Source organism: Papaver somniferum, chromosome 2 (genome assembly GCF_003573695.1).
Source record: "Papaver somniferum cultivar HN1 chromosome 2, ASM357369v1, whole genome shotgun sequence".
In the NCBI taxonomy this organism is placed as follows: Eukaryota; Viridiplantae; Streptophyta; class Magnoliopsida; order Ranunculales; family Papaveraceae; genus Papaver; species Papaver somniferum.
In genome coordinates this window covers 177,805,511-177,877,599 of record NC_039359.1, presented here as the reverse complement: position 1 = coordinate 177,877,599, position 72,089 = coordinate 177,805,511, and the positions used below count along the sequence as shown (strand labels likewise).

The 72,089-nt window shown below is 36.1% G+C and overlaps 4 protein-coding genes and 1 long non-coding RNA gene across 9 annotated transcripts; 4 read left to right on the top strand and 1 right to left on the bottom strand.

The window, feature by feature from the left end:
- Window positions 1-1,023: 1,023 nt before the first annotated feature.
- LOC113349877 lies at window positions 1,024-4,333 on the bottom strand. Its single transcript, XM_026593911.1, has 3 exons — window positions 4,046-4,333; window positions 2,873-3,354; window positions 1,024-1,515 (listed from the first exon to the last, which is right to left on the bottom strand). The coding sequence occupies exons 2-3, from the start codon at window positions 3,317-3,319 to the stop codon at window positions 1,360-1,362; spliced, it is 603 nt and encodes a 200-aa protein (XP_026449696.1). The 5' UTR covers window positions 3,320-3,354; window positions 4,046-4,333; the 3' UTR covers window positions 1,024-1,359.
- Window positions 4,334-14,818: 10,485 nt separating this feature from the next.
- Window positions 14,819-17,322, top strand: LOC113352456. Its single transcript, XM_026596272.1, has 4 exons — window positions 14,819-15,466; window positions 15,573-15,626; window positions 15,683-16,474; window positions 16,684-17,322. Exons 1-4 carry the CDS (start codon window positions 14,819-14,821, stop codon window positions 17,320-17,322), a joined length of 2,133 nt encoding a protein of 710 aa, XP_026452057.1.
- Window positions 17,323-36,500: 19,178 nt separating this feature from the next.
- On the top strand, window positions 36,501-41,521 carry LOC113349876 (kinesin-like protein KIN-10A). The gene is made up of 6 exons (XM_026593910.1): window positions 36,501-37,362; window positions 38,364-38,519; window positions 38,618-38,725; window positions 38,836-38,946; window positions 39,109-40,689; window positions 41,092-41,521. Exons 1-6 carry the CDS (start codon window positions 36,742-36,744, stop codon window positions 41,365-41,367), a joined length of 2,853 nt encoding a protein of 950 aa, XP_026449695.1. The 5' UTR covers window positions 36,501-36,741; the 3' UTR covers window positions 41,368-41,521.
- A 1,658-nt stretch (window positions 41,522-43,179) lies between these two features.
- LOC113352455 (nuclear polyadenylated RNA-binding protein 3-like) lies at window positions 43,180-45,425 on the top strand. The gene is made up of 4 exons (XM_026596271.1): window positions 43,180-43,227; window positions 44,407-44,619; window positions 44,715-44,913; window positions 45,223-45,425. The coding sequence occupies exons 1-4, from the start codon at window positions 43,180-43,182 to the stop codon at window positions 45,423-45,425; spliced, it is 663 nt and encodes a 220-aa protein (XP_026452056.1).
- Window positions 45,426-48,918: 3,493 nt separating this feature from the next.
- LOC113349875 lies at window positions 48,919-51,403 on the top strand. 5 transcript variants are annotated; one of them, XR_003360445.1, is made up of 6 exons: window positions 48,919-49,075; window positions 49,166-49,210; window positions 49,281-50,218; window positions 50,343-50,439; window positions 50,569-50,746; window positions 50,985-51,403. It is a non-coding gene; the product is annotated as an uncharacterized LOC113349875 (long non-coding RNA). The 5 variants fall into 5 exon arrangements; XR_003360444.1 differs by having other exon boundaries at window positions 48,921-49,075; window positions 49,281-49,380; window positions 49,893-50,439; window positions 50,985-51,402; XR_003360447.1 differs by having other exon boundaries at window positions 49,295-50,439.
- The last annotated feature ends 20,686 nt before the right edge of the window (window positions 51,404-72,089 follow it).

Below are 72,089 nucleotides of genomic sequence, written 5' to 3'. Positions count from 1 at the left end.
CGTGTACTTATTTGTTATTGATCCTTTTATTATATTATATTTTAGAATTTTGAATTGCATTTAAGAATTAGTAATATGAATGTAATAGTAATCCATAATTAATCACGATATCTTCTGTTGTAGTATGTATAACGAGAAAATATTAGAATTTTGAATTACATTCACTTACATTTTGAATTCCTGTTCCAATGGATTGTCTTCTGGAACCATGTTTAGACGTTCTAATTACAACATCCTATTTAGATATCAAGTCATCAGCGGTCTTTAAGTGAATTTCAATCCAACTTCTACCACCTTTCAGGCTATATGGTGTAAAAATTTTGTGACCTAATATGGAAGCCCATAGGTGAGTTGAGTTACTTTCATAAATGGCTTAAAGTTGGTCTCGATTAAGTATTATTGATTCAGGCGTCAGAATGCCGTTTTCCGGGCTTCGTTTCAAAATTCAGTAGGATTTAAATAGAAATCCATTATTCTCGATAGATAATCTAACGTAATTATCCAGAATTTTATACAACATCCATGTTGTTACGACACTGGTTAAACTCTAGTAAATTTCAAACTGCAGCAACTAAAAATTCGAGAAGAATAACAAAGTAAATACTCTACAGTTTCAAGCACGAAGCATGTTTCCACATCCTCAAAAAGTTGAACTGATAGACGCCGATTTGTTGAATGGATATCAAATATCAAAAGAATCACCTTCCTAGACTGCAAATGTTTCTGATCAACATGGGTCTCTTTATTCTTCACCAGAAACAAACCCAAACCCTCGTCCCAACACTAGGGGATGAATATTTACTAGAGTTTAAGCCTACTTTGTCTGAATACAATTGACAGGATGTATACACACACAGTGTTGTGTGAATACAACACCAGCGGATGAATATTTACTAGCGGATGTATACACACATACTTTGTGTGAATACAATTGAGAGGTTCATCCTATACGCCCATATTTATTCTCATGATATATTCTTTTAATACGTGTTAACTACACAAAACAAGAACCGAAAAAGCATATATACAAAAACTACCATCATAAAAAATAATACTCTCTCTGTTTTTGGAAAAGTGAAAGTATCTCTTTTCCAGAAATGGAGGCAGTAATAATCAAGAGATACCGTAATTGAATACAAAGAAAAAACCCATCCCAGTGCATTGCAGGATCACTATCTAGTATGATCTGTACTATCAAATTTCCAGGTCTAGTGTAACCTGACTGTAAGTAGCCGCCTTCATTGAAAGGTTTTGAAGGTTATTCTTTTCTTCATGGGAGATGAAAGAAAACTTTACAAGCAAAAATGGCTTAAAAGTTATGATGTATGCCATGTGAAAGCACCAGAAAAGATCCTAAGACTATATTTCATCTGCCACATTAATATTGTATCGACGCGCCAAGCGCCAAAAAGATCCATCAGAGAACAGGTTTTCCAGCATCTCTAACTTCTTATGATTTGCCTTGAGCATCTCTGACTGCTGCATTGCAAGCTTTTCTTCATCCTCCAATTCAACCTGCGCATAAGAACACTAGTGTTACTATGCTTAAGAAAATAAAAAACAAATCAGGTTTACATATAAATTTATGGTATGGTCAGTGGATACCCATTACTTTAGGACGTCTTTTCACAGAACATGAAGCCAATTATAGTCCTAATCAACTAGTGGCAGAACTCATCACTTCGCAAACAAAACAGTATTACAAAAGCTAACCCCTCATTAGTGCTCAAGATTCTGCATGCACACATACCATTACAGGGTCAAGATAAGCCTAGATGGAGCTTAACCTCAACTGGTTCTTTTACAGTCAACTCAACCTAAGAGCATTTTTAAGAGAGCAGCAACAAGGACATAATCATTGCATCACTCTAAGAAACACCATATCTATCTCAAGATCCGGCATATAAAGCTGCCACATAAAATAGTGCACTTCATTTGGAAACTCACTTGAGATATGCCTCCTATTCGAACTATTCTCATCAAGAGGATTTGTAACATAACTTCTCTTTTCCTATGTGCAATCAACATCTAGAAGATACTACTCACCTCTTTTTACATTGCCCAAGAGCAATCTGGTTTGCAGTTGCTCCTCATATCCAGGTACAATTTCAGCCAATCTAAAGTCTCATTCAATGGGTACACAGCTGGAACACTTACCACGCTTTCCCTTATTCAATGGGCACAATTTCAGGCAATCTCAAGTCTCATTCAATGGGTACACAGATGGAACACTTATCAAGTCTCAAGTCTCATTCAATGGGTACAATTCACCAAATTAACCACCACACTTGGCTTCTACTAAAGATTCTAATACTCGCATTATGGTCTAATGACTAATCTTGAGATCTTATTAAGGAATCTTGAAGGCAGCTCAGAGAAAGCTAATTAGAGAAAACAACAATGAGCGGGAAGAAGCCCTGGAATTGCTGCGAGCCATCAAAAGGTATCTGCAACTCAATGTCACTAGTTGAATCATTTTTGGAAGTGACTTAAAGGCAAGTCTGCAATCTATAATCTTGACAATATTCAATTCAGTTGGCATGTTCAACATATATCAAATGACTGTATAATTGTACTCAAGTCTTTTAAGAGTTGGTCCTGTGTGTATGTAAATAAGTACTGCAGTGCTGCAGTAGATCAGTTGACTAAGTATGTCAGAAGAACTAGTCATGAAGGTGCATGGATCCATCACAATGTATTATATCTACTTTCCATACTGACACTACATATTATAGCTTCTATATAAAATTCCTCTTTAGCAAGAAAATAAAAACACGAACCTTGAACATAAGAAGACTGTAATGCTTCGAAAAGAACATGAGATTCATATTCTGAAACCACAAAAAGTAAACAGTTTTGCTTTAAAGATTACCCGCAAAAGATATGAAGCCGCTTCAGCATGTTTCAGGGTAAGTTGCTTTAGCCTCCGTGCCACCTCATAGTCTGGATCGGTACGTTCCAACCACTGGCAAGTTATCCTCCCCCGGGAAGGATTTGTTGGACGATCTGCAAACATTTCCATTTCAGCAGCAAATGCTCTAACGGGCCTCGGCATACCAGACATCATAAACGGATAGTTGTTCATCTCATATATGATCGCCTTGGCTTGCTTTTCTGTCTGCATCTCCACCAAGGCACACTGTGGTATGATCTTCGGTTCAAAATAGTTTGGAATGAATTGAACAGTTTTGACAGTTCCAAACTGTCCTAAGGCAGTTTTCAAAACAGCGTTTGTCACCTGTGGTGAAATATTGTCGATGTATACAGTACGTTTCACCTTGTCCTCAAATGCAGCATATTCTTCAGGTGAACTTCCCATGTCTTTTACTATTAATTGAAAGTACTTCAATGACTCTGATTCAGAATAAAGTAAAAATAATACATAAAGACAACCCAAAACAAAAAAGATAACTATTTTTAGCATAAATTTCAAGAACCATTAAAGTCGTAAAAGATGTCCTTAACCATTAGTCTCAAAACTAGAGGTCAAACGATTCAATAGAGCAACCTGACTGACAAACTATCAACTACATGCAATTACTAAGATTCACATCATCATCAAACATGAAATGATATGTATCATGTATGTTGCAGAAAACACTGGCAATATGAGTCAAAGGTTAGATTCTTTGAAGTTTGTGAGTTATATCTCAAGACCCATAAGGTGTAACGATAAAGACCTCTCTGCAGATCAACCAGGGTGGTCAACAAAGTCGAATGATTTGCTTTAGTCTTTCTTGCATCCGAACCAAAGTCACTGTTTATGTTTCTATGAATCTTCAGTGTAGATCTATATGATTTTCAACTAATCAAAACACTCAGTTGATTACTCAGTTCAACAAATTACTCTAGAACTGCACTGAGTGGCAAACTCCTTTAGTTTTTATTTTATATTCCAATGTGACCCTAAAAATGAAAACCCTAATTTCAGATTATCAAATCCCTTCATACAATATTTCAACAGAACATCATCAACTAGCGAAAAAAACTAGTGAGATTACAAAAACTAACAACATTAAGAAAGAATTTGATACATCATACATACCTTCGAAAATGACATCTGAAACCCCTAATGTGGATTCGATCACGATAGAACAAAAATCCCGCTTCTTAAACCCTAGAGAGTGAGAGAGAGTCAGCAAAGCAAAGAAATTTTGTTTCCGGACAAGTGCCAGTAGTTCGCGAAAAAGTCGTGAATTATGAGAAGAGAAATCCCCGCTTTAAATTCTTTTACGTGGCAAAATCAAGACCGATAAGTTGCCGATGTATGCACCTGTAACTGTTAACATTTCGACATGCAATGTTGGGAAATGCATGCGGGAAATTGTTGCTGGATGAATGCCAACTCTCTTACGGTGGGATAAGCATATTCACCCGATTAGGGCAATTCCCAGGTATAGATTTGATGAACAAGCATGAAAAATGATGGTCCAATGGGTAAAATTACATAGGAAATACGGATAGGTCTTAAAAATAATATATTTTCTTCGTCCTAAATTAACAGTCCGCTTTGACTTTGTCAAGATATTAAGGAAATCTCTTAAAATGTCATGACTAGTCTATTTAATGTTATGTTATTACCAAAACTAAAATGATTAGTGTTAAAAATTCTAAATTGGATAGTATTATTATTTTAAGAAATGTTTTAAGAAATAAACGCAAATTATATTGATTTTATTATGAAATCCACAATGTAAGAATAAGTAGAAGTTTTATTAGGATTTTATAACTATCCATAAGTGTTTTTATTTAAAAAGGAATGACAATTAATACAAAGATATTGAGTAAGTTTTTTTCCTTATATATGATGATAATATTTAATATTTTGAATTAAGTTTATATTAAAAATGATTTTATGATTATCAAAAATAAAGGGTTTATTTGATATTTTAAGGGAAAAGTATGTCTATAAACAGAGCGAACAAATAAAAATGGACAAACCAAAGTAGAAATTAGGACAAAGGGAGTATTAGAGAAATTTTGGTCCAGTTGACTGAGTCAACTTTTTGTTTGATGTATTTTCAAAATATATTTTACAGTTTGGACATATAAATTATGGTTTGGTCCTAGGATGACGTCATGGATGATGTAATTGTCATTGTGTGGTGACATAAATATCATTTTGGGACCACATATAGAGAAAAAAACCCTAGAAAATATCTTATTTTCAGATTTACTTTCTCTCTCTTCCTACTTTCAGATCTAGTTTATTTTCTCTCCATTTTTTTTTCTTTTTTCTTTCTGTTTTTTTTTTTTCTTTTTTTTAGCAGACGATGAATCTTCGAGATCTGCTACTGTTGCTGTTGAAGACGATAAAAAATCCATGAAATCGATGAAGACGATGGTGTTGTTGTTGAAGAAGATGATGATGGAGATGATGTTGTTGTTGTTGAAGATGATGAAGATTTGATATGCTCGTGTTGTTGTTGTTGAAGATGATCCATGAAATCGATGAAGACGATGGTGTTGCTGTTGAAAGAAGATGATGGAGATTATGTTGTTGTTGTTGAAGATGATGTTTTTCTTTTTCTTTTTTCTCTGCTACTGTTTTTCTTTTTGATTTGTTCCTGCTGCTGTTGAAGATTTGTGTTCATGTAAAGATACGTTGTTGTTGAAGATGATGATGTTTGCTGATGCTGTTGAAGACGACGAAGATGATGGAGATGATGCTGCTGCAGTTTATTTTTACGAATGAACTCGGTTTTCATATAGGTTTTATCATGAGTTCATTTGAAAGAATGAACTCAGTTTTCATGTAGGTTTTATTTGGAGTTCATTTGAAAGAATGAACTCAGTTTTCATATAGGTTTTATTAGGAGTTCATTTGAAAGAATGAACTCTGTTTTTTGCCATAATAATGAAGTTTTGTGTTGTGTTCATTTTACAGAATGAACTATGTTTTCATATGTGATTTAGTTTGGTTTCATTTTATAGGATGAACTCCATCAGACAAAATGAACTGCTACAAAAAATAAGTAAACAGAATTTTTTAAATTTTATTAGGTGTTCATTTGAAAGAATGAACTCTGGAGTTAATCAGACAGAATGAACTGCTACAAAAAGTAAGTAAACATAATTTTTTAGGTTTTTATTAGGTGCTCATTTGAAGGAATGAACTCTGGAGTTCATCAGACAGAATAAACTGTTATGAAAAATAAGTAGGAATGACACGGAAGGTTACTTGGGTCCATTTAATATTTTTAAATAATTATGGACCAAATGGAAAAGGTGATTTCTGAAAGGACCAAACAGAATTGGGGCCACCTAAAAAATGACCAACCGATATTTTTCCCTAAAATTATTTGGTTTGTACGTTGCGGTTTATAAAGAGTCGCACGCTTCATTAAGTCGTGTGGTTCTTTCCGAACTGTTAGCGGCTATAAGTCAGCCGCGCGTCTTAATCTAAGCCGTTGACGCTATAATTTTACCCCTACATCTTTGGTTTGGTCGTTAGAGGGTACATCTGAACGGCTACACATGTAATTTTCTAGCAGTTGTAATTTTCCTCATAAATTTAACTCTTCTCAGCTCCAAATCCATGCTTTATACACCACCAAATCTCACTCAAAAATTATCAAAAATGCATGTCAGAATTCGTGGTGTTAAGTTTACTCTAGAAGAGGATTGAGCTATTTGTAGAGCTTATGTTTTTCAAATAAGAGAAAATGTCAGTAGTGCTCAAGCCATGTCAAGTGTTTGTTTTTGGGAAAGAATTCTTGCAACATTTGTCGCTGAAACGGGGAACGACTTGATGCTCCAAGATTCTCACATCGTTTTCATATAATTAGTCAGCAAATCAAGCAATTCCTAGGTCAATTAGTGAACAATAATCGCAATTAATTGGATAGTGAAGGTACACAAGAAGTGGAACAAAGAACACTAGCGACAATGGAAGTAACCAATGGTAAACCTTTCGCTTTCCAAGCATATTTGAACATTTTTAGAGAGCACCACGGATTCAACCCCTTCTGTCTCTTAGGTGCTCCACCACCCGACCATTGAATGAGGACGTTTATTAACGACTTTTATAATTTAATGGCTATATGCTATAACATAATGTAGTTGCTTTAATTGATGTAGTTGTTTTAATCCAATGCAGTTTGCTTTTAAAATAAGAAAGTTTCAAATTAATTATGCTAGCACACTGATATTGCAAATACAAAGATATTTTCATTGATAATTAATTAAACATAATGCAATATAACACCAAACTAAAGCTTAAAACGGCTGTGAATCAATTCATACACTTAATCAGTTCACTCTACAGTAAAACACCTAGGACATTTTCAGGAGCGCTTTCCATATATATCTTGTTTTGTAGAAATGTAGAAATGAATGCATATAAGTCCTGCTACCTGGCTTCAGCATCCACTAATTTTCTGTGGACAACATTTGTATTTGTGATCTCCATCTCCACACTGCTTGCAGTGTAATATCTTCTTCAATTTGGCTTTGAGTATAAAGTTTTTGCACAATAATGCTAGCTTTTCTTCTTCTTCTTTAACCTTCATAGCATCATCTAACATATGTGGTTCCTCAGGTCAGTTAGGATCTTGATATTGCAAATACCTGAGATTTTCCGGTTGTTTTTTGAATGACCATTCTGATGCGTGAACAACCTTCATGTGAACACTTAGAATACATCCAAGGACATTGCATCAGACTGTGGTTATCCATGGAACATAATGAACAAAACCTTCTTTGCTTCCACATATAATTTTTTTTTTCCGTTGGTTTAGAAAACATGGTGGATGTTGTTGGTTGAAAATGATTTCTTTAGATGGTGTTTAGATGCTCACTTGTGTACTTTTTTTTATAAGAAAAAACATAGCCATTAGAAATACTGACGCTATATACCCATTAATTTTCAAAATCTTGCTATTATCCAGCGACTACTTTGAATTCTCTATAAATACTCCATATTTCATTCATTTCAATCACATACCTAATACTCCATATTTTATTTCGATCACACCTCCTCTATACTGAAATGGATCTCCCGCACTCCACTCGAAAAGAAATGTTTCTCTTATTTGATGTTCGATAGATATCGCAAGTGACTGAGGTAGAAATATTACCAGTGAGTATCTTTGGGAAAGTGTGTTTCAAAGGTTCGTAACATTATGAAAACTTAAGAACCAAAAAAATCCTTAAATGTAGATTTCCCATTATCAATTAGGATGTAAGAAATTATATGAAAGTTTTGTGGATGGTTCCCGATGATAATCCTGGATTGTCCAATGAAGAACTTGTGAGTATCTTAATAACTTTGTCTTCATTTTGAATGATTCCATCATAGTTTTAGTTAAAATCATATTAACTAACTTGTTGTTTATACGTTTTCAGAAAACTTTCCTCATTCCCAATTTTTTAAAGGAAACGAAAGAGAGTTTAAGCATGATGAATGCTATGAACTCTGTAAGATTCATGTTTGTAAATTTAATCCATTTTAGTTGCTTTAATACAATGTAGTTTGATGTTATTTTCTGTCATATCCGTGGCTAGCCCTTAATGAGGAATGGGTGCTCTTATCCATTTTGTTTTAGTACACTTAATTATTTGTAACTTAATTAGCAAGTTATTTAGTATTAAGTAGTTTTAGTTAGTGAGTTGGATAGGATTAGAGATTAACGGCTGAGATGTACTCTGTGAGTAGTTATTCGATTAAGGTTTGTACGAATAACTATTTAAGAGAAAGTGGACTTCTCTGTGTGGTTATGAATGAAAAAGATAAGTTTGTAGGATGTCTTCTTGAGTGCAAGAAACAGATTATCTAGGGTTCCTTCCATCACTTGTTGTTATCACAACAATTGGTACCATGAGCAGGTTATGATCCAACCATGACAGGTCCTTCAGTCAAGGTAGTTTATGATCACGTGAAATATCTAGAAAAACTTGTGGCTCAGCTCGTCTCTCTCTCCACGGATGAAGCTCGTACTCTAGCATCAAAATTTTTAGAGGAATCAAACGCAACCTTATCATTAAAAGCTCAACCACACAAGAAAAGTTGCAGGAGATACTTTTTACAAATACAGAGATTCTCTCATCCTTAAATAAAAAACTTGTTATTCCACATCAAGAAGCTGAGCTCTGTCAACCCTTTTTTCTCAGAAGGAGAGATGAACTATCATACTGTTATCAACCCAAACTTTCAAACTCACAGACCCCTTAAACTTGATTTTCCTAGATTTGGTGGTGACAATCCTAGATCCTGGATCCATAAATGTGAGAGGTTTTTCAGTATGAAGGGTATAGAAGAAGCAGAAAAGGTGAACAAAGCATCTCTCTATCTTACTGGTAAAGCTAACTCTTGGTTCCTAGATTACCAAACCGGTAAAGGTTTGATTTCTTGGTATCATTTTTCTCTTGCCATCTGTACTCGATTTGAAGATTTAGAAAATGATAATTGTGTTGGCAAGTTCAATAAGCTAATACAGATCTCTACTGTAGAACATTATTATGAAAGATTTGAGACTCTCAAAGCCATTATGTTGAGCAAAAATCTACATCTTACTGATAGTTATTTTGTCCTAAGTTTCATAAATGGGTTGAAAGATGAACTCAGAAATATTGTCCAGATGTTCAAACCTACCACTCTCATTGAGGCATTTCACCTAGAAAAATTACAAGAACTTACAGTAAAGGGCCAACATAAAAAGTTCATATCTACTCTCAGACCACAGCCTACTACTCATTATCCATCTTCATCCTCATCCTCGAACACCCCAAGAAAACCCACCACTTATCTACCATCAAGAAACACTTTTAATAAACCCACCATTCCCACCAAACCTTCTAATCCAAGACCAAACTACTCCCAACCTCCCATAAGAAGGTTAACTTATGAAAAATGAAGGAGAAGAGGGACAAGGGATTGTGCTACAATTGTGATGAGCCATTTAAAAATGTGCATAAGTGCAAACAATAACAACTTTTCATGTGCATAAAGCTTGAATGAATTGAGAAGCCAAAAGAGCAGAGGAATGATGACTAGAGACTACGAAAGAGAGATAACACAAAGCTCCCGCTAGAAGGCAAGTGAAGCGCGAAGGAATATCACGTAAAGAGCATCCGCAATCCGCTTGCATCTCATCCGCGATCCGTTTGCACTCGCTCCGCAAGCCACTTGCAAAGCCTAATCCGAGCAGTGGGCTTGGTAGAGGACTCAAACCCAAACCCAATATCCAAACCCGTTTCCATACCTAAGCTGTCATATTTGATTCAGCTGCTTATCATCCAACAACATCCCCTCCGAGTACATCAAGTTTTGATACAACTGCCTAACACCCCAGTCTCCTATCTCTTTTTTCCTTTCGAGCATAATATTCATTTCTCATTACTCCACCTACGGAACCGGCATCACCTTCATCTCCTTCATTAAACTCCATTTCCCCGACCATCTCTGCACACAACCACTTCCATCATAAACACCAATTAAGCCTCTAATCGCTACCTCTCTCATTCTTATCTCTTTTCTTATCAAGAACAGTAAACCTAGAAGATAAGATTGGGAAAGATAGGGTTAGGGTATATCTTCTACAATGGAGGAAACATCAAATTAATGAAGTTGCAAAGATGAATTGAAGAAGGGAAACGCGTTTTGGTGAGTGGGTTTACATTAATTATCGAATTGGAGTTGATTTGAGTGATTATTTTGTATAAATAGAGAAGGCAGTGAGATGAGAAACTCATGCCCAGATTAGCCGGTGCACCAAGTAGTAGTTTATGTTTGTTTTCAGTATTATCATCATGTTTTAATTTCATAACTAGGGTTTAGATGAAACCCCGACTCTCTGTTATGTTATTCATACTGTTTATGTTACTCTTGAATGTTTAAATTGTTTTAAGATAGAATTGAATCTTAGTACATCAACATTTTGCTTCACAATGTATGCCATGTATTCATTGTAGTTAGAATCCCACTGTGTTGATTATGCTGCAACTCAAGCTTAACCAGACTGTTATTGATCCTTAGAATAATTGTGCCCTGAGAAGACAGTTAGTGCTTTGGAAAGATACCTTAGTTGTGATTGAACTATCCATTGGTGAAACACCTTAGGTAAGTGGTAGACTTGACACTTCTCCCTTATCTGTTACAAGGAAAAGAGTAATATAATTAGTTGAATACATAATTGAGTTAGTGGTGGATTTGAAAATTCTAGTATCCTCTTTATCATTGCTTTGCATTCTGTTTTACTATTGTCACTACCAACATCTAGATGTATCGACAAACAAAACCCCCATTGTTGGTTACTCTTTGTTCTAATCAGTATAGAAAGGCCATAGCTTCAACTTACACCCTCCAAGTCTCTGTGGGATCGACCTGTATTTGCACCTTACACAATTGGCATTGTGCACTTGCAGTCATTATAGGTATCTTTATTAGCCTACCAAGTTTCAAACACCAGGGGAAGAAAATTACTCTCAATGGAACAAGAGAAAAGACACCATTAAAGATGATTAGTTCCAAGGTAGTTAAGAAGTTATTGAAGAAGAATACTTCTGGAGTGATGGGTCATTTCTTTGCAGTCACAGCAACACCCATACCTCAATCAATACCCTCACCCATTCAAGATCTCTTACAAAAATTCACAGATGTTTTTAAAGACCCAATTCACTGCCACCCAACAGGAGCCTTGACCACTCCATTCCATTAAAACAGAACTCCACACCCTCAAATCAAAGACCATATAGATGTTCATATGTTCAGAAATCAGTAATACAATCATTGGTTCAAGAAATGCTTAAGGCAAGGATCATACAAAACAGTCACAACCCTTTTGCTTCACCAATTTTACTTGTCAAGAAGAAAGACAACACATGGAGATTTTATGTTGATTATAGAAAATTAAATGAAATCACTATCAAATATAAGTTTCCCATCCCTGTGATAGATGAGCTATTAGATGAACTGAAAGGGTCAATGGTATTCACCAAACTAGATCTAAGGTCTGGTTATTATCAAATAAGAATGCATGTACCAGATATCCACAAGACATCTTTTAGGATTCATGAGGGCCATTATGAGTTCAAGGTGATGTCATTTGGTTTTACAAATGCCCCTACAACCTTCCAAGCTCTCATTAATGAAGTGTTCAAACCATTCCTCATGAAGTTTGTCTTGGTGTTCTTTGATGCCATTCTTATTTACAACAAGTCACATACATAACATTTTCAACACTTAAGACAGGTTTTGGAGGTCTTGAGACAACATGAGCTCTATGCTAAGAAATCCAAGTGGTGCTTTGCTCAAGAAAAGTTAGAGTATTTGGGGCACATAATTACTCAGAGTGGTGTAGCAGCTGACCCTTCTAAAGTTTCCAGCATGGTTTCTTGGCCTACACCCACAACTGTCAAAGAGCTGAGAGCGTTTCTAGGCTTAACTGTTTACTACAGAAAATTTGTCAAGGGATATGGGGTTATATGCAAACCACTCACTGATCTACTGAAGAATAATTCCTTTGCATGGTCAGTTGAATCTAATCAAGCCTTTATGGATCTTAAACAAGTCATGAGTAGCACTTCAGTGTTAGCATTGCCAGACTTCACCAAAAAATTTATAGTGGAGACTGATGCTTGCTCTAAAGGGTTGGGAGTTGTACTTATGCGAGAAGGAAGGCCAATAAAATATTACAACAAGCCTTTGGGTCCCATATCACTAAGTCTTTCCACATATGAGAAAGAACTTATTGAAATTGTGATAGCAGTAACCAAGTGGAAGAGTTATTTAATGAGCACCACTTCATTATACATACAGATCAGCAGAGTATTAAATACTTCCTAGAGCAAAGGATGACAACTACATTGCAACAAAGGTGGTTGATGAAGCTACTTGGTTTTGATTATGAGATCAAATACAAGAAGGGTTGGAAAACAAAGCAGTTGATCCCCTATCCAGGAGAGCTTCTCCAATGGATTGTGTGTGAAGAAAAAAGTCTACATTCGAGCAGTTGGGTAGAGCTCTGCAAATCGTGCGATTGCTGAGTTGACTCAACAAATTTCAAATTCCCTTTTTCCTCTCTCAAATGATCAAACAGTGAATCTTAACTTTTAAAATCCAGTCTTCTAGTGAATCATTTTGATGTTGTCTTGAAAACCATTTGCTTTTGTGTTTTAAAATAAAAAATTTGGATTCGAATTTTGAAAAGTTTTTTGGTTTAATGGCATACTAACTCCTGATTTTCTTCCCTTGTGTTTACAGATTACTTGTTTCAAAAATAGCGTTGGCCGAGTATCATGTGGTGTTTATATTGTTTGTTGTTGTTGATATCCTGCTTGTTGAAGCTAATGTTTTTTCCGAAATCCCCATTGTTAGTTGTTGCTTCTTGAAGATAGCCTAGTTAATTCCCGATCCAAGAACAGATAGATCTAACCGTGTAAACTGAACGTGTACAAGGAATAAATCCCGGTAAAAACTTCGCATGATTTTTCCCCTTCTCATGCTTTGTCAAACACAGCTCATTCTGTTTCCTTTCCTGTTTCAAACAAACCCAAAAATATCTCTATCTGTAATACTCAGGAATCAAATATCTCAGCTATTTGCAGTAACCTTAATATGTATTATGTATATATGAATCATATATCACAAAACACAAACATAGAAATCTACCTATTCCATAAAGATAAAATGGCTGAAACTAGGGTTTCTGGTGAAAAGAATTCCAACTCAACTGTTGAAGTTTCTGATTTAGCGGCAAAATTCAGGAAAGCAACATTGGAGTTAAAAACTGCAGAAGACAATATTGTCTTCCATCAATCTGATTCTGATGTTGAAGATCAAGAAGAAGGAGAATGGGAATTCTGTCTCATATGAAAAATTATTATTGAAGGAAAAATGGGTTATGGTGGTGTTGAGAAGAACATCCAATTCACTTGGAATTTTATCCCTCCAGGAGAAGTGAAGGTTATTGAAGTTTACAATAACCTCTTAGATGTTAATGGACTCCACATCATAAATTTTATAGGTAATCCCTATACTTGGACAAATAGAAGAAAAGGCCATGCTTTGATCTTATAAAGGTTGGATAGATTTCTAGCTAATGACAGTTGGCTTAATTTTTACCCCTCCTGTGATGTTTATCATCTTATTCCCTTTGCTTCTGATCACTTCCCCATCATGCTTACTACCTGCGAAACCCAGAATGATACTTACAAACCTTTTAGGTAAACAAAGCCTGGTTTAAAGATAACTCTTGTAAAACTGTTATTGAAAATAGTTGAAAAGTCGACAACAATGGTTCTCGTGCCTTTATATTGACCAAATATTTGTTTAATACTAAGCAGGAACTTACAAAATGGAATTACATAAGTTTTGGAAATATAACAACTCAGATTAACAAGATCAAGTACCAACTAGAGGTCTTATATAAGACTAATAATAATGACAACATCCATTTGATAGAAGAACACTATTGTAAGTTAAATCAGTGGTATGACATTGAAGAGGATTTTTGAAGCAAAGAAATAAAGATGAAGATCTTAGAAATGGGGATAGAAACACAACTTATTATCATCAAAAATTTAATTTTAGGAGGAAAAAAACAAATGTATACACCTTGCAAAACTCTATGGGTAACTGGATCGCTGATTGAAATGACATAGCCAATAATCTTAAGGATCACTTCTTTGATATGAGTAGGTCTACTATTCCTCCTAATGTTGTTGATTACTTTGCTAATGTTTCCCCTTGTATCACTGATCATGATAATGCCAATCTGCTTGCTATCCCAACTCATAATGAATAAAAAACGTTGTTTTTAGCATGTATTCTTGGACTACACCTGGCCCTGATGGATTTCCACTAGGATTTTACCGAAACATGTGGCATACTGTTGGTGAAGACATAATTAATATGGTGCAGGCTTTTTTACAGTCTAAACATATGCTTAAACAACTCAATCATAATTTTACAGCCCTCATTCTTAAGAAAAACTGTCATGTGTCTGCTATTGATTTTAGACCCATAAGTCTGTGTAATGTTAGCTACAAAATAATATCTAAATTTCTTTTTACTAGACTAAAGCCTATTTTAAACAAATTTATCTCTCATTTCCAGTCTGCTTTTGTCCCTGGTAGAGTGATACATGATAATATTATTATGGCTCATGAGTTGATAGATACCATGAAAAAAACTAAACGTAAAAAAGGATGGATGGATATAAAATTAGATATGAGTAAGGCTTTTGATAGGATTGAGTGCAGTTTTGTTCTTGCTAGCCTTAGAAGTTTAGGTTTCTCAGCTGACTGGTGCAAACTTATTGATCAGTGTATTACTACAGTCTCCACTTCCATTCTTCTAAATGGATCTCCTAGAGAATTGTACAAACCTCAAAAAGGCCTGAGGCAAGGTGACCCATTATCACCTTACCTGTTTATCCTTTGTATGGAATCCATATCAAGAGCTCTCTTTTATGCTGAAACTAATACCTATATTCATGGATGCACTGTTAAAAATATTGCTCCTCCTGTGAGTCACTTATTTTTTGCAAACGACTGCCTCCTTTTTGCTTGAGCTAATAGTAATGAGGCTGCTCATATAGCTAAGATTATTGAAGATTTTAGAAAATTCTCAGGTCAGTCAGTCAACTTTGACAAATTTGGGATTGCTTTTAGCCCAAAAGTTCCAGGTAACATCAAAAATGAAATCTCTAACACTTTGAACATTAAAAAGTTAGTTTTGCAGGATAAATATCCTGGAGTTCTTTTATTGCTTCAAAAGAACAAAGTAGAGTCCTTTACTCTTCTGTTAGATAGATTCAATGACAGGTTAGTTCCTTTGCAATCTAAGTTTGTTGCTCAACCTCATAAAACCACGCTCACTCAATCTGTCTTAGGAACCATAGCCAGTCACCATATGGCTGTGTTCCCCATTCCAAAGACCATATTGATAGGATGGATGCAGCCCAAAGAAACTTTTGGTGGAATAAAAAAACAAGGTGAAAGAGGTGTTTTCACTAAAAAATGGAACCATGTATCCGTTCCTAAAGACTTGGGAGGACTATATATCAGACAGTCTGCTATCCTCAACCAAGCTCTTCTAGCTAAATTAGCTTGGAGAATGATTGAAGAACCAGATACTCCTTGGGTTGTTCTTCTCAGCCATAAATATTTCAATGGACAAAATCCTATTACTTATGCTCTCTCTAGAAATGGTTCTTGGGCGTGGAAGGGAATTTGTGATGGAATTGATATAATAAAGCAGTTTTATTGTTGGCAGGTAGGTGGTGGCAGCAATATTTCTATCTGGAAGGACAACTGGATCCATAGCATGGAGGGTCCTCCTAGGTCCAATTTTGTTTCTAATGCTATTAGTAAGGTGTCAGATCTAATTGATAGCAGTACTAAAACTTGGAAGCTAGATATTTTAGAAGTTATGTTTGATGATGCTACTATTAGATCCATTCAAGAGATTAGAATTCCAATGTCAGGAAAGGACATTATTAGATGGAAACCAGCTAGTGATGGCATGTTCACTGTAAAAAAGTGCTTATAGGGCTATCTTGGATAAAACACAAGATAAACCTATTAATAGTAATATGATTGATTGTAAGGCACTTTGGAAACTTAACCTTCCCATTAAGGTTCAACACTTCATTTGGAAAGTGCTCCAAAAATGCCTGCCAACTAGGGATATAATAAATCAGTATACTCATTATTTATGATTGTCCCCTTTGTAAAGACCAGGATGAATCCCAACAACATCTTTTTGTTGACTGCAATATCTTTATATTTGTTCTTGGTGTCATTGATTCTAACTGTGTGCATGTGCTACAAGGGAAGAACATTCATGAATGGATTTCCTCTTGGTTTGATAATGATATTAGTAATAGGCCTAAAAGTATAGCTCAATTTAATTGCATATGCTTTACTATGTGGCACATTTGGAAAACTAGATGCAATGTGGTGTTTGAAGATTCCAAGGTGAAGATTGAGGAAATAGTCAACAGTGTGAAAACTCATATTGCTGACTGGACAAGAATTCAAAGTTCTTCAACAAATAGCAGGAGTGAAATAAGGGCCCCTCCTAGCCAAAAAATCTGGAGGAAACCTGATTTACAGTTTATCGAAGTTAATTTTGATGCAGCATGGTGTAAATTTAATAATCTGACAGGAATAAGTTTGATTTGTCGAAACTTTACAGGTGCAAGCAATGGATCTAAGGGACATTGCACAAAAGCCGTAGATTCGGAACAAGCAGAAGCATTGGCAGCTTTGGAAGCAATAACTTTGGGAAAGGAGAAAGGTATTTTGGATCTTCATCTAGAGGGTGACAGCCAAAGGGTGGTGAATGCAATCAATGGGGAAAAAGGAGCATTCAAGTAGACCAATGCGAGCATAATACATGATGCAATTCATTTACTTAGTAGTTTTACCACATGGAAATGTAGTTTTATCCATCGTGATGGCGATAATGTGGCGGATACTATAGCTAAGAAAGCTCTTTGTTTTACTAGTACACATGAATGGCAGCATGATAAGCCAACATGGCTAACTAATGCTATCAATTCTGATGAACTTAGCTTTTCAAACACTTCTTAAGAATTAAAAAAAAAATCATCTTTCATATTAAAAAAAAGATGCCCTATCTAGGATGCCTAGGTCTTCATGCAACACCATTACCATTTCTCAACCAGAATGGGCAGTGGAGATTTTTAGAAGCTATAAACAAGATACAACAGTTCAAGGCATCATTGGCAAATTTCTAGTTTTACCAACTTCAGTAGAGAATTATACCTACAACAAGGGAGTGTTAAGGTATAAATCCAGAATATATGTAGGTAACATTAATGGTGTCAAACAAACAGGTTTATCTTCTCTTCACTCCCCTGCCATTGGTGGGAACTCTGGGATTCAAGGGAGCTACCAGAGAGCAAAGGCATACTTCTACTGGCCAAAGATGAGAGATGATATATTGGAGTATGTAGTCTCATGTGATGTCTTCCAAAGAAATAAAGGAGAACACACTCACCCTGCAGATCTGTTACAACCCAACCCTATTCCAGATTATGCTTGGAACACATCTCGTTAGATTTCATTGAAGGATTGCCAAAATCTGAAAGGAAGGATCTGGTAGTAGCAGTGTAGTCAAAATCCCTCTCCAAGGCCGATTACTCGTCGAGTAATCGCTACAAGCTATATGACCGAGGCGATTTCTGATTCCAAGCCCTTTCCGATTTTTAGCAATTAAGGATGACGATTTTGCCGATTTGGGCTGATTTTTGAGCAAAACGAGTTAACGATTTTTCCGAGTTGTCCTTGCATGCATTAAAATTAGAAAAAAAAAATTTGGTAACCCCTCAGGTGGGAGTTATCAAATAGAAAATCCTCAAAATACATTATAAATAAGTTCAATATAACAATATTACACACTTAGTTACATGATAATGTTAAAATTTTAAATTTAACTAGGTACATATCGTGACTTTTGAGCAGCAATATATAAGTCCCTAATAAATAGATTCCGAGTATTAGACCGAGTTTTGGTGATTTTCAAGTCCGAACTAATTGCTCCTCACAACAAGCTCCCCAACCGAGTAGTACCGAGGAACGATTTCGACTACTTTGGGTAGTAGTAGATAGGTTGACTAAATTCAGCCATTTCACTGCTCTCAGTCACCCCTATACAGCTGCTACTGTTACACAAGATTTTTTGAGACATGTATTCAAGCTCCATGGATTACCACCATCCATTACTTATGAAAGAGACAAGATCTTCATCAACAATTTTTGGCAAGACTTGTTTAAATCCCTTGGCACCAGTTTAAACCTCAGCACAGCTTACCATCCTTAAACTGATGGCCAGATTGAGAGCGTTAATGCATGTTTGCAGAACTATTTGAGGTGCATGACTAGTCACAAACCAAAGGCTTGGAACAAGTGGTTACCTTTAGCTGAGTGGTGGTACAATTCAAGTCATCATACTAGCCTACACATGACCCCCTTCAAGGCTCTCTATGGGTACAACCCTCCTCATTTGGCCTTTCCTATCTCAGTGACCACCTCAGTAGAAGATGTTGAAGATTATATTAAAGAAAGGGACCAGATACTCAGCCTACTCAAGAAATCACTACCCAAGTCTCAAGAGAGGATGAAGTACTTCTCAGATATGAAGAGGACTGATAGGAAGTTCAGAATAAATAATATGGTTTATATCAAGTTACAGCCCTACAGGCAAACTACCATAGATCTGAGGAAAAACTTCAAACTATATGCCAAGTACTATGGTCAATTTCAGGTCATTGAGAAGATTGGATCTGTAGCTTATAGACTTCAGTTGCCTGCAGACTCTAAGATACATACAGTTTTCCATGTATCTCAGCTCAAGAAGAAGATATGATCCTCTGTCACAGCCATTCCTCATCTACCACTGGTGGACCAACAAGGACAAATCATGGTCAAGCCATTAGATTTACTAGGAGAAAGGGTCATCTCACGCAACAACACCACCAATCCTCAGCTTCTGATCTAATGGTCCAACACTTCTACAGAAGATAGTACCTGGGAAGATGTCAGCAACATCAGAGCACATTTTCCAACTTTTTATCCTTGAGGACAAGGAAATCTTTTAGGGGGAGTACTGTCATATCCCTGGCTAGCCCTTAGTGAGGAAGGGGTGCTCTTATCCATTCTGTTTTAGTACACCTAATTATCTGTAACTTAATTAGCAAGTTATATAGTATTAAGTAGCTTTAATTAGTGATTTGGATAGGATTAGAGATTAACGGCTGAGATGTACTCTGTAAGTAGTTATTCGATTAGGGCTTGTACGAATAACTATTTAAGAGAAAGTGTACTTCTTTGTGTAGTTATGAATGAAAAAGATAAGTTTGTAGGATGTCTTCTTGAGTGCAAGATACATATTATCTAGAGTTCCTTCCATCACTTGTTGCTATCACAACATTTTCCTACTATTAAACCAAATTAGTTAAATGTAAGTCTAAATGTAATGAGTGCCGACTAATAAAATGAAAGTATGAATTTTAGATTTAAAGTTTTAGAATTCATTAATATTATTGCATAATCTATTGACAGATATAAACTTAAGACATTGAAACTTAAAAAGACTTCAATAAAAAAAATCGGACAATCTTTGGATTCTTGGTTATCTTTATTTGATGTATCTTCCATTCAACGCGCTCGTGGACTGTTTTTCCTTTGTTTAACTTCCGTTGTTCACTTTCAAAACTGGAGCTTTTGTTTTCCTATCAACGGACCATTTTCCTGGATTAACTTTTAAAACGTGCACTTCCCTTATACTATTTTCGATCTTTTTGAAACACCTACATATCTTAAAAATAACAGCTTCAAGTTTCACATCACAAAAAAAATGTAATAGCTTTTTGAGACATTTCAATTGGGGAATTTAAAACACTAGAACATAATTAGAAGAGATTTAGCAAAGTAAATTCAAGAAAAGTGAATTTTGTTGTGAGTGAAGTGTTTGAAAGTGGTGGTAATTTATAGTGGAAAAAATATAGCCATTTTTTTAAACTGTAGCAATATAGCCTTTGGTGGCTAGGCTTAGGCCGCCAGCGGTTATACATCCAGCCCTCACGGCTTAGCCTCAACCACCAGTGTGCTTACTTTTACCGCACGGCTTTGTTTCAGCCGTGCGCTTCTTTATGCGCCACGAATTACATTTACCATGGTGGAAGATCCACTTTGCCCATCCACGTGACTCACCAAATCTCAAAGATTAGCCAAACTTCATAGGAAATTCCCTTAGGAGCTATAGTATGGATATCCAAATTTACAAATAGGATCGGTAAATGGGAAAAATTGGAAACTTGTCTACCGTGGTCATCCTCTAGGGGATATCTGGTAACCATCCTTATGCTCATAATCAATTCTATCATTATTATTTTGGTAGATAAGTTGCGGATGTATTTCGACTCTCAATATTAAGATAGACTACTAGAAGTTAATGCAAACAAAATTTCACGCTAAATAATCTAATTTGCCACTATAACTCATTCTAAGAACTTAGTTATTTGTAGCTGAATACGACAATTAGACAAAGAGATTTTAATTTATTTTTGATTTATCGTATACTTTTTTTTTTAAAAAAATCATAAAAAGAGGTAATTTTTCACAAGGAAGCATCCATTAACATATTAAAATTGACATATATTATCTTATCATTCCGATACTAATTTTCGGTGATGATTAAATGAAAAATTATCTTAAAATTTTTTGGTCCAATATTCTTCTAATTATGATTGCATAAGTTTAAGATATAAGCACATATCATACGCCATCTTTGATTATAAAATTATATATTTTAATTACTGACACAAACATATATTTTAATTACACACATATTAAATAACTACTGAAATTATGATTAAGTGTAGATTAGACTATGATAGGAGAAAGACTATGTGTAATACTAGACACAAACTTATATGATAGTCGGATTTGTATACGTAAAAACTATTATTTATTTATTTTATTTTTTTGATAAAAGATAATTATATTAAGACTAAGGAGGAGAAATTATATAGTGTAATAAACTATCGTGAATACCATACTTTATATGTATTTCTAAGTCCACAAGTCTAATATGTAACTACTATGATAAATCTCCCTTATAAAGCATAGTTCGGACAACTTAGGCAAGATAAAGAGCGGCCAAGATTCATTATTGACAAAGCTAAATCCGTGGCTCTGGTTGTTCACATCATTTTGAATCATTAATTTCTTATAATAAATACTTTATTAATCTCTTATCATAAATGTCTTATAATTATCTTAATAAATATAATTTCATTAGATAAATAATAAATTTGTTAATAAAGAATCATAATAACTTTTAAAATTCTTTTCAACCCATTACATTTTTCTAAATATATTTTTATTAAATAAATAGTAAATTTATTGATAATCACATACATAGAAATTAGGGATGACCCATGTGGTGTTTGAGATTGGAGATGCATGGAGCCGTTGACGATAGTGACGGTGGTAGAAAAGGTAGTGGTAATTAGTGGTTTTGGTGGTGGATTGCCATATGAAATGGCTCACATTTAGAAAATAAATGGCGTAGACTGTCTGAGAGCTTTCAAGAATTGGAGATATATCTTTTCTGAGTCGAATAGGTTTCCATATGAAATGTCTCAACGTTTTATGATATAATGACTTAGATAAATGAATTAGTATTTATTTGTGTTATTCAAATATAAGAAAATACGATGTAATATGTACTGTAAAGTGATAGACACATTTATGTGTCTATTTTCATCTCTTTTGTGTATTTTGTTAGTACCCATTTGTTCTTATTACGGTGTTTTTATGTTTGTTTAGGTGTTTTTGGAGAAAATACCCTTCTGTGGAAAGAGTTGCTCAAAAAGTGATGATTTACACCCCGGAGAAAAGTACTAAAGGCACCCCAGAAATGCACCGGAAACGTCCCAGAAATGTCCCGGAGGAACCCAGAAAAATTACTGTTTCAGCCCAAATTTCTAAAGGGACACCCAACAGTGGTTAGGGGGACACCCTTCTTCACGGTTTGAAATAAAAATTGCCGGGAATATCTTTTTCATGTCTGCATGAATTTGCAGAATTGAATTCTATCGATTTTCTCGGATTTGATCAGCTTATTTAGATTGGGAATGATCCAGCACATCGAAACAGGGAAGGAAATAGATTCATGCACGCGAAAGATGGAAGATTTTGTGGATATCATCGAAACAGGGGAAGAAAATATTTCGAATATCCTGTTTGATTATCTAGCGTCTTTTCTGGGATTTTACGAGTGTTGGGAAGATATCTTTCCTGATATTTGATTCTATCTAATATGGAGAAGCTTTACAGCTCATCAAACGCGTAAAACAGAGAATAAAGAAGAAAATTTCGGAGATGAATATGTGAACAGCAAGAATATTTGGGAGTTATTGCAAAGGATTTCGTCTACCTGTTGAGTATAAAAAGACTTCTGGGGTAGAGTAGAAGGCTGTCGAGAGTTGGGAGGAGATAAGGAACGCTGCAGAGTCGAGAACCATGATTTCTCTCTGCTGCTGCTGCTGCCATTGATGAAGACCAAGAACACGAAGAACGGACTCTCGGGGGCAGTCGTTTATCACCAGTGTCTAAGACGCAAACTGTGGGTCGCAGCGCAGTCTAAATATCAGCACCACCTGTCTCTTATCGTTCCTTTTGTGACGCCTCCTGTGGGTCGTACATTCACTGTTTTACTCATTTTTATCATTTTAATCAACTTTTGAGCAACATACATGTATTTTGAGATTATGATTAATATGAGAAGCTAAATCCCAACACCGGGGCAATGGAGGAAGCCTTATTTCACACTTGGGTAATTATATTTAATTCTTTTCATGACTTTTGCATTAATTTTAATTGAAATTATGATTTAAATTAATTAGTTGTGACTTGATTTGATGGGTCATGCTTAGCTTAGATGATTTGATGTCCCATGCTTAACATTTACACCTAATATTTTGAGAATCAATCTTGGCAATAAATTAGAGTCGATATATTTAATATATTTTTTGAGCTATTATTGATAAAAGAATTATTATTTGAACCTTAAGAAATGAAATTGGCGGAATCCTAGTCCCAATACCTCTCGCCCATTGTGACAAATATTGTGTATATTTTTTTATTTTTAAATCTTTACAAGTCCGAGCAACGAACTTTTACTACCACTTTCAAGACTACAACATAAAGTCCATTCAGAGTTTTAATCTTTCTGGACCATTTTAGAATTGGACAAATAAACAAGGATTCTGAGCTTATGGGACACAATTATTTATAGGAAGAATGAGTTTGAGTGATGTAATTTTGCTTTATTCTACATAGTTCGATGTTTTGGTTTTGCGCGGTCACTAAAATAAGGGAGATGTAGAAGGGAAATACCATTTCAAATGATCGATAATATGTTTTTGTATTTGCAAACTATAAAACATATCAAATAACGTTGGTTTTGTTGTGAATGAGGGCAAGAATAAACATTGTTTGGGAGAATGTCAAAATATCAAACATACTGGAAAGGAATCATATATGAGTACATGATAAAAGATTTGTGGACTTAAGAGTAAAACTATATATTGGTTTTGTCTTCATTTTTGTACTGATAAGGAGAGTAAACTCGATAATTAAGAAATATTAAATTTAATATCCAGATAAAAATTATGCCCATGCCATTTCAGCACGGGTTAAGCGCTAGATAAATCTACGCCGAACTAAAGGCTATGTAAGTAGTGGCCAAAATTTGCCTAAGAAAGAAGATAAATCAACGGTCTTGGTTTGCTCAACAAATATAAATGTTTTATTAATTAGTATCCCATTAGTTTTTCATAATAAATTATTTATTAATTTTTCATCATAAATGTCCCCTTAATTGAACTAATAAATACATATTTTTATTAGTAAATAATAATTTTATTAAAAATTATATTAATAAATATTAATGTTGGTATTGGATGAAGTAGTGGGTGGTAGAGATATTAAAGACACAAAAATATTATGGTGGGTGTTGGTGAATAATAGTGAACAATAATTTTTTTTTTCTTTACAAACGCACAACATTATATTGTGAAAGATACCATTAGCTATTTTTTCGCACGATTGGTAAGGAAAAAAACCAAATATTTCGTGGATGATACCAGATCTTATAAGGCAATATCATCATATACCGCTGGATCACCCAAATAATACCCGATCAGACAAATCATGACTTTTAGTGTTAAATAATATTGATTAGGATCACCCAAATAATACCCGATCAGAAAAATCATGACTTTTAGTGTTAAATAAAATTGATTACAATATAAAAGAGAATTTAATAAAAACAAACCAATGGAATAAAAAAAATAGTGGAATAAATTAATTGACGACTTAAGTTTGTTCAATATAAACTTTTCTCATGACGTCTGTGGTTAAAAATTAAAAAGCACGTCCAGTGGTTGGGGGTGGAAGCAACGGTGATGTGGGGGAAAGAAGTGGTATCAAGTGATATTTTGGATGTGGTGGGTGTTGGTGAAAGTAATATATTTTGTTAATAATGTTTTGCCACAAATTGGTTAACCTTATTGATCGTCTTAATGATAACAAAAACTCGGTAAAAATATATGACAATTAAAGTAATAACTGCAAACGAACGGTACAAATCAAAATCAATACACAATAACTTAACTTATTACTAAGTTGCACGATTATGAAACGAGTTATATCATAGCTAGGTGATATTTTTTTCATGTTTCTTTGTTCTGTATTATAAAATCTTTGTTCTTTATTATAAAACAAAGTTTAACTAAGTTAGTTAGCATAAAGAGAGATCTTGATTTGCCCTCCCGATTGATAAATCCACCTTTGTGGTCGATCCCATGAATACACGATTTAATAGGGAAATAATGCATTACATATTCTTTTTTTCCCATCGCAAAAATCAAAAGCAAAGTGGAGAAATTTGATATACTAAAAATAACAAACCTACATTCCCATAAAACTAAATAATTGATTTTCTCACTCACATCCAGAAGGAGAAGTGGACTTAAAAACTTTAGTTCCCCACTTTTGAGCAAACATAAATCAGAAATAAATTTGGGAATTAGAGATAGACTAAAGAGACAAAAGAAATTAGATCCAAGAACATGATTTCCCTTAACCTTTATTTCCTTGATGATTTGGTATCATCCTGAAAATCTTTAGTGCCTTAATTTAACAATTGTTTTTAGTATCATCCTCAAGATTTGTTTAGGGAGAAGATAAATCAATGATTGTTTAAGTAAGTGTTTATAAGTGACGTATATGATTGAAAGTTAGAATTCATATCTAACGGTCTTAATCTATGCACATCATTATTATCTCATAATAAATATTTTATTAATATCTCATGATACATGTCTTATTAATTATCTATATCTAAATGATTATATACTGAAAAGCGGGGTTCTAACAACACCACCCAATATTTCGCTTAACAATCTGTATGGACAAACTCGAATATACTTTTAAGAGAATCAACAAGACGCAATCAATTAAAAGTACATCAACGAGTTTATATCTCTCTCTCTTGATTTGATTTCCTCAAACAGAAACTGCGAGTACTAATCAAATAAAAGGAATAATTTGGATGGTACCAAAGACCAATGTCCAAGGATCAATCAATGAAAATCAACAACCAAAGGTAGGATTACTCTAATGCACAACCTGTATTATTTCAATTATAAAGATAAAACAATATAATACGGAAACTGAAATAACACAAACACCAGAAATTTTGTTAACAAGGAAACCGCAAATGCAGAAAAACTCGGGACCTAGTCCAGATTGAACACACATTGTATTAAGCCGCTACAGACACTAGCCTATTCCAATCTAACTTCGGACTGGACTGTAGTTGAACCCCAATCAGTCTCCCACTGATCCAAGATACAGTTGTACTCCCTACGCCTATGATCCCAGCAAGATAATGCGCACTTGATTCCCTTAGTTGATCTCACCCATAACTAAGAGTTGCTACGACCCAAAATCGCAAGCTTTGACAATAAACAAATTTGTCTCATATAGACAAGTCTAACAAATTTGATAATAATCAAGGTGAACAGGAACCAATTGATAATCCGGTCTTGTATTCCCGAAGAACAGCCTAGATAAATCAATCACCTCACAACAATCTTAATCGTATGGTAGCGAAACAAGATGTTGCGGAATCACAAACAATGAGACGAAGATGTTTGTGACTATTTTTTATATCTTGCCTATCGGAGATATTAATCTCAAGCCAATCAATATGATTGTACTCGTACGATAGAAGATGCAAGATCAGATCACACAACTACGATAAAAGTAGTATCGGTCTAGCTTCACAATCCCAATGAAGTCGTTAACCTGGTTTTAGAAGAAGAAAACCAAAGGTTAAAGGAGAAACGACTCTAGCACGCAAACTAGTATCACACGTGAAGTGTGGAGATTAGTTTTGCACAACACTAGATGTCCCCTTATATAGTCTTTCAAATCAGGGTTTCTCCTTGGTCACAAAGCATACAATATACACCGTTAGATGAAAACCTGATTTAGAATCAAGCTAATATTTCTCAACCGTTAGATCGAAAACTTAGCTTGTTATACACAAATGAAATGCACGCTTCTAGGTTTGTTAACCATACCCAAACGTGTACATTGTTGGTTCAACAATAGTTAACCAAAAGGTTAGCCATATGAGCATTTCATACCAACCATATTCTTCTTCACCATAACTAGTTCAAATGACTCAATTGAACTAGTTAAGAGTTGCTCAATTGCAAGGAAATATTATGTGCTACACAAGACACAATTGAAGCAAAGATGATTTGATTCACTCGAATCGGTTCATGAACTTTATAGCCACGGTTTGCAAATTGCATTCCTTAGTCTTTATAAGTTTAAGTTCAGAAATCATCTTCAGATATATAACCTTCTTAAGTTCGCACACTAGGTTCGCAGACTTAAGCAACCGGGCAGAGTTTACAAACTCCAGCAGAAAATCTCGGAAAAGACTTTCCGCCGGTTCGCGGACTGAGTTTGCGGACTGGTACTCACGCAACAAGTTTTTCAACTCCAGCAGAATTTCTCGGGATGAGAATTTCGGCAGTTCATGAACTGAGTTCGCGGACTTGGAAACAGGCCATTCTTCTGGTTTCTCTTGATCAACAAAGTTCACAAACTTTGGTTCAAGGGATAGGACTTATGCACATATGTGTTTCCACAACAATACTTATGTCCATCATTGGTTATGTAATCTAAACTCTCATTCCAACCATTGAAACATTCTTAGAGGACGTTATATAGTTGTGACACCATTTCTCGTCAAAGAAATTTTCAAAGTGATTGAAACATATCATGACTTTCGTCACTAGGTAAAGATAAACATGGTCGAAGCGAAACGCTTACCAACATATATTTCGAGATATAGATACGCGAGGTATACTCGGCTCGAAATACAAAATGTGTATAATCCAAGTCTATATATAGCATACGAATTTTTGTCTCAAGAAGTAGGAGATAGAGTAGATAGACTTTTGAGTGACAGATAAGTTCAAGTCTTCACATACCTTTTTGTTCAGAAGTTCCACCGGTTCCTTGAGTAGTTCTTCTTCTTGTATGATGAATCGCCATGAAGTCCTTGAGCTCAACTACACTTTCTATCCTAGTCTGAGACTTAGCTATAGTAGACTAGAAATCAAGACTTATAGTTTTGATCACTAACATTGACAAACATGCTTGAGATAGCAACGCATGCGAGTTCAAACGAGCAATGCTCTAACATATACTCCCACTCATTAGATAACAATTATGTTAATAATTACATCAATATATATTATAGGTAATCAGGGTGATATTTGTGAGTGGCGGTTCATGGAGCCGTGACGGCAATGTTGCTGGTGAAAAAGGTAGTTGTAATGGATGGTTCTGGTGGTGGTATCACAATTAGTCAATATAGTAAGTGTGCAATGTTTATTCGATGTTGTTATGTCACAGATAACATTATATTTTACAAGTTGTGCTTGATTTTTTAGATGTTAAAATAAGCCCGGTCAAATACAAAAAAAAAATAATAATCAAAATGTATGAAGAACAATTGTCACTTTAAATAGTAACAACAAATGAATAACACCGGTCAAAATAATTGTTTTCACTTATTTTTGTGGACGTGCCGTTACGGCACGGGCCAAGGTCTAGTAGTGTAATAAACTACTGTGAATACCATACTTTATATGTATCTCTAAGTCCACAAGTCTAATATGTAAGTGTCGGGAAGTCCAAGTCCATGTATTTATTTTTATTTTATTTTTTTTTGAAGAGAAAAGGATCTCAACAGAGCTCCACTTTATTAAAGGACCTCAATAAAAGAGGTTTGAAAGGATACATAGAGGTGGAGAATCTGCATTCCACCACATATTTACATTCTCATGCATAGCATGTTGGCATAAGACATGTGCCAAATTGTTTGCATTTTTTGGGACAGAAACAAAAGAAACATTGATAAAAGATGATGCCATATTCCTAACTTCTAAAATTGTTAATCTAATACTCCAAGGAATTTGCGAAACTTCTCCAAGAACAACAGAAGTAACGTTTGTGGCATCCCCTTCTATTATAATTTCTTTGAGACCCAATCTGTTCCCTAACTCCAAACCTAGTTTACAAGCCAAAGATTCTGCTAATAAAGATGAAGTGGAGCCAAAAGTACAGGTACCGCACCCTAGAAACACACCATTATGATCTCTTGCAACAACTCATGCAGCTCCATTATTAGGTATAAAAGCTGCATCGACGTTGATCTTAACATAAGGAAAAGAAGGAGGTGACCATTGATGAGATCGGGTATCCTGTGAGGTAGAACCCGAGCCTTCTGGGATTCCTTGAAAACACCTATCAAAATCAAGTGTTGCGTTTTTTATTATGATAGTTTCTGAGAAATTCGCATGTGAGAAAACCATGTCATTTCTCATCTTCCATAAATTCCAGACGATGCACATCTTCATTATAAAAGACTTGTTGATATCATTTACCATCCAATCTTCTAACAGCTGTTGAATATTTAGTACCGGAGAAGATTAGGAGTAATCCAAATTTTCTCTACTGAAAACTTGTTTTGCTCTCGTACAATCAAAAAGAAGATGTGCTATGGATTCTTCCTCGAGTCCACAGAAAGAGAAATTCGTTTCAATGGATGATACATACCTTCCAATATTTCCTTTGACCGCAATTCCATTATGTATCACCTTCCAGGAAAAAAATATGAATTTTGGGTAGAAGGTTAGTGAAATACCAAAACTTCTTCCATGGAAACGAGCTCAAATTTGATGAAGAAGGTGAGTTGTTTGCCAGAAGATGGTAGCAGGACTTGGTTGAGAATTTTCCCGAAGGAGTACAAGACCAAATCATTATATCTTCTGATGCAGTTTCAGTACTGAGAAATATGGAGGTGATGCATTGAAAAATATCCGGAGAAAATAGATCATTTAGAAGAGAAATATTCCACGACCTAGTATTTGGAATCATTAAATCAGAAACCTTAGCTACATTGTTTGGCAATGAAGTAGGTTTGATAATTAGATGATCCATATTCCGTTGAAGCCACGAATCATTCCATATATGAGTCGAGTTCCCATTGTTAATCTGCTAGAAAATTTTATTCTCTAGAACATGACGTACCTCAAGCATACTGCTCCAAGTTGCAGTACATTTATCAGGTTTCTGTGCCAGCCAAAAAGAAGTATCTTGCATGTATTTTGCACTTAATATTGGACCCACATTGCGTCTTGATCTTCTAAAAATCTCCAAACAAGTTTGCAAATCAAAGTCGTGTTCGTCAGCTCTATGTTTTTGATTCCCAGACCACTGAACTCCTTTCTTAGCTCCATCTTGGCCCAATTTATAAAGTGTAGTTTTCTCTCCTCTGTTGAGTGACCCCACCAGAAACATCTTTGGACCTTTAGATTTCTTGTAGAACACCCTTTGGTAATAAGCAATAACCAATGAAGTAAACTGGAATGGAAGCAATAGTTGATTTAGACAAAACGGTTCTCCCTGCAGAATTTACGAAATGAATTCTCCAACCTGGTAGTCTAGATGTCATCTTGTTCAAGAGAAAATCAAAACTTGATATTCTATAATCTGATTTTAAAGGATATATTCCCAAATATTTATCCTCATTAGTTATCTGTCTAATACCAAGGTCTTGAATCGTAACTTGTTTCATCCAATTTGGAATACCTCTGCTGAAGTGGATCGAAGATTTGTCGTAATTAATCTGCTGGCCAGACAAGTCTTCATATTCCTTGAGAAGTTTCTTCAGATTTTGAACATTCACCCTTGTATTTTCTCCAAAGAAGAACAAATCATCAGCGAACATAAGATGGGTTATTATAGGTGCATGACTGTTTATTTTATACCCCTGATACAGTCCTTGTTGTTCAAAATTTTGCATGAGAATAGATAACCCTTGTGAACAGATTATGAATAATGTTGGGGATAACGGGCATCCCTATCGAATACCTCGTTCACTGCAGAAGTTTCCCTTAGGTGATTTATTGAGGTTGATTGAGAAAGTTGTTGTTGAGACACGCTCCATAATCAAAGAATGAGCAGTTCTTGTGACACCCATAATATGTAACATATCGCCTAAAAATCTCTAATTAGCCTTGTCATATGCCTTCGCCATGTCAACTTTCAAAGCAAAGTAACCATTCACAACTCTAGAGTTATTCATTGAATGAAGTAATTCTTTTACGCTCATGATATTGTCTAGAATTTGACGACCAGGGACAAAAGAATTTTGAGATCAACAGATAAAGTCTTCTAAATAGGGTTTGAGTCTATCTGAAAGTATCTTTGCTACCACCTTGTATAAAACATTACATAATGATATTGGACGAAAATCAGATGGAGCTGCAGGATTCTTTATCTTCGGGATTAGGTTTATATTTGTATGATTCAATGACTCTGGAAATGAAGTAGATTGAAATATCTGTTGAACCAACCTGAGTACGTCAGATGCCACAGTATCCCAACACTTCTTGTAAAAAATCGGTGAGAAACCATCTAGACCAGGAGACGTATACGAACCCATATTTGTAATCACATCTTTGACTTCCTCCATAGTTGGGACTCTTCATAATGCTTCATTATCCATTTCAAAGGTGGTTTGGGGTTGGAAAGAAACTTGAGGAATATCTTGCATTATTGGTTGATTAAATAGAGTCTGAAAGTGATGTATAAGAGCACTGCAATTTCGTCTTGATATGCAATCCAACCTTGAGTATCAACCAGCCAATGGCTGATAGTATTTTTTTGTCTTCTTTGTTGAACAGATAAGTGAAATAGTCTTGTGTTACGATCACCATCTTTATCCCATTGTTGTTTCATACGCTTGTCCCAATATGTAGCCTCCATAATAAGGTAATCATTGAGTTCCGCCATGACCAGCTTCTCTCTTTGAATGTTAGCAGCAGTAGGTCCCCATCCCTGGATTCTCAGTAATTTTGCTTTTATAATTGTTATTTTATGTTTGATGAAGCCAATTCTTCCTTTGATCCAAGCTTGAAGGAAAGACCCCAACTTTCTTAACTTTGATTTAACATTTTCATCTTCATCTGCTGACCAACATTCTCGAACTTTATCCATGAATTCAGGGTGAGACAACCATAAATACTCAAACTTGTATTCAGGTGGAGTGGTAGCAACATTTCTGAAAGTGTTTAGGAGGATTGGAGAATGATCACTTTCTATTCTTGGAAGATGCAACACAGCCGCATTATGAAATGCAATGCACCATTCTGGATTGGCTAGAATTCTGTCCAGATGTTGTCTAATCAGCCCTTCCATTGCACGGCCATTAGTCCAAGTGTAAGCAGGACCCTTGTAACCTAGATCGATTAGATGATTCTGTTGAATGAAGTTGTTAAAATATGAAATATTTGAGTTTAACACCGATAAGACTCCAATTTTTTCATCGTTAGAGAAAATGCATTAAAGTCTCCCATAAAACATTTACAGCCATGAAATTTTTGAACATAACTAGTCATATTTTCCTAGAATCTAGTTCTATGAGATGTTACAGGTGGACCATAAACACAAAAAAGATGCCACGGAATGCTAGTGCCTTCCTGTAAGATTCTAACATGAATTAAATTCAAAGATTGTGAAATGATTTCTAGTTGTACATCCTCCTTCCAAAGAAGCCATGAACCTCCACTTCTTCCCACAGATGAGAAAATACAAGAATTTTGAAAACCAAATTGATGAACCCTTATAGCAGACATACTTTCTGACATCTTTGTTTCAGATAAAAATAAGATAGATGGACTGGTACCTCTGAGGAAATTCTTCAAAGCTCGAATCGTTGGAGGATTCCCCAACCCCCAACAATTCCATGAAAGTATTAGCATTTATCTTGCGGTTGTTTAGTATTTGCCGCTGTACCATCAATAGAAGAAGATCCCGATATTAATTTTCTCCGAGCTTTAGGATGTGGAGAGTTTTGATGAATATAAATATCATCTTGTCTTCTTTTAGGAGTTTTAGCTTCAGAAGAATGAGATGATCTAGATGGGGGTTTGGCCACCACTTTCTTTCCTTTACTATAAGCATCACCTCTTGTGACCACAGAATTTGGATACCTAACAATCATAGCATTACTCAAACTAACACCAGGATGTTGTCCTTGATAAGATCTCAGAGGCATCATTTCCTTGGTCGAAGATTCGCCTTGAATGTAAGAAGGAGCTTTTCGATTGCGTTCGACACCATAACATTCTGGGTAAATCAGGATTGGATTGAGGCAGTCTCGATTTTCAGAAACAAGCAGTACTGCTCCAGGATTAAAATTAGAAGACCATTGATTGTCATATATAGAGATACCGCGCATTGAAGTTTCTCCCATCTGTATATTCTGTTTACCTCTATTCAAAGGTAGAATATGATTTTCTGTAGTGCTTCTAGGAAAATCTGAACCTGATGTTCGTCGTTCAAATTTGAAGAATTCCATAGAACCTCTTTCAACCCTGAAATTGTCTGGGATCACAATTTCAGATCTTAGTCGATTCGAAGATGAATTTCCAGCGACAGATATATTATCGAAACTTCTTTGATTCAAAGATTGGAGGACAGAAGTTGATGTAGAAATTGATGGAGTTGAAGTAGACTTTGAAGCTGTATTATTTGATGATGGTGCTTCATTATTGCGCTCTTCCACCACATAGATATCTTTAAAAGTTGGTATTTCAGATACCTGAGGTTTACTAGATGCATTAATTGATGCAGAAAAGTTTGGCTGAATCATCTCCAGTGCTTCTTCATGCAATTCCTCTGGATAATTCGTGAAAATGTAAACTTTTGAGGACACGGACTTTTGGACAAACTTTCATCGAATGACCAATACGGCCACAGAATAGACAGAATTTCGGTAACCTATCATATTTGATGGTAACAACATAATCATGGTTATTTGGTAATGGGAAGGCCAAAGATTGTGGGAGGGGTTGATTGATGTTGATGTGTATTTTTGTTCTGGAGAATTTTCCCCAAGACATGGCTTCATAACTCCGTATGGGTCTAGTTATTCCAAGTTGAGAGATGTATTCAAAGACAAACATGGCAGATAAATTTTCCACCGGAAGACCATGTATTTGTAATCCAAACTCCACTGTTTCAAATTTATAATCTGATGGGAGTTTACCAGGCAAACATTTTTCCAGAGCATATAGTTCCTCCTTGATAATCCATGGAATACCCTCTAAAATCATAACCGAGTCTGCTTGTGATTCAAATTTGATTAAAAATGTTTCGTTTGTAAAAACTGAAACATAATATGGGTGGTTGGTTTTCCAGAATTTTTGTAAAATCTCTCTAACAGTGATGATTTGTGGGGGTTTTGTTTTGATGATCTTGAGGACTAGGCAGTTTTGATGGTTAAGTTTAGCACCATGGAAATTTGTGTTCAGGTTGATGGTAGAAGATGATCTTTCTTGGGATAACAGGTTTGAAAAGTGTTGCAAAAGGTCACCTTCAGTATTGTATTGATCATAATTCATTTTTACTGATGGTTTGCAGAATAACGAGAGAAAATCCAACACGGGCAACAATAAAGGTTTGAATAAAACCGATTAGAAACAGTTTACAGATAGTTTTGACAGTAACAGTGAAAAAGTTTTTAGTAACCGTTCAATTCAATGGATTGGTGATGAAGATGATCTTAGAAGATGGAGATCATAGGGATAGTGGGATGACTAACGTGGTTTCAACACTGATTTCCTTGTTTGGAAATCAAGTTAGTGGGCGAACTACAGCAGAAAATGTGTTACAGAACTAATTGGAGGAAATATTTTAAAACTCTGTCTATTAGGATAGAAACTTTAAAAGAGAGACAAACAAGGAATGATTACATTAAATGAACAGAAAATGATGCTTTGTGATTGAATCAGTGGAAAGAATAATAATAGTAACCATAGGATAATGATTGAAACAATGATTACTTCATTAAAGATTCAATAGATGAATTGAAAATTAAGAATTCTCGAAAGTTGCAGAGAGGAGATCTTTGTTGATAAATATTTCATTGTTAGAAGTCCATGTATTAAAATACACTGGGTATAACCTATGTAACTTAGCTATAATACTCTCACGAGGAGCAGCGAGTCATGAGGAGGTATCTTTTGATTTATATGAATAGAGATTTCTAGCCTCCAAGACGAAAGGAGGCAAGTTGGTGTGTCATTCAATGAAGTGTAAATAATATACTTTATCTTCCTTTACTTGTGTATAGCTTAGTATATGGATTTATTGACCCGACCCTCCACTGATATTGTCCCCACTTAGCTACTGTGGACATCTAGAAGTTTGGGAATTTTAACGGGCACTGCTACGCTCATCCAGCAACAGCTTCCCGAGAGGTCACCCGTCCTGATATTACTCTCCCCCGAGCATGCTTAATTTGTAGAGTTTTTTCCAACTCGAAAGTCAATTGTGCTGAAAAAGTCTTGATGTAAGGAAAGGCAAAACTATTACCTATATTCAAATTGACGAACCCTACCTGCCTAATCGGGGTATTAAAATATCACTACCACCTTAAATTGAAGCCGCCCTCGGCTTCAACACATATATACAAGCCCAAATCTCCGGTATTCCTTGCCTTTATGAGACTAGTACCTAATCAAATCCGTCTAGAGTACTCTCTCATCCGCGACAGGTGACTCGTCGTCGGCTATAATACCATTTGTATTGACCCGACGCTCCACTGACATTTTTTCCACATATCCACTGCGGTTATCCGGAAGTGTGGAATTTTCTACGGGCACCGTTGCGGTCTTCGAACATCATCTTCCTGGGAGGTCACCCATCCCTATATTACTCCCGCTCAAACATGCTTAACTGTAAAGATTTTTTCCAACTTTGGATCCAATTGTCCTCAGTATTGAAAGGAGAAACCATTACCTATATTCTAATCGGCGAACCCTACCTGCTTAATCATGTTATTACACTGAAGCTCTAATATCCCTATTCGTCAGGTAGGGTTCGCCGATTAGAATGTAGGTGATGGTTTGTCATTTCCTAACACCGAGGTCTTTTCAGCACAATTGACTCCAGAGTTGGCAGAACGCTCGTTTTACAAAACTCAAAAAAGACATATTTCGACCAATATGAAATGAGGGTTTCCTCACCGTTCAACGTGGGAGCTTTAAGTCTTTAGATTAGATTTCGATTTTCGATTTTGAAGTCCATGTAATCTCTATTTTATCACCAATGAAATTCTATGAGATTTAAAAAAAAGAAAAAAAGAATTGGGAGGTTCACTCGTTACAAAGTAAAGGACCGCATACATAACATTTTACTTTCCATAAAACAACAAGTTAGGTTCGAACTTCATACATGCCAAGTAATTTAGTTTAGCTGTTTCATTAATATGGACGTTATAGATATAACGGCTAGTTTTGATTTTCAAAATATAAACCATTTATCTTCCACTCTTTCCACATTTCTCTCTCTAAAACTTTAATTTCTCTTCTCCTTCGCTCCCCTCCATCTCCCTCTCTCTCTCTCTCTCAGCTCTGTTCTTCACAAAAAGTTTGTTTCTTCCAAAACCCCCACTGTAAATCTCATAAAAAAATAACTCAAACCCCTTCTTTTCAGGAGAAGCCCTAAACTTTTAAAACCCCTTTCTGTGAATCTTAAACAGAGCAACAAAACCCTAAGTTTTTAGAAGGAAAAATAACAAAATTTCTGTGTGGGTTTTCTTCAATGGCGCCAACACCATCTTCTAAACCCTATCAAACACCATCAAGAACACCCCAATCGAAAAATCGATTCCACTCAGTAAGACCGATCCACCCCTCTCTAAACCCTAACTCTAAGGAATCAGAACATCCAGTTGAAGTAGTAGGAAGAATCCGTGATTATCCAGATCAAAAGGAAAAACCCATCTCAGGATTACACGTTTCTTCAGATCACAGCAACATCCGTGTGAGGACTGAAATTGGGTACAGAGATTTCACTCTTGATGGTGTTTCAGTTTCAGAAGAAGAAGATCTTGATGGGTTTTACAAGAAATTTGTTGAATCAAGGATTAGTGGTGTAAAAACAGGTGCTAAATGTACTATAATGACTTATGGACCAACTGGTTCAGGTAAGAGTCATACTATGTTTGGCTGTGCTAAACAACCAGGGATTGTTTATAGAGCTTTGAAGGATATTCTTGGAGGGGAAGGTGATGAAGAAAGTGAAACTGATAGGATTGGTATAAGATCTTTTGTTCAAGTTTCTGTTTTGGAGATTTATAATGAAGAAATTTATGATCTTTTGTCGAATAATACTGGTGGTGGAACATTCGGTATGAATTGGCACAAAGGGAATTCTTCTAAGGTGCGTACTTTCTTGTTTAGGTCCCTTGTTTATTGCAACCCCTATTTCTGAATTATATGTTCAAGGCTATCTGCATATTTTCTTGATTCTTTGATGAAGAATCTGGTTTTTAGGGTTTACTTAGATTGGCTTGAATCTTTGATGGGTGGTGGTGCGTGTTGTTGTTGGTGGTGAGTCTGGTGACACAGTTAGAGCAATTTTGACGTAAATGAAGTAGAACGCTGTAGAACGTTATAGGTCAGGAAGGAACTAGATTGGGTTTTATCAACCTTTACAGGTAGTTCATGTCATTCGTTAAAAAATAAACCAGGGCAAGAAAGATGTCCTAGAAATCTTTAGAAGTGCAGGAATATGCATTTATTGTTTTCAACAAGTGATGATGATTTTCATTAATGGTATGTTGTTGGCTTGTATCCTGTTCAGAACTACTCATTTGTCCTGTAAGCCCTTTACTTGAGGAATCCGCAGTAAAATAATTATAATTGATTGTTCTGTCATGCACATTTTATATACCCTTCTTGGTTGTTTTCTTCATTTCTTGGTGTATGGGTTAGTGAAAGGATTAAATTAGCAGTGGTACACAAGTTATTGTCAAAGACTTGTTTTGAAGATATTGGTTTGTTTGTTCATTCCTGGCCTTTGCTTTGCATCTTTGTTATCTCCTGTTTTTGTTGCTTGAAAGTGAACCATTAAGTGTTTGTGATGTTGTTGTGGCAAATACTTGAGTTTTTCTTTTTGGTCCATGTTATTGAGTGGTGGCTACATTCAGATACAATGTAGCCACCATTAAGTGAACCATTAAGTATTTTGAGAGTCGCTACATAGCTTTTATACAATCGAGTAGCTTGGAATTCAGTTACCTGTGAAAGTACATTCAGATATATTCCATGACAATTTTAATTCGCATTAGTTCACCAGTTTCTGTTGTTACTATACATGGCTTATTTTCCAGTTTCTATTATGCCCTCCTATTCATGAATCTATTTGTTATTCTTTCACAGGTTAGACTAGAGGTGATGGGCAAAAAGGCGAAAAATGCGACATTCATATCTGGGAATGAAGCTGGGAAAATATCTAGGGAGGTAGCCAAAGTGGAGAAACGAAGGATTGTAAAAAGTACCAATTGTAATGATAGGAGTTCCAGAAGTCATTGCATGGTTATAATTTCTCAATTTCAACTTCTATTCGTTTTTCCTATTTTAGCTGGAATTTTTCAGTCTCTTAAGAGTTAACTAGTCTATTTTAATTTGTGCAGATAATCTTGGATGTCCCACTGGTAGGTGGAAGACTAATGCTTGTTGATATGGCAGGTTCTGAAAACATCGAGCAAGCTGGCCAAGTCGGTTTCGAAGCTAAAATGCAGGTATAATTTATTTGCTTTGTCTTGTTTTCTATTTGGTCCTCTTCTCCTGATCTTCACTGGAATAAGTATTGATGAGCTTTATTGATTTTTACATATGTATGTAATTGCAGACAGCAAAGATCAACCAGGGGAATATAGCTTTAAAGAGAGTTGTTGAGTCTATTGCGAATGGGGATTCTCATGTTCCTTTCAGAGACAGCAAATTAACCATGCTTTTGCAGGTATATCCCATTTTCATTATTTGCTCATATCTCTTGTTTGTCTGAGATCTGTTTTATTTGCTCTGAGATCTTGTTTGTCTGAGATCTGTTTTATTTGCTCTTAGCTCTTGTTTGTCTGAGATCTGTTTTTGCTCATCGTAATTTTCATATATGCTTTTTTAGGATTCTTTTGAGGATGATAAATCGAAAATCTTAATGATATTGTGTGCGAGTCCTGATCCTAAGGAGATGCACAAAACCATGGCAACTCTTGAATATGGGGCAAAGGCAAAATGCATAGTGAGGGGTGGTCATACACCGACCAAACTTGATGCTGAAGACTCTTCATCTCAAGTAATTTTAGGATCAAGGATTGCTGCCATGGATGATTTTATAAATAAACTTCAAATGGAGAACAAGCGGAGGGAGAAGGAGCGGAATGATGCTCACAACTTACTCATGAAGAAAGAAGAAGAAGTGGCTGCCTTGAGAACGAAGCTTGACCAAATGCAAGGTAAAACACCAGTTATAAGTGAAGAGGAGATCAATTTGAAGGTCAAGGAGAGAACCCAAAGTCTGAAACTTGAATTGGAGAAGAAACTGCAGGAGTGCCAGAAAATGGCTAATGATTTTGTTGAAATGGGAAGGAGAAGAATGGATGAGAAAATCTTGCAACAACAAGAGGAAGTTGAGATGCTGCGACGAAGGTTAGAAGAAATTGAATCTGAATTGAGCCGTTCAAAAGTCAAGAGTGGTAACATAAATGGTACACCTGAAACAGAAAGCAACTTTGCAAAAAGGCTTATGGAAATTTATGCTGATGGGGAACAAGGAATGGAGAAGTCGATGGACTTGGATATGGGAAACAAGCAACCAATAGTAATTCATGAAATTAAAGAGGTAGATACATGTCCTCCGCAAACTGAGAGCTTCACGCTTCCGAGCCCTTTAACATGGACGAGTGCAGAAGAGGAGGAAGACAGTTGCATACTTCCACAGTTCCCTGAGAAAGTGTGTTTGAGTACCGTATTTGAGGAGGAAGAAGGAGAAAGTGGAGAAAATACAGAAGAGGAGGAAGTAGAGAAAGAAGTAGTGGAGGAAAAGGCAGTGCAATTCAGTGGGGAGATTGACGATTCTAATCTAGGGGTCAATCTGGATATCAGTTCCATGTTTGTGACTCCGAAGTTTAATAATAGTGATCATGGTGTAGACGAATCTGCTAATTCAAAGGATGCAGCATCAGCAAGAAAAACCAGAATTCAGAATATTTTCATGCTTTGCGGAAATCACAGAGAGCTCACGCACCATGTTAAAATGCCAACACCTCCTTCCAAGAAAAAAGCTGAAGCTGATGAAAACAATGCATCTCCTTTCGCGCTAAATGAGGAGCATGTTTCAAAAAGTCTCATGAAGGAAGTCTCAACTTATGAAACTGTTCCTAAACCAGAGTCTGAACTTTGTAAAATCCTATCTGATTTAACACAGGACATCACAAAGACCTCAAACTCCGAAACCTTGGCAGGGCAAAAAGCAATCAAAAGCCAACAGAAAAACGACTTTAAAGAGAACGATAAGCCAGAAGAAAAGAACAAAGATGGTGTAGATGTTTTTGTGAAATGGGAGGCTTCAACGGACTACCCAGGGAAGTTCATTACAAAGTTAAGAGTAGCGAAGGATTCTAGCCTTGCTGATTTGAGAAAGCTAATTGTTAAACATCTTGACGAGGATCAGGAAAACCATGGATTCACCTTTCTTATGCTTGGGGTACGTATCTTTCCACCAATATGTTTGAGTAGTTTTTACACTGTTTGCTATGTGGCATTGCCTATATTAAGTTTGCTAGAACTTGTTATATCTTGATACACCATTGAGACATACTTCCATGAACCGACGATCTTTACAGCAAATATGCTTGAGTAGATTTTATACTGTTTACCATGTGCCATTGCCTACATGAACTGAAGATCTTAACAGCAATATGATTGAGTAGATTTTATACTGTTTACCATGTGCCATTTCTTGCAGCTTGTTAAATCTTACACTAACTAAACTTTTTAAAACATAGAAGTATACTTTAAGGTGAACTGATTACTTGATATGTTTAACATATGACAAGAAGGATTATCAAATTTCCTCACTGTCTGCCTTTTATATTATAAATAACAGGATCATAGTGGAGCACCAGTTGTGAGAGAGAAAGAAACGACAGTTCAAGCCACTAAACTCCCTGTCTGCAACAACCTAAGTGGGCATCTCGCTTGCTTGCGTGTAAGACCACTCCAACGACCAACCCATCTTCCATTTGCGTCGTTGGAGAACACAATGCTGAACACTTCAAGTTCTCCATCACCTTTCGTGAAGCATGCAGAAAATTTCTCCCCTAAGGTTTTAGGTGAAAACTTGAACCCTGCTCCTTATGTTGTTACTGGTCTTCATAGATAGAACTAAATGAAGCCATTCTCGGAATGTATTGATGAATATTTTGTATTGATTTTTATTCATTAATCCAACTCTTTGGATCTGATGTCTGAATAGTGTGAAGTATGGTTTGGTATTGCAACACTAATATAATTTAATCGAATCTACTTCATTTTGTTGGCATAATTTCTTTGTGTTCTAGTTTTCCCAAGAAAATTATACTTTTATTTTGATATAGTGCTGCTTAATTGACAGAAAATTCTCAACTCTAAACTACCAGAAAATGAGTTTGTCGACCCAATTAACAGAGATCTACCAAACCCGTTTTGAACTCCTTTCCTTCATTATGCAAGTATTGAGGTTGAGAGTTCAGACACGTTCGAAAGTGTGGAGACTTGAATCCAGAATAAGGAGGAGTAGATCACCAGAGAGATCTTCGCTCGCTGATGGCTGATTATAGAAAGAGTATGCTTTGCACTTGGGTATTAATTCTTCCTGGTGGTATGCAGATTTTTTTTTGTAGACGCTCACTGGTAAAGCAGTTCCTCTTATACAATGGATAAGGTGAAGGCAATGATGCAAGCCGAGGATGGAATTTTACCTGACAAACGAAGACTAATCTTCGGCCGATAACACCTTGTAGATGGCCGTGCCTTGGCCATTTACTTGTAGAGAGCTGTAAGGCGATAATGTCTTATTCTTTTGGTAGTTACCAACAGAGGCAGCTTAGTGCTGGAGATTTTGCACGGACAAAAACGGTTTAGTCCAAAAATGCGTCCAAAAATATGAATTAGTCCAGCCCGAGTTAATAAGGTACAGATTAGTCCACAAACCAGTCTAAAAGATGTAAAGACACTAATATTCTTAGCCCGGTTTTCGCAATGCACATATACTGCGAATTAAAACGTACTGTAACTGACAAATCAATTAGAAGCCGCCATGTTTTAGAAGGACTTATACCACGATTAAATCTAGATTCAAACTGACGGGAGAAAAATATTAACCATTTAACCCAAAGAAAAAAAATCAGTGAAGAAGAAACCCTGAACCGAAAGAAAAAATTCATCATCATTTAGAACAAAAAATTCATCAATCAAAAAACCATTGATGAACAATATTATAACAGTACTTCTTCTTCTTATATTTTAAATAAGAAGAAAATAGAAAAAGAAGAGAATAGAAAAATTCATGGTGAAAAAAAAAAAACAGTCCAAAATCATCACCAATTAGCCGGAAATCAACGATTCAAAAGAGCAAAAAAAGAGAATAGAAGAATGCCAAAAAGAAGATTCAACATCTATTCAAGTAGTAGAAAATCCAAAATCATCACTAGTTAAGTAAAGTAGGAAAAGAAATCAAGACATTCAACATCTATTCAAGTAGTAGAAAGTCCAAAATCATCACCAGTTAAGCAGAAAAAGAAATCAAAAGCTATTCAAGTAGGAAAAGGTAAAATCATCTACTACTTTCATACATATGGCTTATTGTGTATGTATGAAAGCCATTTCCCCCAGATTTGTTGTGCTAGTGTACATATTTGTACACCAACATGTTGTTTCAGTAACATATGACCTTTGTGCGTGTATAAAAGATGTATTTCCCAGATTTGTTGTGGTAGTGTACATTTTGTACACTGGCATGTTGTTTCCGTAACATACGGCCTGTTGCGCGTGTATGTAAGCTGTTTTTCCCAGATTTCTTGTGGTAGTGTACATATTTGTACATCGGCATGTTGTTTCAGTAACATAAGGCCTGTTGTGTGTGTATGAAAGCTGTTTTTCCCAGATTTGTTGTGGTAGTATACAAATTTGTACACTGGCATGTTGTTTCAGTGACATGTGGCATATATCTGAGAACAAAGCTTCTGTAGAGAAGACGCTCAAAGTAAGTGAATAGTTCACTGAACTTTTTTACCCATCTTGCAGTGCGTGTATGAAAGCAGTTTTCCCCAGATTTATTGTGGTAGTGTACAGATATGTACACCATGTTGTTTCAGTGACAGAAGGCTATGTGTGTATGAAAAATTATTTTCTCAGATTTATTGAGTGTACGTAATTGTACACTAGCATGTTGTTTCAGTGACATATGGCATGTTGTGTAAGAATGAATGTTGTTCTTGTTATATTTTTGTAAGAGTGTACATAGTTGTACACCAGCTTCACTAATCAGCATAGTTATACACCAGCATTTTTCTGTTATGAATGATGTTTTTTCTCAGATTTGATGTACCGATGTACAGATTTGTAGACCAGCATGCTATTTCAGGAATGTATCACCTGTTGTGCATGTATAAAAGTTGTTTTCCCCAGATTTGTTGTGGTACAGATCATGTTGTTTCAGGGATGTATCGCCTGTCATGTGTGTATGTATGTTGTTTTACTTACATTATGCCGCAGTGTACATAGTTTTACACCTATATGATATGTCATTGATATATGGCCTCTTCTTTGCGGGCATGGATGTTCGATCTATTAGATCTGTACACCTACATGATTGTTTTGTGGTTATGAGTATTATGTATTATGCCGGTTGGTTCTTATTCCCATTTGTCCACTTTCGTAGATAACAAAAAACCTTATAGATCAGATACTCAGTGAATTTGTGAATTAAAATTTTGAGGAGGATGAAAAAGAAAGAAACTCTAAAAAAAGGATACTTTGGCATGTTTTCAGATGCAACCAGGATGGCCAAAGGCTTACAATGTTGAAAAGCAAGTCATTTTAGATGCATACAGAAAGATGAAGCAAGCCAATAACACAGAAACTCTCAAAAAAATCTGCGCAAATCTGATTTGCATGGAGAGGAATTATATGAAGAGCTTACTGAATTTCGGATTAAACATCAAAAGCTTTTTATTTTCATCGAAGAGCAAAGAAAAAAAGTTCAAGGAGTTTCTCCCAACAATTTGCCAACTGATAAGCTAAATATTTTATTTCTAGATACTTTGACCAAAATATTTGAATTTACAAAAGAATTAGAAAGTGAAGTGATGATAATAAGAAAAAAGAGGATGAGGAAGATGAGGAGTAAAAGGGTGATGAAGGTGATGATGAGGAGGACTAGGAGGGTGGAAAAGGTGATAATGAGGAGGATGAGGACGAGGAGGGTGGCGAAGGTGATGATGATGATGAGGAGGAGGAGGAGAAGGGTGACAAAGATGAGGAGGAGGATCGTGTGGACATGAATGACAACAACAGTGGGGATAACGACAAGACTAGAAGTGAAGATAAGGATGGGGATGACAACAATACTGGAAGTGAAGCTGACAAGAATGAAGTTTAGTCTGAAACTGCTAAAAAAATCGAGGTATAATATCATTTTTATTAAATGTCCCGGTCATTTGTTTTCATCTTTTTTATGTGTGTACATAGTTGTGCATCAGTGTGCTAAACGCATACATTTTCTCAAAAGCTGCATTTTTAAGCACTCCTTTATCAAACAAAAATAAGGATATTGAATATAAGGATGTGGAGGATGGAAAGAATGGAAGTGAATCTGATAAAGGAGTTCAATTTGAAACTGCTAACAAGCGGAGGTATGATAATCTCAGCTTACATTTTTTTCATCTATGTATATGTGTACAAAGATGTACACCTTTGTGATATCTTTTGTATGTGTGCACGTACTTGTACATCAGTGCTAAAAATCAGACATAATTCATTTTTATATTACGTGCACCACAATGTACACCCTTAAAAAAATCAATAATTGTATTTTTCAGCACTCCTTTATTAAGGACAAATGAAAATCATAAAGATCAAGAAGACTAGATATACCTTGATAACCAGGATGTGATAAACACAACTGAAACTACTGAAGAGTTATTTAGTGAAGCTGTGATAATCTCAGCTGAAGCTACATTATAGCTGAATCCTGAAGCCATGTTGCCGGTTGAAGAAAATATGCTTTTACTCACACAGGGAGAAGATCCGGAGAAGGAATCTGAAATGGCAAAGCAAGATATTGATGACATTCTAGACAATTTTTCGGAATCTGCATTTGTGAAGCTTGAAAAAGGTTGTTACAAAATGGCACCAGCTGAACTGAAGCAAAAGGTGGCAACTGGCAACCATAATCTGTAGAAATTGTCCGACTTGGTCATTGGGTTTGAGCCAAGAGGATCATGCAGAAGAGTCGTCACAAAAGTCGTTATCCAATGAAGATGTACAAGCAAGGATCATTGAAGGAGCATTGCAGTTTATCCAAGAGCATCAAAGTGATTTTTCAGCAGTCAAGAAGTGGGGAAGATAAATATGAAAAGATACCAGCGAATAAAAGAGTAAAGAAAATACAAGTAGGATAAATGTTGAAGACAAAAGCGGTTGGCAAGTTGTCCAAAAAACTACAAGGAAAGAGAGTTTCCAAAAGAAAGCCAGATCCTGATTTCACTGAAGGTAAAGATAGAACAATTATGATAAAAACTGATGAAAAGGCAAGAGAAGGGGACAATAAGGAAATTATCATGCACCAGTAAAGAGAAAGCCTGGTGAGTATCATCCTTCTGCACCATTGCTAGATATACGTCAATCCCCACCGTACCAAGACATGGAACCAAGAGAGGACAAAAAAAGGATACAAAATTTCTTTGACTATGCAAACCTGGGGTAAGCATGTTAGAGCATTGCTTGGTCGAAATTGTAAGCGTTGCTATCTCAAGCTTGTTTGTCAAGTTTAGTTGCCAAAACTATAAGTCTTGATTTCTAGTCTACTTATAGCTAAGTCTCGGACTAGGATAGAAAGTGTAGTTGAGCTCTAGACTCCACGATGTTCATCATACAAAGACGAAGAACTACTCAAGGAACTGGTGGAACTTCATCGAATAATAGGTATGTGGAGACTTGAACTTATCTATCACTCAAAAGTTTATCTACTCTATCTCCTATCTTGAGACAAAAGTCGTAGTTCTATATAGACTTTGATTATACACATTTCCTATTTCAAGCCGAGTTTATCTCGCTTATCTATTTCTAGAAATTTGTGTTGGTAAGCTTTCTATTTGGCCAAGTTCATCTTTACAAGTGCCGAAAGTCATGTTGATTATTTCAATATCTTGAAAATCGCTTTGATGAAGAATACTTTGTGAGTAACCTCTATTTAACATCCTCTAAGAATGTTTAAATGATTGAAATGAGAGTTTAGAATATATAACCTTGAATGGATATAAACATTGTATGTAAACTCATACTTGTGTAAGTCCATAATCCTTGAACCAAAGTATGCATACTTTGCTGCTCAGGATAACCGGAACTAAAGTCCGCATACTGTCGGAAGTTCACGTCCCGTGAATTTCTGCTGGAGTTTGTGAACTGAAAACAAACTTAATCCGAGTACTTAAGTATGCGTAGCGGTATGCATACTTGAGTGGGTTATTTTCTAAAAACGGTTTATTCGTGAACTTAAACTTATAAAGTAAGGAATGCATATTTGCAAACCGTGGCTATAAAGTTCATGAATCGATTCGAGTGAATCAAAATATTTTTTGCTTCGATTGTGTCTTGTATACTTCTATGAGATCTAAGCAATTGAACAACTCTCTAACTAGTTCTTTTGAGTCATTTGAACTAGTTATGGTGAAGATGAATATGGTTGATATGAAAGTGCTCATATGTCCAACCATTTGGTTAACTACTGTTGAACCAACTAGGTGTACACGTTTAAGTACGGTAACACAAACCTAAATGAACGTGCATTTCATTTATGTATAACAAGCTAAGTTCGATTTAACGGTTGAAAGATATTAGTTTGAATCTTATCAGGTTTTCATCTAACGGTGAATATTGAATGCCTTGTTACCAAGGTAGCATTGATTGCAAACCCTGATTTGAAGACTATATAAAGGAGAACTCTAGCAACTAGAAAACCTAATCCCTACACCTCCTGTGTGATACTAGTTGTATAAGATAGAGTCCATTCTCCTTTAACCTTAGGCTTCTACCGAGACCCTGTAAGTTAACGACTTGAAGACTTCATTTGGATTGTGAAGTCAGATCCAACTATTTTCTCTGTAGTTGCGTGGTCTGATCTTGATGTTTATATCGTATTGAGTACAATTGTAAAATTGGCTCGAGATTAATTTCTCCGATAGGAAAGATAGAAAAGTAGTCACAAACATCTCCGTCTCATCGTTTGTAAATCCACAATATCTAGTTTCGCCATCATATGATTTAGATTATTATGAGGGGATTGATAATTCTAGGTTGTTCTTCGGGAATATAAGTCCGGGTTATGAATTGGTTCCTGTTCACCTTGATTTATCAAAAGACGGAACAAAAATCGTAGGTATTTCTGTGGGAAACAGATTTATATATTCCCGTAGACTTTTATGTGTTTCGTAACTCTTTTATCATTCGAACCTCACCATCTCCACCACCACCAACAATCACTCATCTCCACCACCACAACAACAACAACCAGAACCATTTTAACCCCACCATAGCCAACAGTTCAGGCTTTCCATCACCAATTTTATCATTCCAACCTAAACCACCACCTTTTAATTAGGAGCAGTTCTTGAGAATAAATTCAATTAGGATTTTTAAACTTAAGAAACATCAATTGCAATCTCCCAACCAGACCCAAAATTGAAATTGAAAATGAAAGTTTGAGAGACGGGGTGATTACCTCAAGTGCATGGTTGAATCAAGTTTAAAAACACCATAATAATGTTAGTCACTTCTTAGATCGAGCAATCAAAATCGACGAGGTTGTATTAAGCAATCGTAACTAGTTACCACACCACCACCACCACTACCAGTAGCTCAAATCCCTAACCCTAGCTTTATAAATTCAATCACCGTCACCATCATTACCACCACCAGAAACTAATACAGAAAAATAAAATGCATAATTAAAACCTTAATCTCTCTCGAACTCCAATAGCTGAATTAAATATTCATCTTAATAAAAGGAGAGAAAGTTCTCTGCCGGAGAAAAAGACGACGGTAGTGACAGAATTTTTTTGAATCTGAAATATCTAATATTGGAGAAGATGGTGCTGGTATTGAGGGTAGCAGTGGCGATGGCGATGGCGGCGATAGATATGGTGGTGCTCGTAGCAGAAGTGGTGGAAAGAGAAGGAGAGATTCGAGCGAAGAAGAAATAAATAAATGAAATTGAAAATGAAATAGATGTGGGGAGGGTGAATCTGAGATTAATAATCTCTTCTGGATCCGAGGGGTATTAATATAGGTGTCAAGGGTATTTGTGAAAGTCTGTCAGAGTAAGGGTAACTATATAATTACCACTATAAGTACAGGGTAGACAACCCTATCACAAAGTAGTCTCCCTCCATTTTTGAGTAGTCCCCAAAAAACAATTCTTCCAACAAGATGATAATTGAAACTAAATACTCAATTCTTATTCATTCTGACCCCACCAAAATCTGATGTGGAAAAATATGGTGAGAGTATTAGAGAATAATGCTTTCTCATTGATTCTGGTCCCACAGAGCTAACAAGAAACATAATTTGACACCACGCACACACCTTCCATAACCGATGAGAAACCGGCAACCAACTGCCCCAACATAACCGCCCGCTTAGACACAACTACCCCAGTAACCCACTTTTGTAAAACCAATAACCAGAGAAGAGAGAGTGGATATGAAGTACAGAAGGGATAACCAGAGAACCCGAGAAGAGAGAGAGATATGAAGTACAGAAAAGATAGAGATGAGAATGATGAAAAATCAATTTTCTTAATGAAGATGAAGAAATCATTGTTGATGAAAATGGTAATTTTTCGCATTCCTTTTCTTTCTGTATCGTTACTTAACACATAAACCCCCATCACTTTCCTAATCACCGTCTCAATTGAATTTCAGATATTTCTCATGCTGATGAAAATACCGATTCAGACCACGATGAGGGTATTCATCCTCAACTTATATTATTCAAATTGGGTTTGCTAATTTTTGAAAGAATTCTAATCATATGCAGGTAACCACAAAAAGGTACTGTTTTGGCTTTGGTTTCCTTCGCCCCAATACTATGGTTGAATTACGAATTCATGTATATGTTCCGACGAATTCAAGACAATGTAAGTTATTCGAACTGATATCAAGTTGATTTATGTTTTCCAAGTTCATTTAACTGTGTAGAGCATTATGTGTTCGTGGAAATGCCTAAGAAAAATTAATACTTAAATTTTCTATTGTAGAGTTAATCAAAAAGCTAATGTTTATGTTCAAGGAAGTTTGTTTTCAGTTTTTATTTCAATTGTCACTAGACTAGGTGAACATTGAACTCTGCAATAGTTAGTGCTGACTTTCAAGCATTGCCGGTCTAAGAATATCATAATGCACATGACAGAAAAAGAGATCTGAGAGCAGTTCTGGATGGGTCTCATTTAGAAAAATTCTTACTACAATCCATTATTATTAATTGGACTAAACTGAAAGAAATTATAAAATGCATAAAGTTTAAAAAGGGGATCAGATGGCAAACTTACCCTTGAGTCTTGATGTTTCTTTTGACGTGATATTTTGGCATTGAGTCGTCTATGCGTGTAGCATATTTTTACTGTTGCAATTCTAATTCTGATTGATACAGATGAAAGACAATGTAAAACGTCCTGTGTGGAGCTGATACTTTAGCATCTATAGATCTCGGTTACATTTAAGTGTACATATCTCTTATTATACCTTTTCTTCTTTGAGTCTGGTCATGCTTCTTCACTGTTCCCAGTTTATGATCACTGTCATGTACCCTGACTTGAATCTAAGGGATGTTAGAATCCTCTACATGGATGGAGCAAAAAAGTTACAATTATCATGTGATCAAATTCACCATTGCAATGACTAAAAGATGCAAGATAGATGCCTTCACTTGATTAGTAGTTCTTCAAGCCCTTACGCGGGCTCCCTGGGAATTTTTGGGTAACCAGATCAAACTCCACCTTTTCATATAAAGCTTTGAACGCAAATGAAAAATTATTAGTATTGATTTTTTTTTACGTGTTCTGTGAGCCTTTTGTTTACTTTGTTTTGTGCGAGCAAATAGTTAGAAGAGTCTCGATGCGGTAGAGAACATAAATGTGTTAAAAGTGTTAAAGTGATTCTGAAGATGCTCCAAGAAAGGGTCTGAAGCTAAATTTAAGGTATATGGTTGATTCTTTGTTAGTCTCTTTTAAGTGGAATGATTGCATCAGTTTCATTTTTTTTTTCCTTATTTACATGGATCGTTTGATTGAATGATATGCTTATTACATTTAAATTCATTTGGGTAGGCTAGGCTACTGCTTTGTTAAGGTTAGTTTCGTTTGAATTTTGGCGAAGACATACACTGTCTATGCTCGCACTTAAATCGTGTTGCAAGAGTTAACAAATTAAGGTATTATATGTGGGTACGGTAGTGTGCTCCACAGTGGTCAACGACAGTCTCGGAATTGCTTTGGACAACAAAAGGTATTGTTTATAGAACCTGTCCTCCATTTTAGAACATTAATTTTGTGGCAATATGTTATCGAGTTTTACTTACAAAAGATGAATTAAACTTGAAACTACTTGGTTTAATTAACTATCAATATTAGTTCAACACATTTAAAGACTTTGAACCATATCATCATAAATTGCTGTGAATGCTTTAAGTTGTTACTGTGGATGCGTCAATCGTGTCATACTGATTAAGAGTTCTGAAATTCAGACAGGGTTGAATGTGTAACAAGTCGGACACATTCCACTTGACTGGGCATTAAAGACCAAGGCATCTAAGGCGCGGGAATTACCGAAAAAGAAGAAAGCTGCAGCTTTGGCCAAGAAACACGCTTTGTTGTGGAAGCGCTACTGTACTTCAGCCAATAGGATGATTTTCTTTTGAAGCGGACCTAATGATGAGTGTATAGATGAAGAAGTGATGGGTATGAAACTCAACTTTTTGCAGGAGATTTAATCCTCTTGCTCATCATGTAATTCTCTGATCTTTTTTGATAGTATAGTGTGCATTATGTAATGCGATCGTTTATTACGGCGGTAACTATTATTTTTTGTGTCCTATATTGTTTGGCTCATTATTTGAATGTTTTCAAGCATTTGATCTCCTTGGTAATTCTTATTGTATTGTGGTTGAATGCTTCCCCGAAGCTTATGATGATGTTTTTTCATGTTTAAGAAGATGAATCAGTTTTGATTGTTTTGCATATTTTAAGACACATGATATCAGTTTGCCTATAAATCTGTTTTCAAAATATATTGTAGGAACTGGGCACGAGTTATGAAAATTTAACATCAGCTCGCTAGCTAAACAATTTTTAGCCCAACCTGAATTAAAAGGCTATACTCCCGAACCATAATTTTGGGCATACCAAAATCTTTCAAGGCATACTGAATGAAGACAAAAAAGGTTGTTGAATAGCAAAATCAGATAAACCCCTTAACCCAAATTTTTTTAATGGCAAATCTGCCCTTTACGTATTAGTGTTAATAATCTTGATTAGTGATTAAATATTTTGTTTAGAGATTAAGATAATTTTCAGAATTATAAGAGTTGTTTGGATGAAAAATATGAGGAAAAAAAAATCAAAGTTTTGGTTTGGTTAAGAAGGAGAGAAAGAGAAGGAGAAAGTGAGAAAATTATAATTCTTGATTCAATGGAGGATGAGGAGGGTCATATATCATCTAAAAAACCTAGAAAAATACACATCAACTACACCAATGATTCCCAAATGGCTGATTTCTTAGATTATGAATCATGGTTCGGCGAAACAGGTTGAGGTTCGGCTCACATCTATGAGTCGAATCTACCAATTGATGAATGGTTCGGCTTACTGAATCTGTTTACTACATGCGCCGAACCTATAATTTCCAATTCCCACCCTTTTGCTAGACACTAGTTCGGCTTATATGAAAGTTTTATAGTAAGCCGAACAACATCCTGAATAGCCCGGAATAGAATCATTACTAATTCGGCTTACATATCCAAATTCGTATGTGCCGAACATAATTTTTTAATTTCTGGGTTGAAATATTGTTACTGGTTCGGCACATATGGAGAATATCGTATCAGCCGAAACCTCTTATTTTCAAGGTTCGGCACATAATATGATTATCGTCTGAGCCGAACATGAATTTGTTAATTTTTGGGTTAAAATATTGTTCGCGGTTCGGCACATATTGAGGATATCGTATAAGCCGAAACCTGTAAATGTTCATAGTTCGGCACATAATGTGATTATCGAATGCGCCGAACCTGAAGGACAAATGATTCGGCGTGTAACTAACATTAGAGGATAAGCCGAACTCTGTAAATTCGGCACATAACTGTTAAGCTATTCATTAAAACATGAAATTGACGGTGTCCATGACCCAATCCCAGCACCATTAAAAACAAAGTTCAGCACCTTAAAGCAAAGGTGTTTGCAACACCATAAAAGTGTACTTAAAACTTAAGAAAAAGTGTACCATAAAAGGGCATTTAACCACGACCCCTCTTCTTAGTTCCACGACCACCTCTTCTTCCACCTTGGTCTTCATCTTCCGACGCATCATTACCGGGTTGGACGGTAGCACCAACTTGGCTTGTACCTTCACCAACTTGTCGAGACCTCTTAGTGGTAGGCCTTTGTTCGGGTTCCTCGGGTCCTTGTCCTTTGTTGATGATTGCATCCCACTTGTCGATGAGGTATTTTTGTTCTTCCACGATCATTGTTGTTTTGCAACCAAGTTTGGCCTTCATTTTCTTCAACATCTCCCTACCCGCGGCAACCTATTTTTCATTTGAGAACAACTTATAACCATGAGGTTGAAGACATTTTTACCATAAGTAATATATGAAAACAGTATAAAGTGAAGTCATTCTTACCATAACCTTGAAAGCCTTGACTACATCTTCAGAAGTAGACTTGTTGGTGATCTTGATTGGCCTCGCCTTCCCCTTATCATATATCTTTTGCCTTTTCTTATTGATAATGAAGGGATGAGAAATTTGGTTATACCAATCCATATAGCCCGGATCCTCTTCACATGGATCATCAAGTAAAGGTGTTAACTTGGACGCATCTAATGTGTGATTGTCTAAATTATTCCAAAACTCAACGGTGGGATCAGGATCATACTTTGCTTCCCAAGATGAAGTGGTGCTTTTAGTTCCCTTACCACTCTTTGGTAACAACCTGAATTTCTCGTCAAACAAAGGAACCTTTTGGATACATCCTAATTGACGGAGTACTCGCCTAGGATCGTATATAACATAATCACCGGGATACCACAATAGCCCATGATACATACCTACCGACATATCCTCATCTTCAACAACTTCATCTTCTTCATCTTCATTCTCATATGGTTGAAAAGCGACATCATCAACACCAATACAGTCTAACGTCTCTCTCAAACTTGCCACCAACTTCTTTTTGTTCCTTTTCTTGGAGTCCTCGTACGCGTACCGTGCTGCAGTTGGCTCAGTATCAACATAATCGACATCTTTCTCAAATACTTTGGACAAGTTCAAAATTGGGAAATGGTCATATATCCACACCTGCATCCAAAGAACCACATTAAAAAATCAAAGGAATTGAATTGATAGAAACAAGTTTTACTTGGAAACATCAAAGTAAGACTAAAGTTTGCAAACTCAGAGAACTGTTCGGCTTATATGGATCAAGTATTATAAGCCGAACCAAGTAAGAAAAAACTTCGGCTTAAAAGGTTTTATGGTTATAAGCCGAACCATACTCTGAACTCCCAAAAGTTACCTGGAGCAAAGTGAAGTTCCCTCCGATGTTTGTACTTGTCAACCTAGACGCGGTGGCAAGTTGGTCCAGCAGGTAAGCGAGCGTAGCCGTTCCCCAAGCAAACTTGTTACAAGTTTCAAGATTCTTTACCAATTGGAGATAATTAGCATTTACCTTGTTTCCGGTAGTGTCGGGAAAGATGTCTCTACCAAGAGTATAAAGCAAGTAGGCAGTTCCGGTTTGCTTCACTTTGACGGGATCCATTATCAACAAAACTTGTGTGACTCTTTCCTTTGTGTTCTCAAACTCCCTTTTCAAGTTAGTCAACTTGATCTTCTTATTCTTCTTATTTCTGCCACCTGGTATGAAAACGGTATCGACATCTTTAACTGATCGACAAAACTCCAACTCAGTTTTCATTGAACCCCAACCAAGGCATTCCAGGTACAAATTGTATAGATCATCCCAACTCATGTCATAAAAACCAGCATCCACACTTACACCCCTTGCTTTAAGACCTGTAATCTTACTAGCCTCATCAGGAGTGATTGACATCTCTCCAAAAGGTAATTGAAATGTGTAAGTTTCTGGACAAAAGCGCTCGGTAAATGCAGAGGCCGACACACTATCATATTCCTTATGTACATAATTGATAGCAGGACATAAAGCACTGGCTTGTACGTAAGCAATCACCTCAGGAACCTCTTCATCAAGACTCCATTCCGCTGCCCTCTGGTGTCTCAATACTCGGACTGCACGGTTGTGATCAGGAGTCTCATAAATTCTCTTCGCCCAAGAATCGGCATAACCAATCAACACATTTTCTCCATCTTCCGGAAGACCATGAGGCAAACCATCTGATCGAGGTGTAATTACGTTATCTTCATCAGGAATGTGTAAACCGGTGATCCGTCGATCATCATCGTTCTTCTCTTTCTCGGGTTCTGCCACCTTCTTACCTTTCTTGTCTTTCTTGGGTTTTCCTTGGGGTTGTGTTTCTTGATGAACTTCTTGATTATCATAAACTTCTTCATCTTCAGCTATTCCTTCTTCTTGTCTTTCAATTCTTACTTGTATTTCAATTCTTACTTCTTCTAAAGTTCCTCCTCTACCTCCCGCTCCCAAGTTTTTCTTACCTCCTCCTCTAGGATCGGGAGTTTTAGAAGTAGAAGGTGTTACCTCCATCTTCTTCATCTTTGTAGCTGCATTGGTCCTGACACAAATATGAAAGTTATAAGACTAATTCGAACAACAAAGAGATTTGGAAAGCCAAAAACTTGTAAGAAAATAAGAAGGCTCGGCTTACCCGAAATAACACATATGAGCCGAATCATGTCTTGAAATTTTTATTAGCTTACACAGAGAGTGGATCGGCTCATACCACAAAACAATTATAAGCCGATCCCATATATTCGGCTCACAACCGATACCGTCGAATAAGCCGAATCTATGATTATGAACTCAAACATGTATTCGGCGCAACATGATATAATATAAATAAGCCGATCCTACACACTTGTAAAATTTATGAAATTTTAACAATAATATTCGGCGCAACACTAATACTATCGAATAAGCCGAATCTAGACTTATGAATCAAAACCTTTATTCGGCGCAAAACTAATACAACCATACAAGCCGATCCTAAGCACATGCAAAAATTCTGAAATTCAAACAACAATTATTCGGCACAAAACTAATACTACCATACAAGCCGATCCTACGCACATGCAAAATTATTAGCCGATCCTATATATTCGGCTCACAACCGATACCGTCGAATAAGCCGAATCTATGATTATGAACTCAAACATGTATTCGGCGCAACATGATATCATATAAATAAGCCGATCCTACACACTAGTAAAATTTATGAAATTTTAACAATGATATTCGGCGCAACCCTAATACTATCGAATAAGCCGAATCTAGACTTATAAATTCAAACATTTATTCGGCACAAAACTAGTACTACCATATGAGCCGATCCTATACACATGCAAAAATTCTGAAATTCAAACAACAATTATTCGGCACAAAACTAATACTACCATACAAGCCGATCCTACGCACATGCAAAATTTCTGAAATTCACAAACCATATTCGGCACAAAACTAACACCATCGAATAAGCCGATCCTAAATATAAGTCTATGTGTCACCAAGTTCGGCTCAAAACGGATTTCAGATATACGCCGAGCCGTTCATATGCACTTTCAGGGTTCAGTTTCAAGAACAGCTTGGCGCACATCTAAGATTTTTTTTGCGCCGAACCATACCCTGTAACCGCCGCAGAAACATGATTTTGACGAATTAAATCAATCAAACCAATCAAAAACATCAAATACGAGATGGGTTTGTAAAACTAACCTTCTTATTCTCATTTGTGGAGTTGGTTCTTCTTCAATCTCTTCTTCCGGTTGATTTTGTGGTTGATTTTGAGTTTCTTCTTCACTCTCTAAATCTTCTTCTTCTTCAATGGGTTGTTCAATCGCTCGATTAGAACGAGATACTGGCTTACGGAGAACCATTATATAGATGAGTTTAATCGTCGACTAAATTTTCACGAATCGACGATTAAATTTTCGCGATGATACGATGAAAAAAAAAGGAAGAAGAAGGGTTCGGCTGTTGTGGAGGAGGAAGAAGAAGGGGTTAGGGATATGAAACTGATTTTGGTTTATTGATTATAGGTTTTTGTATTAGGGATAGAGATATATTAGTAGTAATTTAGAGAATTTAAGGGCATATAGGTAATTGAACCACCCCATAGGGTACCCGTTATAAGGTCACCCAAGTTAGGACTAGTCCTTTGTATGCCTTGAAAGTTTTAGGCATGCCCAAAATTAGTGTTCATACTCCCGCCTCCCGGTGTAAAGCACGGGTTTCTATCTAGTTTATGTTATATGATGCGAGAAGTCCTAAAAATGCAATCGCCAAGGCCCAGTCCACTACTCTTCTCCATCGGCCCAGACCGAAGCGTTTAGGTCAGCCAACGTAACTTCTATAGTTTGTTCTTGTTCATACAAAGGGAAAATTAGGGGGAGACCCAAAATAAATAATATTCTCATTGTCAGGCCCACAATTAATTTTGGGTACCGTGACACCCATAATTATCTGAAATTACTAAAAACGTATGCATGACGGATTATGCATCCGCATGAAGGGTTATGCATTAGGGGTATAATTGGTAACGCAACTTGGATTAACATATCTAAAAATCCGCGCCTTGGAATTTTACAAATTTTATATCGTTGGAAATCTTTTTAAGAGAGCTACGCAACGAGTACAAACAAGAATATCAAATTTTTGTTTTTCACGAAAAAATCGGAGGTGATCATCATTTTAGGTAAAATTTTCGAAAACTTGATACATAACCATTATGCAGCCACCAAAAAAGATGCATAACACATTCTGCGGACGCATAACAAAGTTATGCATCTATAACAAGTTATGTAACCATTGTTTTGGTTACTTTTAGTGCGTACATAAAAGAATTTGATGCATAATGCAGTATGCATCCATATTTACGGATGCATATAAGGTTATGCATTTATTTTCTCAATGCATAAAAGATTATGCAACAATTTTCTCGATGCATAATGCATTATGCAGTCATATTTTCGAATGCATAACAGGTTATGCATCCATTTTCTCGACTGCATAACATGTTATGCAGATATTATTATAGATGCAGTCTATTTTTTTATTGGTTTCAATAGTAACAAACATCCACGACTTTACTGTGAGCATTGTAACAAAGTAGAACATACAAAATATACGTGTTATAAAATTCATGGGTACCCGAGAAAAGCTAAGGAATGTACTACACTTGTTTCATCTTTTCAAAATCCATATATAGATACTGCAACATCAAGTTCACTTTCTCCATTGTTAAACCCCACTCAAGAATAATATTCGCTACTGGCTATGCTTCCCACTAATGTTAGTATGGAAGATTCCCTTAGTGTAAGTTTGGTGGATTGGTAGGGTAATATTTTCAACGGTCTGGTCAAAAGGTAACATCATTCATAATGTACACAACACAAGCTAGCAACTATACCAATTTAGTGTAAGTTTGGACTGTTACGTGTACGTACCTCAAACCACTGCAGCTCTCTCTGCATTCGCAAAGTGATCGAGTGAAGCTGAGACGAAAGTGATAAGTTGGCAGCTAAATTGCACAATCACTTATATTGTATTCCACCAGTACTAAATACTAATCACCAGATCTTCCCAAAACAACATTACTAATTCATTCGATTCTTGAATTCAACTCCACAGTGATAGCATAATACCTTGTCTTCCATCACCGAGCATCAGTGCCAATAATCAACCAATTCTAAATTCAAAACTTCCATCGCTCTTTGTAATCAACAGCCACGCCACTGTAATATCTGCTCCATTCCCTATCCAAGACCTTCCAAGTAATTGCCATCACCAGCTCAAAGCACTCTCGACTGAAATATGGAGGCACTGTACCTCTTTTCCGTACACTCTGCTTTGAACACCATCCCAGACAACCATCAGTTCATCCACCACCGCCATTTTCTAATTTTCCTTACTAACAGCAACACCATCTCACAGAATCATCTTCTTGTTCTCGGAGTAAAGCTCAAACAAAACCCATTTCCTATAATTTCAACTGCGACCACAATTCTGTCCGAATCACACACTCGTATCAACTGTTGCTCAAACAAGATCCTTACTCACCTTTGGAAGAGTTTATGATCAATTCTTTTAATGTTGCTTCTTCAAAATTTCTCCAATCATAATTGAGATCTAAAGCCTGGTATCGAAAATTCCAAATCAAAACCAAAACCTAAAAACAAAAAGTCGAATCAGACTGAACTAAATTTGAACGAAAAAGAGAAAAATTGATGAGAATCAAAAGTTGGAATCTCTAGAACTTGGAGAGAATCTCAATTTGAAACGAAATCTACATCTTCTAATTTATTCTCGCCTCTCCCCGTATCTTTTTCTATTTAAAAATAATGGGTCTCCTAATAATTTTTTCTAAATAAATGGGTGCGCCCGTGAGATTTTTGGACGGTGGGTTTCACAGTGGGAAGAATTCTAAAAATGGGTGTGGCTATAGTTTCCACTCATACAAATCACGACCAACACCATCATCTTCTTGACCTAGCTTCGCAGCAAAGTCAAATCGGCCAACACTCGCCCCAACTTCACTTTCGATTCTGTCCATCGCTTAAGCATCTTCCTTCACCGGCAGAAAACAGTTCCAATTCTCCCGCCAGCTGTTCAACCACCAACAGCACCAGCTCTTCTTCAATTTCAATCCAGAGCCGAAAATGACTTGAACACCACTGCTTTTGACTCATCGTTTACAGCCATGAAACGGATTCAAATAACATACCCATCATTACTTCATTGCTTCATCTTGACCCCAGCACCTTCTTATGTTTTCCATCTCAGTGGATGAACTCCATTATCAGTCACCGCTCATACTTCTCGACTCCATAAGCACCCTCAAACATTGAAGTTACTGTTCGAGATTGGCAGAAGAGATCGAACTCAAACAACTGAGAGTGACAGAATAAGCAAAATCACCTTGCAAAGAGCTGCTGCCATGATGACGACTTCCAAATCCAACTCCTTTTGGAATCCGGCAACAGCACTATCTCTACCTCGGCCACGACTGCACAGCTCAGCCAATAACCATCTCATTAATCAGTCGCAGTTGATCTTTAGGTTGATGGCAATATAATTCCCCTGGTCGCGACGGCAAGAACTCCGTCAGTAGTTCTTGATACTTTCCTTCTCTGTCTAAGTTCTCCATTTACCAACATCTTTGATGGGCTTCATGTGTTTGAATAAGCAAAGCAATTCCTTTTGTTTCGTTTTATTCTCTAGCCTTCATATGGCTCAAAAGTGGCTCATAAATAACAAGCCAGTCCAGCATTAGTTGAGCTCCCTATCTTTGGTGCCGCCAGCAGCAACACTGATTGCATCGTGTCACAAATGCCATCTAAGTTGCAACCTAGGCATTTATTTGCAAAATGATCGAATTCACTTGTACTTTTTATAAAGGCACTAAAATAATATTATTAGTAAAAATATTGAATCCTAGCTCATATAAATATGGGTATAAAATGTAACACTTAGTGCTTATTACATATATCGATAAAAAATGACGTAAACAAAGGGAAGACAATGAAACCTTAATTGTTACATGTTTACGACTCGATCAGTAATCAGCGGTGATATTATAAGAGTTGATGCTACAAGGTCTTCCTCTTTGCTGCACCAAAGATGATTAAAGCACCTACGAAGACAATTGAAACACTGAAAGTCAAAAATACGATATTTTGACCTAAATCTTCATTAATTCATAAAAAATATTGAAATATTTTTATTTTCCATGATTGATGAACCATGTAGCAGAGAAAGAAAAAATCAAAAAAAAAAAAATCAAACTTAACGGAAAGAGGTCGGTGTCGGTGTCGGTGTCGGAGCCGGAAGTTGGCCGGTTGGCGGGAATTCCGGTGAGTTTTTCCTGTCGTCGGATGATGAACGGAGAGAGAGAGAAGGAGTTGCTGCTGTAGTGATGAAAGGAGGTGAAAAAATAAAAGGGTTTCATTCACTTTTATATGTATTATTAGGTTTTCCTAATTTCGGTCAAATTAGGACTCCTCTTTCAAGCAGCGCATGTGCCATACACGGGTCAACATGGTCTTTCTACCATCAAAACCAGTGTGCCTTATCAATTTTTGCTCTCCAGACGATGCCCGATCATTATGCAAGAGCTCTTACGTCTGACTATCACTCCTTCATGGATCATTCGACTTTATTGGAGCATTATTGGATCGGAAATCCTGGTAATATCTAACAACCGAGCCTATTTATTCATTTTGCTTATGTTAGTAAAAATTACCATCTATGTGCATACTACGAAACATGACTGTCCCACACTAAGCAGGGGACATAATGTTGATGGTGTATTTTTGACGAAGGTCATATTCGTAAAATCACGTCGAAAAATATGTATCTCTGATCGGTGTCGGAATCATAAAAAATTATGTCTTCACTTTCTGCAAAAGAAGTGAATCGCGGTTCTATAAAATCAACGTGAAAATATATAACGGTAATATTAATGCTTCTGAGGAAGAACTTTCGATATTCCATATATTTTATAGTTAAGCTGAAAGTCTCAGCATTTCTTATTTGAATTCAGAATTCATCTCTGGTGTCTGAATTTTCCCAGAATAATATATGATGCTGATCACATTATATCTAAATGCTCTTAGACATATTGCATGCTAGTATAGAGCTACTAATTAATTCTAGTGCGGCATTCACCCGCGAATCCCTAGAAAAATAATCAAACCCTAATATTTACTTACTTAGGATCCATGGATTTTCTCAGTCGAATTCCATGGAAAGTAATGGATATTTACCTTTCGGGCATTTGGGGCACCTCCGAGTATGCCCCGATCAAGAGGCACGGGTGTATTTAGTAATAATGGTCAAAGGAGAACTAGGACTAGAAATTTGATCAAAGAAGGTGTTAGAGCACTTCTCGGCCGAACAAGCATGCGTTGCTATCTCAAGCATGTTTGTCAAGTTTAGTTGTCAAAACTATATGTCTTGATATCTAGACTACTTATAGCTAAGTCTCGGTTTAGGATAGGTTATTGTAGTTGAGCTCCATACTCCATAGCAATCATCTTATGAAGACGAAGAACTACTCTAGTGGAACTTCATCCGACTAAAAGGTATGTGGAGACTTGAACTTATCTATCACTCAAAAGTATATCTCTCTATCTCCTACTCCTGAGACAAAGTCGTATAAGTATGATAGTTTTCATACATACACATTTATTGTTTCTAGCCGAGTTTATCTTTTTCTCGAAATATGTGTTGGTAAGCTTTCGCTTTAACCACTTTTCATCTTCATCCGTGACGAATGTCATGATGACGTTTCAATCTTGAAAATAGCTTTGATGACGATAGTCGTGAATAACCATTGTTATAACATTATAGAAGAATGTTTCAATGATTGAAATGTAGAGTTGATATTATGTAACCAACTATGGAAATAAGCATATATAGTGTGTTCGCACATTAGTGTATAAATCCATGTGCAGGAAACCAATTGTGTGCACTTGTGCATGCGACATTGGTAAAGGAGACATGTCAGGTACGCGTACTGGCAGAAGTTTTCTAACCGAAAATTTCTTCTGGAGTTTGAAGTTTACAAACTGGAAAACCAGTCACCTTAGGTACGCGTAACCGTACGCGTACTCACGGAAGTTTTCGAACCGAAAATTTCTGCTGAGTTTCCAAACTCAAATCCGGTAGCTAAGATACGCGTACCCAAGCTGGTTATTTCTCAAATTGGAAGTTCATGAACTTAAAAAAATAAATCAATAAGGAATGCAATCTTTGCAAACCATGGCAATATTGTTCATGAATTGATTCAAGTGAATCAAACCGGTTTTGTTTCAATTGTGTTTATGAATAAAGACCTAAGCAATTGAACAAATCTATCAACTAGTTCTTATAAGTCATTTGAACTAGTTATGAGAAAGATGAATATGGTTGATATGAAAGTACTCATATGGCTAACCTCGGTTAACTATTTGTGAACTGACCAAGTGTACACGTTTAGGTACGGTTACTCAAACCTAAATAAACACATTTCATTTGTGTATGACATGCTAAGTTTCGATCTAACGGTTGAAAGATATTAGCTTGGAGAAATCAGGTTTTTCATCTAACGGTGAATATTGAATGCTTTTTTACCAAGGTAACTTAGATTGCAAACCCTGATTTGAAAACTATATACAAGAGACATCTAGCAACTGGAAAAACTAATCCCCATACCTTTTGTGTGATACTAGTTAGTTTGCTAGAGTCGATTCTCCTTTAACCTTAGGTTTCTTCCCGAGACCCTGTAGGTTAACGATTGAAAGACTTCATTGGGATTGTGAAGCCAGACGAAACTACTTCTCTTGTATTTGAGCGATCTGATCTTGCCATTTTCTATCGTACGAGTTCAATTGAATAATTGACTTGAGATTATATCTCCGATAGGGCAAGATAAAAAGAAATCACAAACATCTTCATCTCATCGTTTGTGATTCCGCAACATCTTGTTTCAGTACCATACGATTAAGATTGTTGTGAGGTGATTAATAATACTAGACTGTTCTTCGGAAATTTAAGTATGGATTACCAATTAGTTCCTGTTCACCTTGATTTATCAAAAGACGGAACAAAACTCTTAGGTCTATCTGTGGGAGACAGATTTACCTATCATAGACTTTTCTGTGTGATACAGATTTGTTTATTAAAATCTTCGACTTTGGGTCGTAGCAACTCTTGGTTGTGAATGAGATCAGCTAAGGGAATCAAGTGCGTAGTATCCTATTGGGATCAGAGACGTAAGGAGCGCAACTGTACCTTGAATCAGTGTGACATTGATTACGGTTCAACTACAGTCCAGACCGAAGTTAGTTTGTAGTAGGATAGTGTCTGTAGCGGCTTAATACAGTGTGGTGTTCAATCTGGACTAGGTCCCTGGGTTTTTCTGCATTTACGGTTTCCTCGTTAACAAAATTTCTGGTGTCCATGTTATTTCTATTCCGCATTATATTTTGTTATGTAATTGAAATATCACAGGTTGTGCGTTAATATCAATCAATTAGAATATTCAACCTTTGGTTGTTGATTTAAATTGATTGACACTTGGATATTGGTTTTTGGTACCATCCAAGTTATTATCCTTGTATTTTATAAAGTCTCGCAGATTTATATTTGCTTGAATAAAGATCAAATCAGGTGAGAGAGATATTAACTCCTCGATATACTTTTCTCTAGATTGAGTCTGACTGTCTAGTTGATTCTCTAGAAAGTATTTTGGAGTTAGTCCATACAGATTGATAATCGAAATATTGGGTGTGGTTGTTATACCCCCACTTTTTCAATTGGTATCAGAGTAGGCAAACATGTTTAAGACCTCAAAAGTCTGTGTTTGTAGCGATCTAACTCTATGGACAATAAAGTCTCTATCAGCGCTTCACCAGGAATAAATCACAATCTTAGAGAATGTTCTAAAATCCTTGTTATTCTCCAAAGGAAGTTGGATGAACAGATCCAGATCAACCATGATCTTATTGCAAAAATTGCAAAACTTAAGGATTTGAAGTCTGTCAAAATTTCTTCAGTGATGATGAATAACTCTTGTAAGTCAAGTGTTAAACAAAGTACTTGTTTTGAAAATTTTGATATAAGAAAGAACTTCTTAAATAATATTATTGATGTTGGCCCTTGTATGTTCTGTGAGTCTCTTTCTCACACTCAACATAGTGTACACTTTTTCAGGAAAGTATAAAAGTTGCGAGAAATCTTCACAAGAAAGCTGAACAATTGATTACTTATCTAAAAAGGTGTACAAAACTAACAAGAAAACCTAATCAGGATAGTGGTGTTAGTATGAGAGCTTTGACAGTGGATGTAGCCGACATTTGACTGGCGATCTTTAGTGGTTTGTTTCTACAAGCGACTTTGAAGGAGGTCCAGTTACTTTTGGAGATGGAAGATGTTGCTATATTAGCAAGAAATTTACGATCAAGCTTCCCGGATTTCCTGAAATTTGTGAAAGGTATGACTGCGAATCTTCTTTCTATTAGTCAAATTTGTGACAAAGGCCACAGAGTTGTCTTCAATGCAAATGGATGTGACATTGTACACAAAACTGGAAAAGTAATTTTTCAAAGAACTCGTGGTAAAAATAACTGCTATCTTCTTGATACTCAATTTAGTAATTGTTGCAATTTGACTAAGGTGGAATCTACACATATTTGGCATGAGCGTTTTGGTCACATCAATTATCGCCTCTTAACTAAGATCATTAACAAGGAACTTGTTAGAGGCGTTCTCAAAATCAATGCAACGATTGACGGTGTATGTGGTGCCTGTCAAAAGGGTAAACAAACGAAAGTTTACCATAAGTCATTTCGAGACATTCTCACTAAAGCTCCACTTGATTTAATTCATATGGATCTCTTCGAACCAATTCAACAATCTATTTTTGGAGGAAAGAAGTATGATTTAGTTATGGTAGATGACTACACCAGATTCACTTGGGTAGCTTTCCTAGCTCAAAAGAATGAAACCCTTGGTGAATTTAAGATTATTGTTAATAGAATCCAGAATGAACAAGGTCGCAAACTAAAGAAAATTAGAAGCGATCGTGGAACTGAATTCAAAGACACCAAAGTATTTGAATTCTGTGACAAACTAGGGATTATTCAACAATACTCACCACCTATCACTCCACAGGCTAATGGGGTTGCTGAAAGAAGGAATATGAATATTAAAGAAATGGCCAGGGTAATTCTCCATAACAAAAATCTTCCTCTAAGATTTTGGGGAAAAGATGTCTTCACAGCATGCTACTTGATCAACCGTGTCTACCTACAGTCTAAAACCCTAAATACTCCATATGAGTTGTGGTATGGTAGAAAACCCAACTTACACTATCTAAGAATGTCCGGAAGTAAGTGTTACATCCTGAAAGATCGAGAACAAAGAGAGAAATTTGATACTAAAAGTGATGAAGGTATCTTTCTTGGATATGCATCTGATAGCCATGGTTTTCGATTATTTAATCTCGGAACCCAAGTAATGATGGAATCCGCTAATGTTATCATTGATGATATTAGTGACTTTCACCATAAATTTTCTCCTGCTGAGCTGCCTCTAACCGAGACAACTGAGAAAGTCAACAAAGTTCCGGATTCAGTAGAAGTTGTACCTACTATTACTGATCCTGATCTCTCTAGTAACGAGGAGAAAAATATTGATCAGACTGTGCTTGTTGAACAAGAACGTGTCCCTCCATGTCACCTCTGGGTTCAAAGAAATCATGATCCAAATAGTATTATTGGAGGAAGAGATTCTACTGCAAAAACTAGAGGACAACTTCAAATTTTTTGCAATTTTGTTTGTTATCTGTCACATGTAGAACCAAAAAATATTGATGAATCTCGTAGAGATCCCATATGGGTGAATGCAATGGATGAAGAGTTAAATTAATTTGAAACACAAGACATGGAAGCTTGTAACTTTTCCTCCAAATGTCAACATTGTTGGCACCAAATGGATATTTAAGAACAAGTCCGATGAGTTTGGCACCATTGTCAGAAACAAAGAAAGACTTGTCGCTCAAGGATACTCACAAATCGAAGGAATTAACTTTGATGAAACCTTCCCTCCTGTGGCACGCCTTGAGTCCATCGGATTATTATTAGCTCATGCTTGTTTTCTTAAGGTAAAGCTATTTCAGATGGACATCAAATCCGCTTTTCTAAACGGAACCTTAAAGGAAGAAGTCTATGTAGCTTAACCTAAGGGATTTGAAAACCCTGACTTCACAGATCACGTCCTTAAACTTAATAAGGCGCTATATGGTTTGAAACAAGCACCTCGTGCTTGGTTCGAAAAACTGACCTCATCTCTTCTTGGGAAAGGTTTTTTGAGAGGAGGAGATGATAAAGCACTGTTTACCAAGTAGAGTGGAAAAGATATTGTGATTGTTCAAGTTTATGTAGATGATATCATCTACGGATCAACATCGGAGAAACTTGCACAAGAGTTTGAAGTGTCCCTTGGAAAGAAGTTTGAAATGAGCAATGTTGGTGAACTAAAATTCTTTCTAGGTTTACAAATTCAACAACACAGGGATATAATTTACTTGTCTCAAGAGAAATACGCCAAGGATCTTGTCTCAAGATTTGGTCTTGATAAGTCTATCCCTAAGTTAACTCATATGCGTACCAATGGTAACTGCATCGAGATGATAAATGTGTAAATGTTGATCAGAAACTTTATCGATCTATCATTGGAAGCCTTTTATATCTCATGACCACTCGACTTGATATTTCTTTTAGTGTAGGGTGTTGTGTTAGGTTTCAGGAAAATCCGAAGGAGGCTCATCTTGCAGCTGCAAAAAGGATCATACGCTATACCAATCACACCGCAGGGTATGGTCTCTCTTACACTTTTGATACTAACACTTATCTTACTGCCTATTCATATGCAGATTGGGCAGGACGTGTGGAAGATAGAAAAAGTACATCAGTGGGTTTCTATTATGTAGGACTGAATCTTGTAGCTTGGCGTAGCAAGAAACAAAATTCACAATCCCTCTCAACGTGTGAAGAAGAATACATTGCTGCAGGCTCATGTTGTACTCAACTTGTATGGATGAAACAAATGTTTGTTGATTATGGAATCAACACTAGAATAATGAGAATCTTATGCGACAACACCAGTGCAATTTTCCTAACAGAAAATCCAGTTGAGCACTCAAGGACTAAGCACCTTGACATAAGGTATCATTTTATTCGAGATACTTACGAAAATGGTATCATTAATATGGAATTTATGCCCTCGGAACAACAATTGGCCGATATTCTCACCAAAACATTAGATACTGTTACGTTTCAAAACTTACGGAAGTCTATCGGTGTTGTTATGGTTCATTAAGTCGTCCATAACTCCTGCACCTGCTCTTATCTCGATCTTTTGGGAAATTGGGTAAATGCTCAGTCGAGTATCTGGGCACTACATTGTCGGTCCATCACCTCATGTATCCGGTCCCTCTCTCATCCATTGGTTGATTTGATTCTTAGTTGAACATCCATTGATCAAAATTAGGGTTTTGAACCTAATGCTCTGTCTAGCATAATTCTGAACAGGTTCAAACACTAATATTTTAATGTTGATCCATCAATCAATATTTTAATTAAATAATATTCGGTCCAACAACCATTAGTTTTAATTAATATTTCATTTTGTCCTTGCTGCCAATATTTATTGATCTAGCATTATTTTCTCTAACTAGCAGTACTTGCTCTGACCACCATCTGTCAGTAACCCTAATTATTCCAGCAAGCAACGGGTCACGGCTAACAAGGTTCATAACCGTCATCTCTGGTATTGATGCAACTATCAATATTTAATCACAACAGATCAATACTCCTCATATTGATTCAGCTATCAATATCTGTATTTCTCATGTTGATTCAACTATCAACATTTGAGAGTGTCATACTGAAAACGCAGGGGTATAACAACCACACCTAATATTCGTTCGGCAATCTGTATGGACTAAACTCCAATATAGTTCCGAGAGAACCAACTTAAAAGTGAGACTCAATCAAGAAATATATCAAAGAGCATTATCTCTTTCTCAATACAATCAGCAAATCAGATAGATAGAAATTTGTGAGCCTGATTGTCGTGAGAATAACTTGGACGGTACCAAAGACCAATGCCTAAGTGTAAGTCAACTTTTAAAACAATATCGGATTTATCAACTTTGATTGAACTACGCACAACCTGTGATATTTCAATTATATAAACAAATATAATGCGGAAAAGAAATAACACAGACGCAAATGCAGAAAAACCTCGGGACCTAGTCCAGCTTTGAGCACCACACAGTATTAAGACGCTACTGACTCTAGCCTAATACAAGTTAACTTCGGACCAGATGTAGTTGAGCCCTAACAAAGGCTCACACTGATTAAAGTACAATCACGTTCCTTACGCCTCTTGAATCCCATCAGGACTCTGCGCACGTGATTCCCTTAGCTGACCTCACCCACAACTAAGAGTTTCTACGACCCAAAGTCGTAGACTTATAAACAAATTTGTGTCCCACAGATAAGTCTATTCTGGTTTTGTTTCCTTCTTTAGTTAAACCAAGGTGAACATGAAACTCAACTAATAATCTGGTATTATACTCCCGAAAAGCATCCTAGAAATATTAGTCACCTCACAATAACCTAACTGATTAACAAAAGAAGTTATTGCGGAATCACAAGAATCTGAGACGAAGAACTGTTGTCATTACTTTTTATATCTTACCTATTGGAGATGAATCTCTAGTAAATCTTAGAGATGATAAAACTCAATATGATAGAACAATTAAGATTAGAATACGCAACTACATAGAAAATAGTTGGATCTGGCTTCACGAATCCCAAATGAAGTCTTCAAGTCGTTAAACTAATAATGGTTTTGGAAAACCTAGGTTAAAGGAGAATCGACTCGAGTTTGCAACTAGGACACATGGAAGTGTCGGGATTAGGTTTACCAGATGCTAGAGTTCTACCTTATATAGTCTTTCAATCATGGGTTGCTTATGATCAATAGCTTAGTAACAAAGAAATTGATATTCACCGTTAGATGAACTCCTAATTTAAGATTCAATCTAAGTCTGATTAGAAAATTCAGCCATCAATCTCCATCGTTAGATGGTATTATCTTGATACACACAAATGAAATATACATATATTTAGATATGGATGAACCATACCCAAACGTGTATACCTTGTTGGCTCAATAATATTTAACCGAAGTTAGCCATATTAACACTTATAACTTAGCCACATTCATCTAACATTTATAGATCAAATATGATGATCAATCAATCATGATAGATAATCAAATGAATCTAAATGTGTTTCAAGAGAGTTGTTCAAATATTCATCATCTCATATATATGAACCATTAGAAACAAAATCGGTTTGGTTTGTAATTGTACAAAGTACTTATACAAGAACCAATTCATGAACATAATGCCACAGTTTGAAAAAAAAAGTTCGCATTCCTTATTTCATTAAAGTTCCAGGGACTTTTGTGCAAACTGACTTCGCAAACGAACCTGAGTTCATGAGTATGAAAATCACACTTACCGATTTTAGAACCTGACCAATGTGTTCGCAAACTGAGTACGCGAACAACAATTCCGGAATTTGTCTTTGTCCAGCCGTTCACAAATAGAGTACGCGAATAGAAGCTCCGAACTTGGCCTTGTCTAGCAGTTTGCAAACAGGGTACGTGAACAACAGCTCCGGACCTTTTCACAGGTAAACCAATTCGCAAACAATAGTTCCGGACCTGAACTAGACTTGCACAGTTAGCATATAATGTATACAACCTGTATTATATCCATACATAGTTGTCGTTCTAAAACTCTCATTTAATCATTTAAATATCCTTGGAAGACAACAATGGTAATCTTGCACATACCACTAGCTTCAAGTGATTAATCGATCAATAGAAACTTCCCAAGTTGGCATCAAAGGATTGTCTCGCAAAAATCATGTAAGATGTTGTTGATGAGGAAAAACAATTTGCTGGGTTTTCAGGGAATGGAGAGACGACCATGCGGTTGGAGGCTCCTCAACCGAGCAAACTTCCTAACCTCAAACAGATGAACTGCACGGGAGTGCTTTGAGTTCAAGAGATCAATCTGTAGGACTCCGGCCCAAACCAAGAAATTACCGTTCCAGAGTCAATTCGGACACAAAGAGGGAAGAGGGTAGATCTATAGGAGGGAAGATGAGAAGTGTGTGAGATCAATAATGATCAAGGATTGTGAATGTGTTGTGGGTTTCTGAAAATGATGAATAAGTTCGCTCAATTGAGAGAGTGTTTCTCACACGATGATTCTTTTTTAGACGATGGAATGTTGTCTGTTCAACCAGTCTTGTTCTCAATCGTGAATTCAGAAACTTATTTATATTACAAGAATGTAGACACATTGATCCCAAGTAAGTGTGATGGTTTCTCGAGTGAAAGAGTGGGAAAGTGGAGATCGTGGTTAAACCAATTCCAGGTCGTGCAGAGACTTGGTTGATTGTCCACCCACTACTTTGATAACTCCCTCAACTTCTTGCACGACTTACTCACATTTCTCATCATGGATGAACACACGTGCCATAGGCCTCCGGACCAAAACCCTGATTAATAACCCCCATGTGACGTGATTAATGTCTCACGAACATGGAGTCTGCAATACAGACGTGTATTTGATTAGTTAGTCGTTGACTTGATTAGATGATGAGTTTAAGTATTGTTCAGTCGATCATGATTGCCGAATTCTCTATGATTCATGGATCGAGCATGTCTGCTGTGACGTATAGTTATCGAATGAATGATGTTGATAATTGAATTAACAAATGAATATTGATAGTCTGAGAAAATATTGATCGTATGATGAATTGTTGAATATTGATAGTTGAATCAATATTCGAGCATCTGAGAAAGTATTACTCATTTGATGAATTACTAAATATTGATATTTGAATCAATATTCGAGCATCTGAGCAAATATTGCTCATTCGGTGAATTACTGAATATTGATAGTTGAATCAATATTCGAGCATCTGAGAAAATATTGCTCGTTTGATGAATTACTGAATATTGATAGTTGAATCAATATTTGAGCATCTGAGCAAATATTGCTCCTTCGATGAATTACTGAATATTGATAGTTGAATCAATATTCGAGCATTTGAGCAAATATTGCTCACTTGATGGATTACTGAATATCGATAGTTGAATCAATTTTTGAGCAACTGAGCAAATATTGCTCATTCGATGAATTACTGAATATTGATAGTTGAATCAATATTCGAGCATCTGAGCAAATATTGCTCATTTGATGAATTACCGACTATTGATAGTTGAATCAATATTCGAGCATCTGAGCAAATATTTCTCATTCGATGAATTACTGAATATTGATTGATTCAACATCTGAGAAAATATTGCTAATTTGATGAATTATTAGTAGCATGACCAAATAAAATATTAATTAAAATATTGGTCGCTGGGCGGAATATTATATAATTAATCCTGATGTTGATTGCTGGATCAACATAAAATTATTAGTGTTTGAACTTGCTCAAAATTATGATTTGTAGAGCATTCAGTTCGAAACCTTAATTTTGGTCGATTGTTCATCAATTGATGACTTACTGAAAATAAGTCACCGAGTGAAGGAGGGACCGGCTTCATGGGATGATGGTCAACCATGTAGCGCCCAGATGCTCGAGTGAGCATGCATCAAAGTCCTTTGTTGACCAGTTGGTGAAAGGATGATCAAATGCGATTTAATTATTTATTAGAATAGTGCTCGTCTGAGCGTTAGGTAATAAAACCTAATTATAGAGATATGAGGACCGACCAAGGGGTCATGGAACCGGCCCTTGATAATCGTGGGACCAGCTGGTGGTCGATTGAGCAAATCCCAAGTT

Bases quoted from the DNA above. Each gene is read 5' to 3' on its own strand.
- LOC113349877 (XM_026593911.1), bottom strand. From the start codon at position 3,319: ATGGGAAGTTCACCTGAAGAATATGCTGCATTTGAGGACAAGGTGAAA. The intron at 1,516-2,872 runs GTAATCTTTAAA...TCTTATGCGCAG, and splicing joins CGGCTTCATATCTTTTGCGG to GTTGAATTGGAGGATGAAGA.
- LOC113349876 (XM_026593910.1), top strand. From the start codon at position 36,742: ATGGCGCCAACACCATCTTCTAAACCCTATCAAACACCATCAAGAACA. The intron at 38,520-38,617 runs GTTATAATTTCT...TAATTTGTGCAG, and splicing joins GTTCCAGAAGTCATTGCATG to ATAATCTTGGATGTCCCACT. The intron at 40,690-41,091 runs GTACGTATCTTT...TATAAATAACAG, and splicing joins TCACCTTTCTTATGCTTGGG to GATCATAGTGGAGCACCAGT.
- LOC113352456 (XM_026596272.1), top strand. From the start codon at position 14,819: ATGTGGCATACTGTTGGTGAAGACATAATTAATATGGTGCAGGCTTTT. The intron at 15,467-15,572 runs GTGAGTCACTTA...GAAAATTCTCAG, and splicing joins TTAAAAATATTGCTCCTCCT to GTCAGTCAGTCAACTTTGAC. The intron at 15,627-15,682 runs GTAACATCAAAA...TTAGTTTTGCAG, and splicing joins TTTTAGCCCAAAAGTTCCAG to GATAAATATCCTGGAGTTCT.
- LOC113352455 (XM_026596271.1), top strand. From the start codon at position 43,180: ATGTGGCATATATCTGAGAACAAAGCTTCTGTAGAGAAGACGCTCAAA. The intron at 44,620-44,714 runs GTTTAGTCTGAA...GTGTGTACATAG, and splicing joins GTGAAGCTGACAAGAATGAA to TTGTGCATCAGTGTGCTAAA. The intron at 44,914-45,222 runs GTATATGTGTAC...TGAATCCTGAAG, and splicing joins CTTACATTTTTTTCATCTAT to CCATGTTGCCGGTTGAAGAA.